Raw genomic sequence first — 72,089 nt, forward strand, 5'->3', positions numbered from 1 at the left:
ACCATTGCTTATGTTCCCGAGCATGGCAATATTATGGCTGTTAAAATGTGTCCATTCATTTAATAAAACACAATCATCAATCATCCTTTTACGTACAGCAAAACGTTCGATCAATACCTGCACATCTTGATCTTGAAAGTGACAAAAGTTCATAACCTACATTGATTTTGTAACCCCCATAAGAAAATGTATGCAATTTGTGACGTTGGATAAAAGTGTCTGCTAAATACATTATAATATTCTAAAAGACAAACGATACAAACACTACATGGTCTTTCACATATTGTATCTGGGAGCCAAGGATTGTGTTCTCTCTTGGTTCCCCTTTATGTAGGTCTCCACTGCCTCAATCACAGACGACCACAACGGGGGCCTCAAATACAGTCCACATTTACCTCCGTTTGTCCCTGAGGAGTTGTACAGGAGCATTACGCCTCGGTAACACCTGTCCTGGATCTGGCTAGCTAAACTCACGAAAAAAAGAAAACGGTCCTTTTTCAGGACCCTGTCTTTCAAAGATAATTCGGAAAAAATCCAAATAACTTCAGAGATCTTCACTGTAAAGGGTTTAAACGCTGTTTCCCATGCTTGTTCAATGAACCATAAACAATTAATGAACATGCACCTGTGGAACGGTCGTTAAGACACTAACAGCTTACAGACGGTAGGCAATTAAGGTCAGAGTTATGAAAACTTAGGACACTAAAGAGGCCTTTCTACTGACTCTGAAACACACCAAAAGAAAGATGCCCATAGTCCCTGCTCATCTGCGTGAACATGCCTTAGTCATGCTGCAAGGAGGCATGAGGACTCCCTGCTCATCTGCGTGAACATGCCTTAGTCATGCTGCAAGGAGGCATGAGGACTCCCCCCCCCCCCCCCCCCCCCCCCGATCTCATGCCATATCAGGATTAAGGAGACACATTCCAAACGATCTGGCGAGACGTAAAGGAAGCAAGCACTTTTGTGGTTACCGAAGCTCTTGCATCAGGATGGGCCTTCAGGTCCTGAAATTATGAAATCCTACCTGCAGTAACATTGCCATCTGTTGGTAGAAGATGGTAAATACAGAAACGCAATTTGAATGTATTCTAATTGAACAAGATTGAACAATCTTTTAAAAAGGTGAAAGGGAATAAAATTACACACTGCAGACAAATGCAACCAGAACTTATTTTGGAAAAACTTTTAATTGAACAAAAGTATTTCATTCCTCAGTCACCACACCGTCTTGGAGTACAGTACCTTTTAGCTGTATCTAAATTCATATAATATTCACCTTATTCTTCTTTTTAAATATGCATAAACAGCTGAAAACAAGATTTAAATAACAGTGCTCAGTAACATTAAGACAGTTTTTCTTTTTTTTAAAGCAGGAAACAAAATGTTGAACATACTTTCACTGGCAAACAGACAACCCACAAAACGTTTTCCTATCGCTCTTGAATCTCCGTCCTCGGTCAGCGACGTTTTCACCGGGACGCTGAGGAAAGCGGTGGATTCAAAGAGAACGTTCGGGGGAACATTTGAGCAGTATGAGGGTGTGGCTGGTACACATCCACGGACATTCAACACAGCTTACTGACAGTGTCCATTCCACAATACACCTACAGAGGGCGTCCTTTCCTTATCTGGTAAATGCAGTGCCAGTTGTGGTGCCTTTCTTTCTGGTACAACAGTCTTTATGGAAACGTAATACTACTTTCTGCAAACGACCAGTGGCTCGATAACGACAGACAAAGCAACAACACCCACTGGAGACAAGCAAAAAGAGAAGAGCTGTTTCTCTCCTCCCATTTGTCCCCCCCCCCCCCAAACATCAAAAGGTCTCCAGTGATAACGTGATGTCAATGTCAACACATTAAATATTCACGTTCATGGTGTATGTAGCTGTTATGACGGAACCATTGACTGTAAATCCCCATCCGTGCTCACTCCTAAAACCTAGAGGCACCGGCAGGGCTTTACTAGGAGGTGGAGTTGTCAGCCAAGGCCAAGAGCAGATGCTTACAGACGATCCCTTAGTGAAGGCGTTCCTGGACACTTCTGAACAGGACTCGATGCCACTATTCTGAGAGGAATCTGAGCTACGGCGGCCAACATGTACCATTTTAGTCTCTCTATGTGCTAACTGTTGTATTGAAGGGGCATGGTGGATATTGCTGTGCTCAAATCAGTCAGTGGCAAGTCCAGTAATAAGGCTTGTTGTTAGGTCAGGCCGAGCACCGGGGTCCGGATTGTGTATGTGTGTGAGTGTGCGTGTATGCAAATGTTTGCGAGCATGTGTGTGTGTGTGTGTGTGGTCACAGCAGCGGTTTGACCAGGTAGAGTTTGTCTCCATGTTCGCTGGTGAAGATCGGGGCTTTTTTGTAATGCTCCACCAGTTCGTCCATGCTGCTAAAGCGTCTCTGGCCGATACAGTAGACCCCGTCCGCCAGCGCTACCTTGAAGTGCTTGTTCTTTCCCATCGCCTTGAGGGACACGGAGAAATCACTGGGCTGGGAGAGAGAGAGATAGAGCGAGAGATAAGAAATGGATGATTATTGCCATGTAGTTTCATTCTTAAGCCACTAGAGGGGGATATAAATCTACTGTAAAGTCCACCCCATCCCACTGAATTAATGCAGTTTCCCTCAAGAAAGCTTTCCCAATGAAAACAGCTCAAAACCCAGTATGATAAGGCTATTGTAAACCATAGAGTACATCATTATATACATAATCAGGAACACAAATCAACTGTTCTTCCCCCATTTCCACCAATCACAATTCTCTCTCGACCACTCACCGATGATTCGCTGTCTCTGACCAGGAAGTCTCCCTGACCTCCTCTCTCGTTGAGCGCACACTCTGCCTGATGCCTGGTCACTCCCCCATAGTACCAGTCCTTCCCGGCAAACTTTCCCACGCGGGCCGGCCCTGTGTAGTTGATCTGGGGCGAGTGGGGGCCCGAGCCCATGCCACCCCCGGGGGCCGGATCGTCGCTAAGTATAACCACATAGTTCTTTGGCACCAGGCCCACCTGTCCACGGGCGTTCCGACACCGCCACCACTCAGGGTCGTTCTCCGGTTTCTCCAGCACCTCCATCACTTCGCCCTTTTCAAAGTTTAGCTCCTCGTCTGTCACAGAGCTGAAAGGGTACAGCGTCTGGACAGTGTGGAGCGCCCTGGTGGTCCCGTTGATCACCCCTGCCGACCCTGCCCCCTGCCCTGGGTAACCTCCGCTTAGGTCCCCCGAGACGGCCTCCTCCTCTCCCTCCTCCAGGACATAGTTAGAGGGGAACCAACCTACCCGACCTTCAGAACTCCCTCGCCACCAGCCGTCGCTACACTTCTCCATGACAATGACCCTTGACCCCTTCACCAGTGTCAGCTCGTCTTCCCGTTCCGCCGCGTAGGCGAACTTGACCAGGGCTGAGATGCTGAGGTCGTAGATACGCTCGGCGCTGCTACCTCCGCCACCATTGGACGGGTACTCTGCGTCCGTGCTGGGCGTTGGCGAGGCATCGCGGGCACTCGTCTTCCTCTTCGTCTTCCCCAGGCCTTAGAGAGGGAGAGAGAGAAATAACTATTTATACCACAAATTGAAGATCTCAGCAGTAGTTCCACAACAGAGCAGAGGTTTAGGTTAAAAGTCCTGAGGCTAGAGTGTAGTACATCTAGAGAAAATAGCTCCAAACAGAAAGCTCAACGTGGTCATTGAGATTGAGCAGGCAGCTACGCTACTCAAAAAACAGCCTGCAACTGAAGTGCAGCAGCAAGCTGAGTTAATTATCTCCTAGTACTGCTGGTAGAGGACGGTCCGGGGCTAGGAGGTCACCACCTCTCTCTGAGGCTACAGCCAAGGAGGCAAACACTTCAGAGTTAAGGGGGAGAGAGGGGTTCTGGGTAATTAGTGCTGGAAGGAAACTGGAGGTAAGGCCAGAGGAGAGACAAGGGGAGGTTCTGGCTATTGACAGGCGATGTTAATTCCTCTCAGGCAGCTACTGACCAGACCACTGTGCAGGAAGGTTGTTTAGGAGACAGGAAACGCAGATCGGATGACACTGAGGTGGTCGGAAGTGTGGACATTGATTGCATCCAAAATGGCATCCTATTCCCTAAATAGTGCACTACTTCTGACCAGAGCCCTATGGGCCTCGGTCAAAACACAGGGCTCTGGTCAAAGGTATTGCAATATGTAGGGAATAGGGTACCATTTGGAATAGGGTGCCATTTGTTCGTTTGGCTCTCTTGCTGGAAAATATTAACCTTTAACCTCTTTTAATAACAACCCCCCAAACCGGTCCCCCACTGTAAACTACTCCCGGAAAATTAGACTACTCCTTTCACTTTAGACTCTTAATCCCTCTAACTGGCTCTCTGAACATTTACACATTTATTTAAGACAATATAGAGAATAACTAATGCAACCAGAAGGAAGAGGATCATTGCCATTTAAAGCCTAGTGTCGAAGAGAATTAACCTCAACCCTCTCAGCCAGGTAGGGGAGCACTCCGAAAGGTCACAAACAACCCCTTTCCTCCATCTCCCCCATCTCTTCCTCCACTCCCCATCTCATGCATGAAACAACGAGGCTTTCTGACCTTCTGTGTTCTTGACGCTTAACTGGCCTTCTGCTCTGACGGAGCACGCAGCCAACCAAGGAGGGTCCTTGTTGTGAGTGAACAGCAACACTCCGTTCTTAGCAGACATACAAGAGCACGCAAACCTGGAGATGAGATGGGCTGCACACGGGTTTGTAATAAGCAGGCACGCACACAGAGACATACACTTGTATTCAAATGTGGAACTCATCTCACAATTACAAACACACCTGCTCACGGGAAGCATCACATAGCTTACACATGACCAGTTACACGCAACACAGATAACATGATGACGCACAGCCGGTGGGACCAGAAAAAAAACATGATTAAATCATAGACCTCCTCCCGGGTCTCCTGTAATAGTACTACCCTCGTGAAAAAGAGGAGTCGATCTATATGACGAGATCTCCTCTCTGCCCAGAAAGTTACCATTCACACGGTCTGCAAGCGCTAGAATGTTAAAATACATGTCACTCACTAAATACGGTTTGCCTGCAACTATCGTCATTTACTGCCGTTACGCCTGGTATGTACTTCCAAATAAACAACTAAATAAACATTTCAATGTATTGTTTTGGTCCGGAAGAGGATCCTTTGCCCAGATACTGGTTCAATCACAGACTAGCCTAGATCCTCATACTGAGAAACACACACGCGCGCACACACACACACACACACACACACAGCATGGAGACGAACAGCATGACGGACCAACTGAGTCAAATAAGACCCACAACAAACAGAATAATACACCCTCAGAGTTAAAATGACGAGAAGACAGCCCTCGTCTCCATGAATCAGCCTTCATCATGACACAGCAAGGCCAGTGGCAGAGTCACAGGGAAAACTGGGGTAAGAAGCTGCTTCCGTTTCAGTGACCTTGAGAGGAGCGGGGGACGGGGACGGGGGGGGAAGAGGGTGAAATACCATCACTTAGCCCCTGTCACAACTATCCCCCATCAACAGGCCATTCCACCCCTCACACAACAAACTGTGAGGAGGAGGCACAGTCACTATTTATAGCTTTCACAGAAATAAAGGAAAAAGCTAACATTCGCTTTACATACTGGAGCGTACTGGGCTGTTTTACATGGTAGGGCCGATGGCATTTCAAGGGTTGTAGATCAAGTGGCAGGCAGGGAGATTGGCATTTACACACACACGCTTGTCTATGAACACACACACAACTTTTCTAAGCGATGACACACACATATACCTTCCTTCCTTAGCAAACTGACATCTGATCCATGACTTTCATGCTCATTCCTCTGCAGCATGCAACAACAAACAAGGTACTCTGTGTTGCGCTCACACACCACAACAGTAACGACACACTAACTCACAGTCGCCCCCACTAAGCAACACAGTGACAGTGACAATACTAATTAGACAACAACAAGCGCTAATTGGAACCTGAAAGATATTTTTTTAAATTAAGTAGGCATAAATCGTGAGGAAGTGCCTTGAGAGCCTAAAGCACAATTGTAAAGCACAATTGGCCCAGCGTCGTCCGGGTTAGGGGAGGGTTTGGCCGGGGTGGGCTTTACTATGCTCATCGTGCTCTAGCGACTCCTTGTGGCGGGCTGGGCGCCTGCACGCTGACCTCGGTCGTCAGGTGATCGATGTTTCCTCCGATACATTGGTGCGGCTGGCTTCTGGGTTAAGCGGGCGGGTTAACTTCTTGGATATAGGGGGCGCTCTTTTAATTTATGGATAAAAAAACGTTCCCGTTTTAAACAAGATATTTTGTCACGAAACGATGCTCGACTATGCATATCATTGACAGCTTTGGAAAGAAAACACTCTGACGTTTCCAAAACTGCAAAGATATTGTCTGTGAGTGCCACAGAACTAATGCTACAGGCGAAACCAAGATGAAATTTTATACAGGAAGTCCCCCAGATTTTGAATGCGCTGTGTTCCAATGTCTCCTTATATAGCTGTGTATGGGTCACGAATGAGCTTAGACTTTCTGTCGTTTCCCCAAGGTGTCGACAGCATTGTGACGTATTTGTAGGCAAATCATTGGAAGATTGACCTTAAGAGACTACATCTACCAGGTGGCCGCTTGGTGTCCTCCGTTGCAATTATTGCGTAATCTCCAGCTGCGTGTATTTTTTGTTTGCGTCGAAGAGAAACACAGCTGCCACGAATCATTTATCATTGAATAGATATGTGAAAAACACCTTGAGGATTGATTCTAAACAACGATTGCCATGTTTCTGTCGATATTATGGAGTTAATTTGGTAAAAGGTTTGGCGTTGTAGAGAACAAAACGGAGCGATTTCTCCTACACAAATAATCTTTTTGGAAAAAATGAACATTTGCTATCTAACTGAGAGTCTCCTCATTGAAAACATCCGAAGTTCTTCAAAGGTAAATGATTTTATTTAAATGCTTTTCTTGTTTTTGTGAAAATGTTGCCTGCTGAATGCTAGGCTTAATGCTATGCTAGCTATCAATACTCTTACACAAATGCTTGTGTAGCTATGGTTGAAAAGCATATTTTGAAAATCTGAGATGACAGTGTTGTTAACAAAAGGCTAAGCTTGTGAGTGAATATATTTCTTTCATTTCATTTGCGATTTTCATGAATAGTTAACGTTGCGTTATGGTAATGAGATTGAGGCTATAATTACGCTCCCGGATACGGGATTGCTCGACGCTAGAGGTTAAGAAACGCGGTTTGGTGGGTCTTGTTTCGGAGGACGCATGACTCGACCTTCGCCTCCCGAGCCAGTTGGAGTTGCAGCGATGAGAAAAGATTGAAATTGGGGGTAAAATACAAAAAAATTAAGAGTGGGCCCATACCAAGTCATCCATTCAACTGGGCCCACACCAAGTCATCCATTCAACTGGGCCCACACCAAGTCATCCGTTCAACTGGGCCCATACCAAGTCATCCATTCAACTGGGCCCAATCCAAGTCATCCATTCAACTGGGCCCATACCAAGTCATCCATTCAACTGGGCCCAATCCAAGTCATCCATTCAACTGGGCCCAATCCAAGTCATCCATTCAACTGGGCCCAATCCAAGTCATCCATTCAACTGGGCCCATACCAAGTCATCCATTCAACTGGGCACATACCAAGTCATCCATTCAACTGGGCCCAATCCAAGTCATCCATTCAACTGGGCCCATACCAAGTCATCCATTCAACTGGGCCCAATCCAAGTCATCCATTCAACTGGGCCCAATCCAAGTCATCCATTCAACTGGGCCCAATCCAAGTCATCCATTCAACTGGGCCCATACCAAGTCATCCATTCAACTGGGCACATACCAAGTCATCCATTCAACTGGGCCCAATCCAAGTCATCCATTCAACTGGGCCCAATCCAAGTCATCCATTCAACTGGGCCCATACCAAGTCATCCATTCAACTGGGCCCAATCCAAGTCATCCATTCAATTGAGCCCATACCAAGTCATCCATTCAACTGGGCCCACACCAAGTCATCCATTCAACTGGGCCCATACCAAGTCATCCATTCAACTGGGCCCAATCCAAGTCATCCATTCAATTGAGCCCATACCAAGTCATCCATTCAACTGGGCCCATACCAAGTCATCCATTCAACTGGGCCCATACCAAGTCATCCATTCAACTGGGCCCAATCCAAGTCATCCATTCAACTGGGCCCAATCCAAGTCACCCATTCAACTGGGCCCAATCCAAGTCATCCATTCAACTGGGCCCAATCCAAGTCATCCATTCAACTGGGCCCATACCAAGTCATCCATTCAACTGGGCCCACACCAAGTCATCCATTCAATTGAGCCCATACCAAGTCATCCATTCAATTGAGCCCATACCAAGTCATCCATTCAATTGAGCCCATACCAAGTCATCCATTCAACTGGGCCCACACCAAGTCATCCATTCAATTGAGCCTTCCCCAAGCCATCAATTCCACCAGGCCCAAGGCGAGTCACAGTGTGGACCCATACAGCTGACTCATGGATGCTTAACCATACGCTCTTAACTTACGCTGATTAAGGAGAACAGGCGAGGGACAACCCCATCCAGCTCGCTGCAGGGAAGCAATGTGGAGGACTTGGGGACAACTGTTCAATGTAGCACAATGGTGATTGCAGAGTAACACTAATCATGTATGGCTACTGCAGTGGTACTGGGGGAGTGAGAAAAGAAAGTCATTTGATGAGAAGTGAATGCCAAGCTATTCATTATCAATCCCAGATATAGGCCCATTTCATGGGCTGATGAATGGAACAGGCCGTGCTTAGTCAGAATGTTCTCTTTGGAATATAAAGCTGATGGTCTCCAATAATAGATAATAGCATGGTGGGCGGTGGACCAATTAAGTAGCAGTGTGATCCACAAGAAGAATGTGAGCCCAGGTGGCACTTGGTGTCCATGAAAGCAGCGATGCTCTCTTCCGCTCTCTCCCAGTCTGTCTCGCTCTTTTCACTCGCTCCCTCTTCTCTCTCCTACCTCCTCTCTCTCCTCCAACGATGTCTCTCTCTCCCTCCCTCTTCCTACTCTGTCTCACTCTCCCCCTCCTTCCTCTCTCTCATGATGAGACACTTCACTTAAGGTGTGGTATGAGACCAATGAATCACTCGCCAACAACTTTCGCTTTATTCAATTTTCATAAAGCTGATTTTCTTCTCCGTGCCTCGGTCTGAAATTGAATTCCAGCACAAGGAGGATATACTGTAAACGAATACCTAGGCTATTTCTACCTATATCTACCCCACAATCACTGATGAATAACAGAGTAAGATGATTATCTGAGGTTTGACGGGAACTCATTTTCTGTAAATGGCGGGGGGGGGGGGGGGGTTCTGGAAGATAGCTGGGAAAGCTGTGTGGGTGTACTTAGAGGAAGAGAGGGATGGAGGAAGATGGAGAGGAAGATAGTTTGATAGGATGGAGGGAGTAGAGGAGGCAAGAGTGCTCGCTCGACAATACTCTAGTCGTTTAACTCTACACCCCTCTACGGCTCCCCGTCGCTCTCTGTCACTTGTCAAATCAAGCCTTAGTCATTCTTGTCTGAGCAGCCATTTCTCCGTCTGTTCTACTGTCCTCAGATCGCCCATCACAGACAATTCCCTTGACAACTCTCTTCAATCAGATAGGAAGAAACTTCAGCAGTAGCTGCATCTGGCTGGGAGTAAGCCGAGCACCACTTTTTGTCAAACGCATTTCACAAGTTCCCGACAAAACACAACGTAGTTTGATCTTTATATCAGGCCAGCAATGCGACTAGCTTGAAAAGACACATTTTCAAAACGCTAACATTTACCACTGACCAGCAACCCTCTGGTTAGCTAGCAGTCACGTCGTCTCCCCTACCTGAGCAGCATACTACATCGGGCCCCTGAAGTTGTAAGCAAAGACAACGTGACCATATACATCGCATGGCAACAAATCAATCCGTAACAACAAATGTCCAACTACCAGCCCTGAATGGTCGAACAGCGTATTGACCTATAGCTTTTACAGTGGCCTGAACACGACCCGCAATACGATGACATTATGAGAGAGAAAACATCAAATCAAATGGAAGTAGCCCACCAGAATGAGGTCTGCAGAGTGTCAAGACTCATAAAGAATGTAGTTAATCAAGAGGAAAGGCTGTTAACCACCTTGTTCACAGAATCACAGATAAGCGTCATTTCAAGAGTCATTTCTTAAAAATATCATCAGACAACTGTACTTGAAGGGTTAGTTTAAACACAATTAAATCTACTTGACTGCCTTATGTCAACCAATTTTAATTAGCCTCATCTTCGACAAACATGATTTATTTGTCATTATGAACTGGGTGGTTCAAGCCCTGGATGCTGATTGGCTGACAGCCGTCGTATATCGGACTCACACCACGGGTATGACGAGAAAGACATTTATTTTTTACTGATCTAATTACGTTGGTAACCAGTTTATAAAAGCAATAAGGCACCTCTGCGGGTTGTGGTATATGACCAATATACCACGGCTAAGGGCTACATCCAGGCATTCTGCATCATGCTTAAGAACAGCCCTTAGCTGTGGTATATTGGCCATAAACCAGACCCCCTCGGGCCTTATTGGTTCATTACCCAACTCATGTTTGTTTAATGTCATGATTATTCAATAGCCCATAAAGAAACATTAAGATAGATTATAGTTTTAGATGTTTTGAAAGGTTCCTGTTGGCAAGACCGACTGTGTCCCAAATGGCACCCTATTCCCTACATAGTGCACTACTTTTGACCTGAGCTCTGGTATATAAAAAAAAAGTTGTGCACTATGTAGGGAACAGGGTGCCTATTTCCGAGGCAGCCAATGTGAACTGTTCCATTGAGATGAACTGAGGACATGGAGTTGAGTTCCATCCTAGCTGGGTTGGTTGGCACCAGGCCATTCTCTGTGGGAAGGTGACCGGGGCCAACGTTTCCACAGGCAGAGCACTATACTGACGGGCACCCAATGGGGAGCAAAGAACACACTGGATGCCTATCAGTAGACCCAGCTCCAACACAGAAACAGAGCTCATTTCAATCACTACAAAGGGCTGCAGTTGTGTTGGTAATTATAACACCTCGGTGGTTAGAGATGATTATGTACTGCACAAACCTGATTACTTAGGATGGAACGAACGAACACACACACACACACCGCTTTATGAATGACTAAATAAACATAGAAAATAAGTAAGCTTACACTAGGTAGGATTCAAATCAACTGGTGACTAAAGCTAATATTGTCTCTCAGGTGATTCCAGTGAAAACAAGGCACACCACCTGCCTTGGAGAAGGCATACGTGTCACTGGTTGAAGTAACCCTGGTAATAACCAATCAGAAAACAGATGGAGGTCCAGCCACACGCATACAGGGGTTGCCCTTGGAGGAAGCCAAGGTTGTAGCAGGTGGCTGGAGATGATTGGTTTATGTTCTGACATTTCTACTCATCCCCATTGGGGATGCAACCAATTCTATACAACAGGAACACAGCAGTCGGCAAGTTCACGTGTGTGTGGGTGCGTTCAAGGCGTGTGTGCGTTTAAGCGTATGTTTAAGAGTGTGTCCGCATTAGAAATCCTGATGGTATTTGAGTGTGAGGAATGCACAAAGCAGTAACACTCACCTCCCACCTCACAGCAGTTCATCTGCCTCGATCTCAAAGAGAGATAACCCTCAATAACTATTCCAGCTATGCTCCTGTGATCTGGCTTTGTGTGTGTGTGGCGTGCGTGCGTGTGTGCAAAGCCAAAAAGCTCTTTGTCTCACTACAGGCCTGACAACATTATTTCAGTGCTCTCAGTGCTCTGGGCCCAGAGAACAAAGAGAGCTGTAGTGGATTTAGAGTTCCCCCTTTAAACAGTGTCTCCGGGGTTATATTAATTGATCAATAGTTGGATTGATAGGGAAGAGTATGTGTCACTGTTAGCAGCAGAAGTCACCCTCAGGCTGCTCACTATTTATACAACGGGAGGCTCTAATCTTGCACGCTGATTGGTTAAAACCGCATTCCATCCGGTGTAAATTCCACAAGTTGCCACCGGCTAAAGCTATAACGTGGAAATGCCTATCAATCTCACTGTCTCGTCAGCCCAGCCAGACAATTTATAAACTTGATCTCCACTGTAAAAAGCATCTAGACATGATCTCCCATTTCTTTCAGAATAGCAATAGGTTTTCAATAGCGGAGATCCGTATTGAACTAGCTGTCTGTCTCTCTGACATTTGCAACATTGTTTCAATTATGACATTTGATCTCCAGCTGTCCCATAGTAATGAACATGTCGGGGCTGGGAGTCAGGACAAGACAGACAGGCAGCTTCTCTCAGCCAGTCAAAATCATGAATCAGCATCATTTTTATAGACAAATACAAAGAAATGTCAACAGAGAACAGGTCAAACGAAATGTAGTGTTGGCTGTGTTGTTGGCGAGCTCCTCTGAACAAGTGTCCTGATCAGCTACTACGCTGTATTTCTCGATGCACTGTTTGACGTGACTGTAGGTTAACCGTAGTTGGCTAGCTAGCAAGGAAGGGATAATGCCAGCCAGTATGGCAATGGAACATTTACAACAAACAACTAGGTCTCTGTGTGTGTGTGTGTGTGTGTGTGTGTGTGTGTGTGTGTGTGTGTGTGTGTGTGTGTGTGTGTGTGCGCGCGCGCACTGGGAACAGGCAAACTGCAGGTTTTTTAAATTGCATTGTCTGTCAAGCCCTCTGACAACTAGGCAAGGCAGTGGGAGAAATCCTCTTGGCTAGTTATCCTAATCTTTCAGTGCGACGTCTCATATATCTTGTGCATTTCTGATGCAAGCGTCTATTCTTCACTGATAACATTGGATGGCAAGGTTCCGTCTCATCACAACGTCAGTTCCCATTGCCTAGTATCACTCTTGAGTGTCGGCCATTATCTTGCCCTTTCGCACCATTGGAAATTATCTCCAATTCTCTGCGAGTATGAACATCTTAGTTTCTACCAACGGAGATTAATTCATTAGCCTAATAAGGGTGAGAGTTCTACCCTATTATTCCACAGTGAGAATTACCAGAGATCAGCTAATCCTAGCTGTTGTCCATCCAAGAAAACCCCTGCACTTCATATTTAATTAGTCCTTACCTCCTCTGACCTTGGAAAAAGACGCTTCAATGCTTGAACAAAAGCTGCTTCAATACCAGGAATTTCTCCTGATCGATCACACCAGCTTTTCCTTGCCTGATAATGAATAGCCTAAGGGATGCCTTACAAAACAAACGTCTCCTGTATTAAACATACTGTTTACAAATCACCATCCTTGAGAAATCATTGCTAACTGGAGAGTGTGTGTGAGGTAGTCAAGCATTTAACAGTGTTTCTTCCGCATTAATCACATGAGGTGAGACGCCTCTGTGGAGGCACCCCTAGAAAACAGCAGAGAAGAAAACACACGCACACACACAAACTACTTAGCCCAATGTCGAGATTGTGTGTGCCGCGCCGCCTCTGTGCACCCCTAGGAAGCAGCAGAGAGATGCCCTGTCTTACACACACGCATACACACACACGCGCACACACGCGCACACACACCCACCCACCCTCGTCCACCCACCCTCGTCCACCCACCTACACACTTAACCCAACTCACCCAGTGTGTCTTTGATGTTTTTCACCAGCGAGGCCTTCTTTAAGCTGTTTTTCCTCTCCACATAGTTTGAGGGGACGTAGCCGGTCCGGTTGGAGGTGTTCCTCACCTTCCACCACGTCTTGCTGTCATCCAGGAGCCACAGCCGCTCGTTTTTCCGGATGTCAAGTTCCTGTTCCTGCTGAGCCGAGTAGTCCCACTTGGCTATAACTATCACCTCCTCCGTCATTTTTCATGGAGTCCTTCTGGAACAGAGAGAGACACAGAGAGACATACTGTTAGGGCAGGGTGGGGTTAACAGCAGGGCTGTGACGATGCCCTTATCGCAATATTCTTTACATGGCAAAAATGAAAAACACAAAAACTCTTTGGCCCTTTAAAAACGATGTATGTAAAATATTGTGTGCTATAGCTAGGAAAACATGATGTTTGTTTACAATATTAGCTCTGTTTTCCTAAAGAAGTCAAATCCACTTTGTGTTTTGTTTCCTTGCCACGATACTAAGGAATTGTCCCTGCCCTAGTTAACAAGGCACTTAACACGCAAAAATTGCACACACAGACGAACCCCAGCAATACACACACATGAATAAAATTATGAGGTGAGCCGTTTCCGTGCAACCCTAGAAAAACACGAGAGAGAGAGAGAACGTTTCTCACACACACGCACATTCACTCTGAAGCCATTCTCAGAGGGATGGTGCCATCCACCACTATGGTCTGTGTGTGTCTCAGACGGACTGTGTACAGGCCTCGTCTTGGCACTCGCGTCTGTCACACAGCTGTTGTTGTAAGACATCTGGCAGAGCGGAGCCTCTCTGCCCTGTAATCCAGGTTGGCTGAGACCTACCGTGTGTGTGTGTGTGTGTGTGTGTGTGTGTGTGTGTGTGTGTGTGTGTGTGTGTGTGTGTGTGTGTGTAAATGAGCATGTGTGACACTCAGGACTCGAGGTAAGTAATCAAAGGAACCACTAAGCTGGGAGTTCACGCTTTACTTCCAAACCACACGAGCCTCCTCTCCTTTTTACCAGCTTCTCTTATTCATCTTAAATGTACTGAATTATTCAGTGACACACTGAGCAGAGCACTGTTCTATGTTAAATGTGTCTATAAAACATGGCTTATGGAAAGAGGGAGGGAGGAAGGGAGAGAGAAAGAGAGAGAGAGAGAGAGAGAGAGAAAGAGAGAGAGAGGGAGGTAAGGCAGCCAGCACCTGCAGGCCTAATAAGGAATAAATCCAACAAATCCAGGAGATATCTAGTGCTGCTGCACACTGAGGGTAAACAACACAAGGACTGGTGTCTATTCATAGAGAGGGAGATGGAGGGAGGGAGGGAGGGAGGGAGGGAGGGAGGGAGGGAGGGAGGGAGGGAGGGAGGGAGGGAGGGAGGGAGGGAGGGAGGGAGGGAGGGAGGGAGGGAGGGAGGGAGGGAGAAAAACAGAGTGAGATACCAAGATAGAGACATTAGGGACATGGGGGGGAAGTAAAAGAGATAAGAGGGGGAGTAGAAAAGGAGACAGTGAGAGAAAGAGAGAGAGAGAAAGCCAGAGAGAGAGAGAGACAATATGGAGTGCTCTTTTACTGGATGGTGTCTCCAGCAAGACTGTGTGGTGTCCGAGAGATATTGCAGTGACAGGCCGTTTTTCCTTCCAGGGCCAGTCAGAGGTGCGCTCCCACATCGTCCTGACACCCTCCACGGGGATGAGGCTGTAAGCCAGCCGGCACCGGAGTCCCCAGCCCTCTCACCCATCACCCTTCCGCGGGACGGCCTCTTGACAAGTCAGGGAGGGGGGGCTGGGGGTTCCAAGAGCCAAGCAAAAATAATAATGCACACACCTCAGAGCTGTCACACTAACCACTGGCCACTTCTCCACCTGACTGAGACCGCCTTATTCACCGTTCATACGTTTTTTCTTTTCAACGCGGAAGGACAGTTTCGCAGACCCAGATCAAACTCTTTGAATAAAAAGCATGCGCGCCTCGATTGAAAGTGCTCTTTAGACTAAGAATAGGTTTAACCAGAAACAAGTATGTGGGGCTGCAAGGGCTGTGTCGTCAGCTGTCGCTTTACTGATTCGCTGGTATTTCTACAGCCCATTGAGATTGATATGACTCAGTAAGGCTACAAGTAAAGAACCTTAGTGACCCAGCAAGAGAAAGCCACTATTGTCTGAGAGTGATGATGTCACACGACTGGAATTCTTTCCTCTCTCATCCATGAGCGTAGGGCAGGAAGAGCCTGATAAAGGCTGTCAGTCTACCCTCATCAACTGGCAGGGTTAAAGACACAAACAAGTACACTATTTTCAAGCAGAAGTTGCTTTTGGGCCTAATGCTGAAAACAGATATGCATATTGCAAAGCCATAAAACATATTAACCTCAATGCATATTAAACCATCTTGATTGATCATACAGTTTTAGTTCGTCAACTTGACTTCCGTCTGATTGTACCCTAAGCTCCTTTTCTTTACAAAATAACCTTGTAGGTTTTATCCCAAGCATTGGATGATTCCATAGGAAAGTCAACCTAAGCATATACAATAAAGTTAGGCATTTCCAAACTAAACTACATTCACAATTATGCTTATGTCTATACGTTGCAGTTCAGCATTTTTTTAAATAGCAGTTTAAAGAGGAAATTGCATGAATTTTGACCATTACAGTGTAGGAGGCCAAGTCTCAAAAAATGTTTTTTACACTTTCGTATTTCATGGCTTTAATAAAGGGCTCACAGAGCTTGTTTTTCCACTCACAGCTGTCAGCCAGTGTTAGTTATGAGGTGTTCATGAAGCAATACAGAACAAATGTAAGTGTCTTGAGTTGTGTTCGCGTGTTCTACTGTCTTGTAAATATATGACATTATCGCGATACTTAGGTGCCTATATGATATGTATTGCAAATCTCACAATTCTATATGTATTGCGAGTCAATACTGTGATTTTATTGCAATTCCACAGTCCAAACATATTGTTCACCATATGTCTGTAACGGAGAGCGTAACATCCATAACGGAGAGCGTAACATCCCTAACAGAGGGCGTAACATCCCTAACGGAGGGCGTAACATCCATAACGGAGGGCGTAACATCCATAACGGTGGGCGTAACATCCATAACGGAGGGCGTAACATCCCTAACGGCGGGCGTAACACCCCTAATGGAGGGGGTAACATCCATAACGGAGGGCGTAACATCCCTAACGGAGGGGGTAACACCCATAACGGAGAGCGTAACATCCCCGACGGAGAGCGTAACATCCCTAACGGCGGGCGTAACATCCCTAACGGCGGGCGTAACATCCCTAACGGCGGGCGTAACATCCATAACGGAGGGGGTAACATCCATAACGGGGGGGGTAACATCCATAACGGAGGGGGTAACATCCATAACGGAGGGGGTAACATCCATAACGGAGGGCGTAACATCCATAACGGAGGGCGTAACATCCATAACGGAGGGCGTAACATCCATAACGGAGGGCGTAACATCCATAACGGAGGGCGTAACAACCATAACGGAGGGCGTAACATCCATAACGGAGGGCGTAACATCCATAACGGAGGGCGTAACATCCATAACGGAGGGCGTAACAACCATAACGGAGGGCGTAACATCCATAACGGAGGGCGTAACATCCATAACGGAGGGCGTAACATCCATAACGGAGGGCGTAACATCCCTAACGGAGGGCGTAACATCCATAACGGAGGGGGTAACATCCATAACGGCGGGCGTAACATCCATAACGGAGGGCGTAACATCCCTAACGGAGAGCGTAACATCCATAACGGAGGGCGTAACATCCATAACGGAGGGGGTAACATCCCTGACGGAGAGCGTAACATCCCTAACGGAGGGCGTAACATCCATAACGGAGGGGGTAACATCCCTAACGGAGAGCGTAACATCCCTAACGGAGGGCGTAACATCCATAATGGCGGGCGTAACATCCCTAACGGAGAACGTAACATCCATAACGGCGGGCGTAACATCCATAACGGCGGGCGTAACATCCATAACGGAGGGGGTAACATCCCTAACGGAGAGCGTAACATCCATAACGGAGGGCGTAACATCCATAACGGCGGGCGTAACATCCATAACGGAGGGCGTAACATCCATAACGGCGGGCGTAACATCCCTAACGGAGGGGGTAACATCCTTAACGGAGGGTGTAACATCCCTAACGGAGGGTGTGACATCCCTAACGGAGAACGTAACATCCATAGCGGCGGGCGTAACATCCCTAAGGGAGAGCGTAACATCCACAACGGAGGGCGTAACATCCATAACGGAGGGCGTAACATCCATTGCGGTCGTTTTTCCTCTCTAAAGTAATCATGTAAATGACAATCTTTTCAAAATGATCGTTATGGATAGCAATGGCTATCCATGTTTTGACCTGAGACGTACAAACTCCGCTAGGTTGTCGTCTTGTTCCATCACCACTCTGCTCTGTCTGCTCACACCCTGTTCAGCTCGGTGTGCAGTGGAAACGCCAGCATGGTGCCGTGGTAAGTTCTTCAAGAGATGTAATATTTCATAAAAGGGAAATAGAACATTGCTCACACCTTAAATCAGTCAAAACAGTTATGGTAGAGTATAGGAATCTGACAACATGGAGAAATAACTAGAATGAATTTTCTTCTCAGAAGATGGAGACAAGCTGTCCGAGGCTTATTCAGGAGGGTTTGGAAGATCACGACCTGCTCTGGCATCTCAGGAGAGAACTGAGACAGAAGGTCAAGATCTCAGCCTCATCTAAACACACACACACAAACACAAAATCACTTTCTTATTGTGCATCTTGTGTATATTGTGCATTTCCACAAATATAATACTGAACTGAGAGGAAGGATAAGAAGGTATTATTTAAAGTTATTATTAAAGTCTTTAATAGATCATTAGGGCACAAAGCATGTATTAACCAATAACAGAGAGTGATTATGGAGGTCAGGAGAGCAGGGATTACCCTAGAGGGGATAGGATCAGGAGGCTGGGGGGGACGTGGACCAGTTTTCAGTGTAATTGCATAAATGTGCAGCAGGGACGGAGCGGCCTGAAGAGAGAGATTCCTAACGAGTTTAACCAGGCCCAATTTAGCCAATTCCTTCATCTCCATCTCACCTAGCTCTGTAATCCAATTTGAGGATCCTTTTCATTCGTCTGAGAACCAGGAGAGAAGGGGAGGAGAGGGGAGTCTAAGAGAAAGATGGGGGGGTGAGAGAGAGGGTTGGGGTGAGTAATACAAAGGGAGCGAAAAAGAGAGGGGGCAGAAAGACAGAGAGGGAGAAAGAAAGAGTGATGTATTTCATTAGAGAAAGGAGGACAGGACCAGGAGAGCGACTGGAAGAGAGACTCGTCACCATGCCACTGTATGACTCAGTGTGAGAGCAGCAGAGTGCTATAAAGACAATCACCTCAAACAGGAAACCTGTAGACCCAGACGGGGATGCAGTGCAGAGCTTTCAGTCCCGACTGGATTAGAGGCTATAGGAGCAGGGAGCGCAGAGCTTCCAGTCCCGACTGGATTAGAGGCTATAGGAGCAGGCAGTGCAGAGCTTCCAGTCCCGACTGGATTAGAGGCTATAGGAGCAGGCAGTGCAGAGCTTCCAGTCCCGACTGGATTAGAGTTTATACAAGCAGGCAGAGCACACAGACGCCCAGTAAGGCACAGAGGCTCAGCACAGTTCCCAGTGCCAGCTGTGCTCTCTGCTCCCCCTTCAACCACCCCTGCTGGCTGGGTGGCATGTCTCAGCTCACCTAGGCCTAACCAGCCCTGACAGCAGGGACCACTGCCAGGGTACCATGTCATGCCATGCCAAGGGGAGGGCATGTGAGAAGTGTGGAACTAATAGACTCATTTTGTGTGTGTGTGTGTGTGTGTGTGTGTGTGTGTGTGTGTGTGTGTGTGTGTGTGTGTGTGTGTGTGTGTGTGTGTGCGTGCGTGCGTGCGCGCGCGTGTGTGTGTGTGTGTGTGTGTATGTGTGTGTCAGGGTTTCTGTAAACCTGTAATTGCAAAAAAATACAAAAGCTGATTTTTGGCACAAGCCAATTGTCCAGGAGAAGAAGAAAAAATCCCATTGTGAAAGAATGTTTTTTATCCTATTGATTGATGGAAATAGCAGTCGATGTAAATACATTTGACTGGTCATGCTTATTGGTCTATAGGTTCATTAGCATAATTTAGTGGTATTAAATTGGTGCGCTTGTACAGTATATTCGTTACGTATCTCATTTATTTAATGCGTACAGATACAGAGTCTTTGAGCGGAAAATCTGTCAGACAGTGCGAGGCATCGGAGGGCAGGCTTCTTCAGCACGTCACACACCACTTTGCAATGAACTGGAGGGAGTATGCATTTTGAAAACATATACTTCATTGTTTGAAACCTGAACTTTTTCCAACATATTATGAGGCATGCCTTACCTTGCTTTAAAGTAGCCTAGCCAAAAATCTGACCATATCCGTGGAGGCAATTATTTTATTTAAACTTTATTCCATTATCCAGTAGGCAAAGGCACAATCCTAGTTATATTAGCAACCCATGCTAGTTGTTGCACACTAGATCTCCCCTCTTTCGAACGGATATTTTCATCTCGGTCACTTGACACTGCTTGCACGTGCGGTGCGCTTTTGACAATGGTGTTTTCCAGCTAAGTATTATGCTTTGTGCGCATTGCTGCGCGTATAATGTATAGAAATAATAGTTTATCGCCATTTTAAGCTAAACGTTCTGATCTGTTGCATTTATGTCGCCTGGTTGTATGACTTTGGAATCTATCATCCCACAACTGTCCCAGAGTCTGTTTGGAATAGGCCATTTCTCTCTCAACAAACTGACCAATAGAATACGTCAATTTTTCTACTACGGGATAGTAGATTAAAATAGGCTTGTGATTTTGCAGTTTGTTACTCATCTCGTTGGCTGAGGAAAAGTAAATGTGGACAATTATTCTAAAATCTTCCTGCCTCCGGTAATTCGGTCACATTTTCCTAACTGAAAACCCTGTTGTGTGTGACAGGAGACAGGTAGTCCCTAGGGTCCACTCTTCCTCAACCACTACATGAACTACTCTCATCCTCTGATCTCTAATAGGTGTCCTACAGCAACCATGTCTGATGGGACACCAGAGTTGAAGTAGAGACTTCAAGCACACCACTACCCACCATACAGTTATACAGACATGTTTAACTTATTTGAAACATCTGCTATTGAGCCACCCATCAACCCCTGCAGACAGCCTAGAAGTCAGCTAAGCTTCTCTGGGCCTCTCTCAGCACAAGGATGAATAACTCATGTCCTTGAGGGCCAGAGTCTGCTACCTTTCCTTATTGCCTTTGAACGAGTGCTACATTTACACTTTGCCTGGGAGCAACAACAAAAAAACAGGATTGTGGTCCTGGAGGACCGGAGTCTGTTGCTGTGCCTCTGTCTGAACAAACACGGGGCCTACAGCTAGTCTACACAGACCAGCAGAACAGAAGGATGAGACATGCAGAGCCAGAGCTGAACACAGCAGTAGCCCGAAAGGCGGCTTCCATTTTTATTACAGCAACATAATACTCAAAGAGCATGGTGTTCAGCAGCCAAAAAACACTGCACTGCACAAAGAGAGGGATCATTCTACATCTGGAAAATTGAGGGGGGGATGATAGAAAGAGGAAGAGAAAAATTGAGAAAAATATCCTCCATCCATAAATGTCCATTGAGCATGAGGGAAATGACATTTAGACAGGCTGAGTGTGCTGATGCCCAGACAGACAGAGTAATCCCCATCGTCATCATCGTAATAATAAATGCCCTTGGATATGTCAGCCTGGGATGTGATGAATTCATTTCTGCTCTGCTGTCCAGACCAGTCCACAATCCCGTTGAGGGGCTGATGTGTAGTTGTGTATCTCTAATATAAAGACGCAGATGGTTAATCTAGCAGAATGTGTGTAGATTACAAAATCAAAAGTCAAAAGATTACACACACCTTAGCCAAATACATTTAAACTCAGATTTTCACAATTCCTGACATTTAATCGTAGGAAAAAATCCCAGTTAGGATCACCACTTTATTTTGAGAAGGTGAAATGTCAGAATAATAGTAGAGAATGATTTATTTTAGATTTTATTTATTTCATCACATTCCCAGTGGGTCAGAAGTTTACATACACTCAATTAGTATTTGGTAGCATTGCCTTTAAAATTGTCTAACTTGGGTCAAACGTTTTAGGAAGCCTTCCACAAGCTTAAATTGGGTGAATTTTGGCCCTTCCTCCTGACAGAGCTGGTGTAACTGAGTCAGGTTTGTAGGACTCCTTGCTCGCACACGCCTTTTCAGTTCTGCCCACACATTTTCTATAGGATTAAGGTCAGGGCTTTGTGATGGCCACTCCAATACCTTGATTTTGTTGTCCTTGAGCTATTTTGCCACAACTTTGGAAGTATGCTTGGGGGTCATTGTCCATTTGGAAGATCCATTTGCGATTAAGCTTTAACTTCCTGACTGATGTGTTCATCTCCCTCGTGATTCCATCTATTTTGTGAAGTGCACCAGTCCCTCCTGCAGCAAAGCACCCCCACAACATGATTCGGCCACCCCCGTGCTTCACCGTTGGGATGGTGTTCTTCAGCTTGCAAGCCTCCCCCTTTTTCCTCCAAACCTAATGATGGTCATTATGGCAAAACAGTTCTATTTTTGTTTCATCAGACCATCATCAGACCAAAAAGTACGATTTTTGTCCCCATGTGCAGTTGCAAACCGTAGTCTGGCTTTTTTATGCCGGTTTTGGAGCAGTGGCTTCTTCCTTGCTGAGCGACCTTTCAGGTTACATCAATATAGGACTCGTTTTACTCTGGATATAGATACTTTTGTACCGGTTTCCTCCATCATCTTCACAAGGTCCTTTGCTGTTGTTCTGGGATTGATTTGCACTTTTCGCACCAAAGTACGTTCATCTCGAAGGGGCAGAACGCGTCTCCTTCCTGAGCGGTATGACGGCTGCGTGGTCCCATGGTGTTTATACTTGGGTACTATTGTTTGTACAGATGAAGGTGGTACCTTCAGGCGTTTGGAAATTGCTCCCAAGAATGAACCAGACTTGTGGAGGTCTACAATTTTTTTCTGAGGTCTTGGCTGATGTCTTTTGATTTTCCCATGATGTCAAAGCAAAGAGGCACTGAGTTTGAAGGTAGGCCTTGAAATACATCCACAGGTACACCTCCAATTGACTCAAATTATGTCAATTAGCCTATCAGAATCTTCTAAAGCCATGACATCAATTTCTGGAATTTTCCAAGCTGTTTAAAGGCACAGTCAACTTAATGTATGTAAACATATGACCCACTGGAATTGTGATACAATTATTTGTGTCATGCACAAAGTAGATGTCCTAACCGACTTGCCCAAACTATAGTTTGTTAACAAGAAATTTGTGGAGTGGTTGAAAAATGAGTTTTACATAAACTTCAGACTTCAACAGTACATCCCTCCAATTTGAAAAATAAAGATGAAGGGGGGACGACAACCCTACGTGAGTGGAATCCGCTGCTAGCCTACAAGTAAACTGTACCATTTACACAAACAGAACTTGGACCTTACCCAAAACTGTCTCGATAAAAGGTTTGCTGATTTGGCTTTAAGTCTGCGTATTCTTGCTGTGCAGGCCACAGTAGTAGAATGGTGTGCACTAGCTTGTGGCTCCCCAGTCTAGGAGAGATACAGAGAGCCGGGTTTAGCCATGCTCTGGTTCACAGAGGAGCAGAGAGACTGGTCCACTCTGGTGTGATGCTGCTGTAGGCTTAAGTGTAGGTATGAGGTTTAAGTGTAGGTATGAGGTTTAAGTGTAGGTATGAGGGGTAAGTGTAGGTATGAGGGGTAAGTGTAGGTATGAGGGGTAAGTGTAGATATGAGGTTTAAGTGTAGGTATGAGGGGTAAGTGTAGGTATGAGGGGTAAGTGTAGGTATGAGGTTTAAGTGTAGGTATGAGGTTTAAGTGTAGGTATGAGGGGTAAGTGTAGATATGAGGTTTAAGTGTAGGTATGAGGGGTAAGTGTGTGCAGACTGTGATGTTCAGCACATTAATACGGTTGTTGGCATGAGTGTCAACAGACGAAATAAGTACTCTGGGAAGGGCCCCGAGTCAGACCTACATCAGCACTCATGTAGGCAAGTCCACTAAAAACTTTCCCTCATGTCCCGAAGTACCGTACTCTAGGGACATACCTGCTAACGTAGGGGAGGCTAGTCTTGGACACGCACATGGACACACACATGGACACACACACACACACATACATAGATCCAGGCACTGGTGGAGGTGTTGAGTGGTTCATTACTTTGTGCAGATGGGTCTGCTGCTCTCTGAGCCAGAGACTACTCCACCACTGAGACTCAGTGAAGCATTAGACCGGGTCTTATTGGACAGGGAAACGCATTCTCCATTGTTCTCACATGGTTGAGGTTGAAACTCTATAGGCTCTTCTGAATTGATGTCATACTACAGATTTAAAAATGGTTGTTTTATATTCGACATTCATGTGAACACAAATTTAAGTGCAGGCTATTTCTGTGCTGGCTTACAGTGACTGAACTGGGAACCGTCCCTATACTCACTGCTGCACCATGTGCTCTGCTCCCAAACTGCAGTTCTCTAAGAGAGGCAGATGAGCGGTTGTGTTCAGACTCAGAACAGTTTTGACCTGCTAAAATCACTACATTTCCCCATGCAGTTGAGACCCGGAGACCAGCCAGTTTTAAAGAATGAGGAATAAGTAATGTGATGATACAACAGTATTCAGTTCCACTCAGCCCACAGTACCATGCTGAATGGCTTTTTTTTAAAGGTCAACGTTTTTAATACAGCTCCTCTCTTGCTCTCTCCCTCCCTCTCCTCACCGCGCAGCAATTTCTTAATTGAAGCGAGGTTCGGTTTGGCTTTTATAACCCATAAATGTCTCTGAGCGCTCCCATTTGCCTTACTCAGTTGTAGCCTATTAAAGATATGGATCTCACTACCAGCTGTAATGGGAAGGTATTATCTGTTCTCGGTTCACGACGATTCTCTTTGAATTTCTAAAGCCTGTCCTTGAATAAGAGGAAGGCCAAAGACTGCAAATTAACAAATGATGTATGGTTTGATTCTAATGGTTATTTTTGTATTAATCATTTTCCTTTAGGGGCTACATTGTGGTGTTTTGTAATATTAGTTTGTCGAGGCTGTTTGATCAGACAGCCAACATATCTCAACACTAGGCTGGTTCAAGAGGATTTAAAAAAAAAAAAATTTACTCGGCAATCGAACCAGGGTCTGTAGTGACACCTTTAGCACTGAGTTGCAGTGCCTTAGATCACTGCGCCCTTCGCAGACTGACAACTGTTTTTGTTGCTGTTTAGTAACCCTGTCTATCTGTTGGTGCCTGCCTGGTTAGCACTGGTCTGTAGAGGCTGTTTGTGTTATGACAGCTCCCATGGTGCTCTCTGGACCGGAGGTCACCGAGGTCATGTTTCTGACTTCCTGTGTGCAGAGGTCCGCTTGTATTGCTGCCACGGTCACTTCCTGTCTCCCCAGGGTCGTCTTCTCCCCTCCTCCAATGAATCCCTACTTCCCTCCAGGGTCAAGTCTTTCCCAGCAGCTGGGTCATGGCAGTCAGGTGTCACATGGTTGACCCTGGGCCAAGAGAGCACAGTGCAAACTGACACCACGGCACTGTTTACACAGGCAGCCCAACTTGGATTTTTTATTTTTTTGGTCTTTTGACCAATCACATCATATCGGATATTTTAAGAGCTCATCTGATTGGTGAAATGACCAAATCAGTAAAAAATAATTATAAAAAAGAAAAAAGGATCAGAATTGGGCTGCCTGTCTAAACTCAGACCACTAGTATCAGAAGACAGACCAGAAGAGGCTGGCTGACACACATTGGCTGCTATAGGGCCAGGCCTATCTCATGTAGGCACAGCTGTGGTTTAAAACACAAGCATACACACTTTCATTAGACCTCTATCGTAATATTGAAGAGGCAAAGAAATGAAAAGAGCCGAGATTACACATATTTCTACATCTAGTCTCTCAACAGAAACAGAAGTATACTAAAGGGATTTATAAATGACTTTGCTTTGCTTGACACATAAACACACATCTTGATCTCAGTGTAAGTGTTGAGGAATGTTCTCGGCTTCGCTGCCTCACTTGCCTGCTTCCTTAATGACAAAGATCCTTAAGTGAAAGCTTTGCTGCCAAGAGGCAAATCAATTCTAAAGCTGGGGACATTTGTTTGCCTGCCAGCCAGCCGCCAGCTCCTCTGTGATCAATCTCACTGTGCCTTGTGTTGATTTTACAACCCAGCCGATGCCATTCCCCTCAACCTCAATAGAACGGACAGAGTTCCAGCTCGTTTGAGGAACAGAATGTCTGCATCATTGTACAGTGGTTACAACCGCTGCCAAACCCAAATAAGTTGACCTTGGACTCTGTCTTATATCGTGCTCTAGGGTAGTGGAGGGGAAGCATTCCCATGATTTCTTTACACCGGGGACCAAAAACCAAGACCAATAGTTTTTCATGACCGTGTGGCCTGACCAGTTATAGCCGCTAAAAGATGGCTATTCCGGCTATACTTTGAGGGTGAAAGCAGCAGTATCCCCTTAAAAGGAGGTAATCCAGTGACATCAAGGGAGTTTACTGTTATTGCACTGTGAGGCTGAACAAGTATAAGCCATTCAAATTGCCACTGTGACTGTGGAGAAATGATTATACACAGAACAGAAAATATAAACAACGTGTCAAGTGTTGTGTCCCATGTTTCATAAGCTGAAATAAAAGATGCCAGAAATGTTCCATGCACACAAAAATCTCATTTCTCATCCCTGTTTGTCAGCATTTCTCAATTTTCAAGATAATCCATCCACCTGACAGGTGTGGCATATCAAGAAGCTGATTAAACTGATTAAACAGCATTATGATCACTTTAAAAGGCCACTAAAATGTTCAGATTTGTCACACAACATAACGCCACAGATGGCTCAAGTTGAGAGATGTAATCGGCATGCTGACTGTAGGAATGTCCACCAGAGCTGTTACCAGAGAATTGAATGTTAATTTCTCTACCATAAGCCGCCTACAACTTTGTTTTAGAGAATTTGGCAGTGCGTCAAACTGGCCTCACATGTAGCCACACCCTCCACATCAGACTTCTTCACCTGCCGGAGCGTCTGAGACCAGCCACATGGATAGCTGATTAAACTGTGGGGTTGTACAGCCAAAGAATTTCTGCACAAACTGTCAGAAACCACCTCAGGAAAGCTCATCCGCGTGCTCGTTGTCCCCACCAGCGACTTGACCTGACTGCAGTTTGGCGTCGTAACTTGGCGTCGTAACCGACTTCAGTGGGCAAATACTCACCGTCAGTAGCCACTGGCACGCTGGAGAAGTGTGCTCTTCACGGAATAATCCTGATTTCAACTGTACCGGGCAGATGGCAGACAGTGTGTATGGCGTGTGGACGAACAGTTTGCTGATGTTAACGTTGTGAACAGAGTGCCCCATGGTGGGGTTATGGTATGGGCAAGAATAAGCTATGGACAACGAACACAATTGCATTTTATCTATGGCAATTTGAATGCACAGAGATACAGTGACGAGATTCTGAGGCCCATTGTCGTGCCCTTCATCCGCCGCCATCACCTCATGTTTCAGCATGATAATGCACTGCCTCATGTCGCAAGGATCTGTACACGACTCCTGGAAGCTGAAAATGTCCCAGTTACTCCATGACCTGCATACTCACCTGACATGTTACCCATTGAGCACGTTTGGGATGCTCTGGATCGACGTGTGCGACAGTGTGTTCCAGTTCTCGCCAATATCCAGCATCTTCGCACACCCATTGAAGAGGAGTGGGACAACATTCTACAGGCCACAATAAACAGCTTGATCAACTCTATGTGAAGAAGATGTGTCACGCTGCATGAGGCAAATGGTGGTCCACACCCCTACCTTTTTTTAAGGTACCTGTGAATAACAGATGCATATCTGTTTTCCCAGTCATGTGACATCCATAGATTAGGGCCTAAATAATTTATTTCAATTGAAGGATTTCCTTATATGAACTGTAACTCTGTTAAATCTTTGAAATTGTTGCATGTGCATATATATATATATATTTTTGTTCATGCCTGCAGATAGGAATGGATTATTGCAGGTATGTGCGTGTGTGTGTGTCTGCGTACGTGCCATGTGTGTCCCCGTGTGTGACAGGATTGAGCCGGGCTTGCATCATCCCTCCACACAGAGAGAGAGAATGTTTATGGGAGCGAGGAGCTACGGGAGAAACATCCTGTGTAGACTGGGATGATGATGCGTTGACAGTACGGCAGCACAGTGGAGATCAAGGTAGTTTGGAATCACCGTCTGTCCTCTTCCACACAGCCAGGCATCCATCCAGCTAACAAGGCTTCCAGCAAACAGGGACAAGGCTATCCTATCTCCCGACACTTGGGGAGGTAGAATCATTTTTTCTTCAAGCTCGACTAGGGTTGCACATCTTGGGGAATATTCAGGAGGTGGAAACTTTGTGGGAATTAATGGGAACATATGCAAATGAATGTAGATGTTTTTCTGCATTGGATATATTTACCATTTCATATGGAGACAGAAACATAAACCTTTTACCTTGTCATAAGTAGACATAATTGCAAATGATTAAATTCTTCAAATATAAATAAAAAACACAATTTAGTTACGAATTGAACTTTAATTAAATTAGTTGACTCTTCACATGGGATGATTTCACTGAACAACAAAAGAAAGGGAATATTGAAATATCCCAATGATCCATCGCATCTCCCAAAAACATTTTCAACAAACATCTGTAAAATGATAGTCTCGAAACAAAAGCGTTGGTTGTCTTCCTCTCAGGCTTCCATGTCTTCTCCCTGGACCTCCTCTTGAACATCAGACTCTGAGGCCTCATCTTCACTTTCACTTTCCAACCTCGTCAGGCTCAAAAAGCTTCAAATTTGCCCGGATGGCTACCCATTTCCAACCCTTGTATTGGTCAGCCTGTTGCGTGCTTTGGTGTGTGTTCCCAAACAAGGACCAGTTGCATTCTGAGGTGGCTGATGTTGGTGGGATTTGGAGGATGATGGAGGCAACAGGGGAAAGAGCCTCAGATCCACAAAGACCCTTCCACCAGGTGGCTGATGAGATATGTTGGCACGACTGCCATATTGCTCTCCATCCCAAAGCCCTTGCTTGGAAGTGTACTTCCCCAGGCTTCAGGCAGAAGTCTTCACACTTTTTGATGTATTTCAGAACTGCATTCCTCTGCTTGGAGCAACAGTGAAGTGGGCAGGGCAGTACGGATTTATTTTCTTACATCTGCAAGCAAAGTCTGAACATGACATTGTCTCCCTCAATCCGTGCAATGGCTACTGCTATTGGTTTCAGGTATCTTACCACTCTCTCCCAAAATACATCATCCAGGAGGATCCTCTTGATGGGGCTGTCTATATCAGCAGACTGTGATATGGCCATTTCTTGGAGAGACACCCTCCCCCAGGAGACTGTCAAACATGATGACAACATCACCCCAACGGGTGTTGCTGGGCAGCTTCAATGTGGTGCTCTTATTCTTCTCACTTTGCTTGGTGAGGTAGATTGCTACTATAACTTGATGCCCCTTCACATACCTAACCATTTCCTTGGCTCTCTTGTAGAGTGTATCCATTGTTTTCAGTGACATGATGTCTTTGGGGAGCAGAATCAATGTAGCATAGCTAATGTGTGTGATGTGAGGGTAGGACTCCTCCACTTCAGACCAAGCAGCCTTCATGTTTGCAGCATTGTCTGTCACCAGTGCAAATACCTTCTGTGGTCCTAGGTCATTGATGACTGCCTTCAGCTCATCTGCAATGTAGAGACCGGTGTGTCTGTTGTCCCTTGTGTCTGTGCTCTTGTAGATTACTGGTTGAGGGGTGGAGATGATGTAGTTAATTATTCCTTGCCCACGAACATTCGACTACCCATCAGAGATTATTGCAATACAGTCTGCTTTCTCTATGATTTGCTTGACCTTCCCTTGAACTCTGTTGAACTCTGCATCCAGCAAATTAGTAGATAAAGCATGTCTGGTTGGAGGAGTGTATGCTGGGCGAAGAACATTCAGAAATGTCTTCCAATACACATTGCTTATGAGCATCAGAGGTGAACCAGTTGCATACACAGCTCGAGCAAGACATTCATCAGCATTTCTATGACTACGTTCCTCCATTGAGTCAAAAAACTTCTGATTCCAGGAGGACTATGAGCTGTTGCTATCGTTAAGGTGTCTGATTCATCATTTTCACCTCGAATAGAAGTAGAGGGACTTTTGTCAGAGGTTGCTTGTTGTGATCACTGAGGGAACTTTACGCACTTGACATATGATTTGGCACAATATTTGCAAATGTACACAGCTTTTCCTTCTACATTAGCTGCAGTGAAATGTCTCCACACATCAGATAGTGCCCGTGGCATTTTCCTGTAAAGATAAGAAACAAATAAGTTTAAAAAAATAAAAAATACAATTCCATGAATTAACTCTCCTCACTTAGCAGGCTCAAGGAAACTAAAACCTACATGGTAGCAAAATAACTCATTAGAAATAAATGGTTAACAAGTTAGAAATGATTTAAACACACTTTGCTGTAGGCTACTATTTACTAGTTAACAAAAAAATATGTCATATGAAATATATTCACCCCACCCAGTATTGTAATCAAAACTTACCAGAAAGTATAGTCCTTGGCTCAGACAGTGTAATAGTGTGGTCTCAATAGCATCTCGTTAGTGTGCAAGATCTTGAGAATCAGCTGTTCATGTGATAGAAGAGTTCACTGCACATGTGATGTAAGAATGCACTGTGCCTGCAGAGGGTTGCAATTCCATTGAATTGGGGAACGTTTAACCAAAATATGCCACAAGACCTAGAACTGTCTTACGTGTATCCCACAAAAAAAAGGTCCACTGTTATAAGCTAAGTTTTTTGATGAATTTAAGCCAAATTCCCCAAATTCCAGGGCTTATCTTCGCATGAAACATTTCCAGAAGAATTCCGGGAAATTTACCGGAAAGTTTCCGACCCTTTGCAACCCTAAACTTGACCCACTTAACTATAGCCTGGTTCCAAATCTGTTGTGCGTTTGGCTTTACAATGACCATACGTGAGTTGGCAAGACAACAAACAGATCTGGGACATTCAGGCTACCATTAAACATGGTAAGTAGCGCTGCACTACAATTGTTTTTAAACATATATTGTGATTTTACCAGCAATTTATATTAAAACACTTGGATGAATCATATCCATAAAATGTGTATTCTGATTATATGGTTGGTGTTGTTTGGCATGATAACTAATGACAGCCAGGTACAGTAGAAGTTGTTGAGACGGGGTAGGAACCAAAGTGTCCCAGGGGACCCTTACTACAGCTGAATGTTGCATTCATGGCATTTAAAAAAATTGCAGCCCCGTGCGATATAGATATGGCACATGTCTATATTGCAATTTAAATTAATTGTGCCGCCCTAATGGTAAGCATCATTTAATTTCACTATTAGCCTACAAATCATTCATTTATGTAAGAGATCGAGTACATAGGAGCCTATCAGACCCCAATGATGTTGACGAGTCCCACATTTCAGATTTCACCCAAGCCATTTGAGGACATGTGGAAACCTCGGTGTCTCTGAGAAAACAGTAATTTAATCCCAAACAGATCTCTGAGGCAGCTGTGGGAAGATTAGCATTGACAAACCACAGTGTGTGTAGCCTGTTGGCATGAGAGCAACAGTTAGGAGGATTATTGGGTAAAAATAGAATGGGAGTGAAGGGGCCTAGGGGTTAGAGGTCATAGTATTGAGGAGAGACAGGAGAGTCCCAGTGGCTGTCAGAACTAGGGCTGGGTGATATTGGGATAAGAGATTTTTGGCCATGTAGGTCATTTCATATCCCGATAACAATACATATCACAATATAGCACATTTCCTGTAAATTCAATGAATAAATAGGCCTTTACATGTGGTAATTTTATATAAACTATTTCTTATTACACGTTGAATTATACTCAACAAATAAAAGGTACTTACTCAAGTTAGATTATTTCTCCTTTTATTTAGAACCTTTGTGCAAATGTTCAATTAAGCATTTAACAAAATATAAAATATGAATGTATAAAATCTAAAAAAGTTAAATAGAAAACAATTTAACTATAGTTGCAAACAAAATAAATATAGGCCTAAAAAGTAAATATATTTTTGGAGGCTTGCCTGTTTTGCATGTTATTTTGTCATTAATACGGGTCACATGTCAATTTGTATTTGGCACCTTGGGTCGAGTGTTAGCACCAACTCATGAAACCCCTGTTTCTCGACCGTGGAAATTGGGGCCATGTCTTTGCAGATATAAGTTATCTCCTATCTTTGTGATTCTTTGCCATATGGTGTGCACTACTTTTTTAGGTCTCATCCGTAGACTTTCTCCATACTGTTTCACATGACTCTTGCGTAGGTGGTAAAAGGTTAGTGGTGTTTGGGCCTGTCGTCGGGACCGGCCTGCGGCATATTTTGCAGAGGACGGTTTTCTAGTCCGTGTCAGACTTTTCATGTCCATGCGACCGAAGTAGCCCCTCTTTTAGCTACGATCTCCGTGTCTCCGTGCTCCATGTTTGTTTGTGATGCAAATCTACACAAAGTGTCGTCCAATTGACGAAAACTTTGCTGTAAAGTGTGATTTGCGACACAACGAAATAAACAATAGAGCATAATATGAAACGATAGACGTTTTGTTCTATAGTCACACGATATATATCGTCATATCACCCAGCTCTAGACAGAACCATGTAGGCTAGGAAACAAAAAACACCCGAGTAAACCTTTTGGATGCTTAAAAAATAATAATTCAAGCCAAAATAAACTAAACGGAGAACAAAGATGTCCACGCTGACCCTGTTTGAAAAGAGAAATCATCCAAGTTTTACTGCCAGGGCTCCAAGTACAAAGAAGGATGTAAAAACAGCTAGTCAGTGGGTGCTTGGCCAAACCCCCCCCACCCCATCTCTTTCCTCTCCATCCTCCCCTCCTCCCCATCCTCCCCTTCTCGCTTTCCCTGAATGCCCCTAAGTGTTAGTCTTTGATCTGGAGGAGCTGCCCACAACTTGTGACGCACAGAGCGTTATTGGCTCTGTAGTACCTCATGCTCCCTGTAACGGTCCTTCCTCAGTCTAACTCTCCCCTCCGACACGGACGCAGGCAGAACTCATAAACACAGTACTCATAAACACACACAGTACTCATAAACACAGTGTCCGGAGGTTGAGGATGTTGGAAAACCGAAAGCAAGATGGCACAGCAGAGGTGTGGGGTGATGAGGATCGTAGGGAGAACTAACGCTACTCTTGTGGTGTGCTTTCTGGCGCCAGGTGACTGCCCGTAGCTTCACCCAAGCGGGTGCTTCATGTTGGTAATAGTGAAGGAGCAGCTAGCCTAGACCTACTCCAGAGTCCATGAACTGAAACGGCTGAGCTCAAACTTCATCCGAGTCACACAGAGGGGAGGGGCAGCGAGACACCTTGATGACACAGACGTGCTTTGCTCGCTCCTCCCCCTAATGACCACTTCCCTCCGATGACCGCTCAAGCCATGAGCTTTCCTGACCCTCTCATGACCTTCCACCTCATGAATGATGTTGTTTTCCTAAACGGATTGTCTTTTGTTGTTGCTTTAAAGTGCTGTGAGATTATTTTAATGAATAGCACTTTAAAAAGTTGAATAAATAATGTATTATTATTATAATAAACAGAGCCTTGCACAGTCAATGATATTCACCCTCAGTGGCAGAGCTCTCTCTCTCCCTCCACACTGTGTGAATCTGACCCCAGTACCACCAGAATGTCATTAAAATAACTCTGTCAAAGCTGCTGCTGCAGATGCATTTTTATGACTAAAACAGGCCTGTTTTGGAAGCGTTTTTGGGGGGGAGGGGTACATAAATGATTGATCACATAATATTGATGTGGTTCTTGAGACGTTCCATCTTTTCTCCAGGCATTGTAAATATTCTATGCAGATTGCAGAACTATGTTTCTGGAACACTCCGGACTTCACCTGGCCCGTGGTCTGAGTTGCCTGGTCTAAGGACGGCATTGGTACTAGAAGCAGGTAGAAGATCCTATACAAGGTATAAATATATGTTGGCCCATGAAAAGTGAACTAGCCAGTTAGAATTATTAATGCATCGTACTTGAGACAAACAAATTCATTCAAACAAAATCCTTCAAACCTTTTCTTGAAAGTCGACATTTTACCTCCGTGCTTATCGACTTGGTCCAAAGCGCCTTAAGTCGTCTTCTGCTCAGTTTAACAGGGACAGTACTACCGCTACCCTTCATGATGATAAAGTCCCACCATTACTACTCTCGGTTATGCAGATGACTGCAGTAGTCCACCACATTAAAACCAGGCTCCTGCAAGATAGGGGAGAGCAATAGGTGTGCTCCTTCCACACAAAATAGGAAAGCACACATATCATGAACATGTGCACACGTTGATTAAAAAGTGTCTCCTTAACTCGTCAACACTGAACACAAAGTGTGTGCTCTCTCTCTCTCTCTCTCTCTCTCAGCAGCATGTGCTTCCAGTGCTCCCTCTCTTCCCCTAAACCTCTAGGCCGACGTCTGGTTGCAGTTAGCGCTCACAAAAATGACCCGCTACAGTAGCAGCTAGCTGAGCACCTGTCAAAACAACTGGGCCTCCTCCTGATGGCTTTGACTACAGGCTCTCATTCATTCCTTCTCTACTGTACAGTCGAGCAATTCACTCACCTGGGACACGGACCTAGTTCCAATTCTAAGCCACAGACCTTGAATGGCCCACTCCTCGGGAAAAAGGAGAACTCGTACGCACCCGTTGGCCCCTGCTTTAAAGGGGATATGTATTCTGTCCTTGCATGTACACCGAAAAGCTAGTGGTCGGTACTCCTTTTAATGTCAGCGTATTTCCCTACGACTCTATGCATCTGCATGTTTAATCCACACTGACACCATTAAAAGTAGATCAGACCCCGGCCAGATCATTAATGTACCTACAGACAGTTGAGATTGCAGATCGTGACTATCAGGGAGACGCATGGCCGCGGACAGCCAGGGACACAATGAAACACTCCAGAGCGTTCACTTGTTGTGAACATACATCCGTTTACAAGCAAGGACCGGGGGAGCCGGGGCCCGTCGGCAGGCAATCATTAGCCTGAGAGAGACTGGCACGGATACAGCAGTATTCTTCTCAGGCCCATCACAATAAATCCCTAGCCTAGCCCTGAGCGAAAAGAGAAGAGACGGGCTGTTGTGCAAGAAAACAAGCATCTCCCGTGAGATTATACAGCAGGCATGTGTGTGCGCTGTCAGCAGATCCAGAGCTTTACACAACATCTTTTAAAATGCAGCTGTTCTCCCAAAACATGACAGAACACCCAAGTGGCAGAAGCTGGGCCAATTCTAACTGTTCCCAGAAGCTGGGCCAATTCTAACTGTTCCCAGAAGCAAGGCCAATTCTAAATGTTCCCAGAAGCTGGGCCAATTCTAACTGTTCTCTCCTTATCTTGTGTTTCTGCAACAGATCTGAATCTCATTAGAATGCTATTATGCTATTAGCTCCATTTGAGCAATTGCTGATTGTTAATTGGTATTCATTGGTTTAATCTTGCAATCCAACTACTATGCAGAAACAGACAGACAGAAGACACATACAGTCTTTCTACACCCATAGAATGGGGCTCCCGAGAGGCGCAGCGGTCTAAGGCACTGCATTCTCAGTGCAAGAGGCGTCACTACAAGTTCGAACCCAGGCTGAATCACATCCAGTCGTGATTGGGAGTCCCAAAAGGCGGCGCACAATTGGCCCAGCGTCGTCCGGTTTTGGTCGGGGTAGGCCGTCATTGTAAATAAGAATTTGCTCTTAACTGACCTACCTAGTTAAATAAGGTTTCTATTTAAAAAATGTAAGAGAACATTCCAGCATTACTTTTCTCATTACTTAATATAGGAGAAAGAGAGAGGTTTTTCTGAACTACCAGGTTCATTCCCCAATCTCATTAAAGGATAGAGCTCAAAATGTAGGCCTCTGCTCTGCCCCCTCTCAGATTCAGCATTACCTCCTCCTTCCTTTTCAATTACTGTAGATTCTGCCCCAGAGAGTGAGCCATGTTTATCCTGGCCAAGGATGTCATTTTGGATTTCTTTTAAAATGACAAGTTTTTGGTCATTTTTCCCTCTCTGTCTTTTTCTCTCTGCCTCTTTCTAACACTCTCCCACACACAATGTCTGTTCTGGAAGAGGTTGTGTCGTCCAAGTGAATAAGAGCCCATTTGTTGCCTGCAACTTGGAAAAGCCATATTCTTGACAAAAAAAGTAGCCTGTGTGAGATATCACTTTTAATCCAAGAAAATAGGCTAAAAAAAAGGCTAAAAAGGCTAAACACTACAAACTTGTGACTCGGTTTCTGTCTGTCCAGTGTTCCTAATATGACTCGTGTCACACTGTCGCCCAAGAGCCACATAGGGAGGTTATGGGGAGATGAAGAGGTAGTCCTACTCTGTGCCGTTAGCAAGACAAGTCACAGCTGTAACCTTCTGTTCTGCAATAATTTACAATGATGTTTGTCCCCTCAAGCTAACAACTCACTGCTCAATATCACACAACACTACATCACACAACCCCGCACAATATAAACGTATTTCCCAATGTTTCTCCTCACTAGTCGAACAATAGGTCCAGGCTGATGTGGAATGTTCCAAAAACAGAGAGAGAGAATAGAGAGAGAGAGAGAGTACAGATAATTGGAGGCAGAAGAGGCAGCCTGACAAAGGGAGCAGAATTAAGTGATATACAAGCCGGAGGACACACAACTAACACACGTTAGCTACTTATTACAGAGAGGAACGTAAACAGTGATAATTAAATTAGCCCATCGGCTGACAGGGCCAGGGGAATTCTCAACAGTTAAACAGTTGCTCTCAGCTTATAAAAGTAAATTAAACTCAAGATAATCCATGCCAATTACTCAGATTTTTTTTTTATCTTTCTATTTTCATTTATGATATTTTAAGCATAGCCTAATACATTCAGGAGTTTTGTAGTAGCCAATCTTCAGCGAAATCAGGAGTTTTCATCAAAGAGATCACACGGTCATTGATTGTTAGTCAAAGAGGACAATATTTGCATTAGCATAGTGCTAGTGGTTTAGACACCTTCGGTAGTCCGTATGGACCAGGGAGCTGCTGCTACTGCTGCTGAGTGGGAGGCAGTGGGAGGAGTATACACATCGCGGCCCTCACGGTACCCACACAGTGACGGCCCGGTTTGTACATCTGCATCAGAGGGTAAGAGTGCAGGAAGAGTCACGGCACAGAGAGAGTGAGAGAGAGGGGGGGGAGCTGGTCCAGCTACATCTGTTGATCTGGCCTTGGCCCACAGTGGGTGAGGGACGAGTGTGTGTGTCTGTGTGGCTGCCAACTTACCATCTAGGTTCTAATCATCCGACTAGGCTCTCTGACAACACAGCACGGTCACAGGCGGAGAGAAGGACTACTCTCCTGAATTCTGAAATAGACGACGGAGCTCAACGCCCCACCAACGGTGGACTGACTGGCACGCGCACCCTCCTACGCTCACACTGTGTGAGCAAGGAACGGTGTCATCTTCAGCCATCCTTTTGCCTGCCCGCTTGGATATTTTGGAGCAGCCAAATATCCCTGCTATGCACAACTTGCTCCAGACATATGCTTTATCTGATCTAGGGCCTATCGTGATTTAACTGCTGACTGATCGTCAAGCCCCGTTAGAGCGATAAGACAACCACAACCACAGGCATCCACTGGGCCTTTCAGTGTTGTCAGTTACACAGTCAAGGGTGACAGGTTCCCGAACTAAAAGACATGAAACAATGAATCCTTGGTAATTCTGTTGGACGTGCAACAGCATGGATGAATGATGGATGGGTGAGAGAGAGAGAGAGAGATGGAAGGAGAGAGAAAGGAGAGCGCAAGAGAAAAAAGATGAGAGCGAGGGAAAGAGAGAAAGCTTTTAAAAAGCCTTATCAGAGCGAGGATGCACACGGTAATTGCGTTCCACTTGATTTGCTCAGAGGGGCCTGGTGACACCCACACCTCAGAGTGAACCCATCCCATGGACTAGCTAGCTGCCTGCTGCGTTAAAGAGAGAATAAAACCTGTCTTTATGCTAATCTCCGCTATCGGTCTCTGCCAAGCAGACTGGAGAGCTGAGGGTTTCAAATGAGACCACATTCAATCAACACATAGTCCATATTTAGACTGGGCCTTTCGCTCTCGTGTGATCTCCAGCTTCCTCAACAGGTCTAGCAGAAAGCGATGATGAGATAGCGAAGCCACCAGAAATGGAAAGTTGTGGGATCCATCATGTTCACAGAACGGCTCTTTCCAACAGACAAGAACTGATGACATCGGCTACCGCTCAGACATGGAGATGAAATATGCATGATAGCATGACTGAACAGGCCTATCACATCAGATCAGCAGTCTGGAGAGAATGGGAAGGAAGAGGGACGAGATCCATGACCTAAACAGGAAGGAGGAGGGGTCAAAGGTTACCACAACAGCTGGAGACTGTGCCTTAGGGAGCCTCAGGGGCCAAGAAATGTCCCTCGCTCTCCCATAGTATAGTCACGATACAGAAAGTACAGGCTCCCTAGGCCTCTCTGGAGACTATCACTGGCTATTGGAGCAGCAACGACACCTGGACATGCATATTAATATCATATTACCATAGGCCTACATGCTAACTAAACCATACGGTTCACGGAAGAGGCCTGGGAACCTGTACTTCCTGTTTCGTGACTGGGTCCATACATATTAAAAAGAAGAGATAGAACGAGGATCGGAACCGGAAGGAAGTCTCCACTTTCAGAATTCACCTTTGAAATCGTGATTTGTCCAAAGCACCGGAAGTAATACTGCTCGTTACCTCACACATCCGGTTGTATCATGACAGATCTACGGTACCATTTATGTTTACGTAGTCTGTCCACAAGATATTATGAGAGCAATTAAGGCAGGTGTATGTCAAAATGTCTGACTACCCCCTCTGTCTCAGCAAGGGTTACAATGGGGTCGGAAACTTTCCGGTAAATTTCCTGAATTTTTAAGCCAGTGAATTTTGGGATTTTCATCAAAAAAAGTTGCTAATAATAGTGAACCTTATTTGTTTGATACACATAAGACAATTCTAGGTCTTGTGGCATATTTTGGTTATACTATCCCCAAGTCAATGAAAATGCAACCCTCTGCATGCACAGTGCAGTCTTCCATCACATGTGCAGCTGATTCTCAAGATCTTGCACACTAACGAGATGCTATTGAGACCACACTATTACACTGTCTGAGCCAAGGACTATGCTTTCTGGTAAGTTTTGATTACAATACTGGGTGGGGTGAATATATTTTATACGACATATTAGATTTTTTATTAACTAGTAAATAGTAACCTTTGGCAAAGTGTGTTTAAATCATTTCTAACTTGTTAACCATTTCTGCTAGTTAGTTTTTTCTACCATGTGGGTTTTAGCTTCCTTGAGCCTGCTAATTGAGGATCGTTAAGTTACCTGTTCCCATACAGGTTTCATTTAAAAACATTTATCTTACAATTTAGTTGTTTAATCTAACTGCTTAACTATTTATCAGTACATGGAATTGTATTTGTATTTTATTTTTTTCTAATCTTCACAGGAAAATGCCACAGGCACTATCTGATGTGTGGAGACATTTCACTGCAGCTAATGTAGAAGGAAAAGCTGTGTACATTTGCAAATACTGCGCCAAATCATATGTGAAGAATGCAACAAAGATGCAGAATCATCTGGCCAAGTGCATAAAGTTCCCTCAGCGCTCACAACAAGCAACCTTTGACAAAAGTCCCTTTACTTCTATTCGAGGTGAAAATGATGAATCAGACACCTTATCGATAGCAACAGCTCATGGTCCTCCTGGAATCAGAAGTTTTTTTGACTCAATGGAGGAACGTAGTCAGAGAAATGCTGATGAATGTCTTGCTCGAGCACTGTATGCAACTGGTTCACCTCTGATGCTCACAGGCAAAGTGTATCGGAAGACATTTCTGAATGTTCTTCGCCCAGCAAACACTCTTCCAACCAGACATGCTTTATCTACTCATTTGCTGGATGCAGAGTTCAACAGAGTTCAAGTGAAGGTCAAGCAAATCATAGAGAAAGCAGACTGTATTGCAATCATCTCTGATGGGTGGTCGAATGTTCGTGGGCAAGGAATAATTAACTACATCATCTCCGCCCCTCAACCAGTAATCTACAAGAGCACAGACACAAGGGACAACAGAAACACCAGGCTCTACATTGCAGATGAGCTGAAGGCAGTCATCAATGACCTAGGATCACAGAAGGTATTTGCACTGGTGACAGACAATGCTGCAAACATGAAGGCTGCTTGGTCTAAAGTGGAGGAGTCCTACCCTCACATCACACACATTAGCTATGCTACATTGATTCTGCTCCCCAAAGACATCATGTCACTGAAAACAATGGATACACTCTACAAGAGAGCCAAGGAAATGGTTAGGTATATAACGGGGCATCAAGTTATAGCAGCAATCTACCTCACCAAGCAAAGTGAGAAGAATAAGAGCCCAGCAACACCTGTTGGGGTGGTGTTGTCATCATGTTTGACAGTCTCTCCAAGATATGGCAATATCACAGTCTGCTGATATGGACAGCCCCATCAAGAGGATCCTCCTGCATGATGTATTTTGGGAGAGAGTGGTAAGCAGCCTGAAACCTATAGCAGTAGCCATTGCACGGATTGAGGGAGACAATGCCATCCTGTCTGATGTTCAGACTCTGCTTGCAGATGTAAGAAAATAAATCCGTACTGCCCTGCCCACTTCACTGTTGCTCCAAGCAGAGGAAACTGCAGTTCTGAAATACATCAAAAAGCATGACGACTCCTGCCTGAAGCCTGGGGAAGTACACTTCCAAGCAAGGGCTTTGGGATGGAGAGCAATATAGCAGTCGTGCCAACATATCTCATCAGCCACCTGGTGGAAGGGTCTTTGTGGATCTGAGGCTCTTTCCCCTGTTGCCTCCATCATCCTCCAAATCCCACCAACATCAGCCACCTCAGAATGCAACTGGCCTTGTTTAGGAACACACACACCAAAGCACGCAACAGGCTGACCAATACAAGGGTTGAAGAATTGGTGGCCATCCAGGCAAATGTGAGGATTTTTGAGCCTGACAACGAACCATCCTCTACAAGGTTGGAAAATGACAGTGAAGATGAGTCCTCAGAGTCTGATGTTCAAGAGGAGGTCCAGAGAGAAGACATGGAAGCCTGAGAGGAAGACAACCAAAGCTTTAGTTTCTAGACTATCATTTCACAGATGTTTCTTGAAAACGTTTTTGGGAGATGTGATGGATCATTGGGGATCATTCAATATTCCCTTTATTTTGTTGTTCAGTGAAATCATCCCATGTGAAGAGTCAACTCATTTATTTAAAGTTCAATTCGTAACTAAATACTTTTTAAAATTTAAATTGGAAGGATTTAATCATTTGCAATTATGTCTACTTATGATAAGGTATAAGGTTTATGTTTCTGTCTCCATATGATATGGTGACTATATCCAATGCAAAAAAAACATCTACATTTAAATGGTATTAATATTAATTTGCATATATTTCAGTTAATTCCCATATATTCCCATTAATTCCCACGGGAAGTTCCCACCTTTGAATATTCCCCAAAATGTGCAACCCTAGTCTCAGCTACACCCTCCACTTCACCTCGTCATCCTAAATGTCCTAAACTGCCCCTTCAGTCTCCACTTTCCTCAAATTGGATTTCCAGTGTAGTCTCTGGCTCCAGATCATGGTCTGCATACTGAGAGCTTTAGAAGGACCTTTAGGCAGTGTGACAATGTTCACGTCTACTGTTGGAGCACATACTTTTAGTCTTATTGGATCTATAACACGTCTTATTTCCCCAGTGAGGAGAGAGCAAGACAGAACACTGCAACAGTCTGGTTCACCCCAAGGCTCTCATTCAGTAGCGAGGAGAGAGTCTAGGCCTGATATTCAGAAACAATGTTTCTTTGCACTCACTGTCTGGTGGGGGAAAGGGTTTGCAGGAAGCAGATACAAAGAGCAGAGAAAGTAGCCTCATTCAAAGAAAACCCATCTTTATTCTATGAAAAGAAGAACATGGAGACTGAACGGCAAAGCGGACAAAACAACTCAGGGCCTGCCCAGAATGTGCAAGGGAGCAAGATCCTGCCCTTCTGAATTGAAGAGCCTGCCCTTCTTAGAAACCAGTGGGAAAAGACATATTGACCCGTCAACAACAGCAAGCTCTCTTACATAAACCAATCCTTTCCAATTTTTTTATTTTTTTTTACATAACCAACCTTTCGGAACCACTTCTCAGTTCAAATGTGGTCCCGACTCCTGTTCAGCCTGTCCACGGCTTGTGCCGTATCCCTCCCCGCTAGCTGGTAAAAATAGCACTGTAACATGCTCCTGTTGGGAAAGAGCTGCTCGGAATGGAGGTTTGAGTGGATAGATAGTGGAGAGAGTGAGAGAGAGATAGGGAAGAGGAGAGAGAGGGAAAGGGAGAGAGAGAGACAGCTCGAACATTCTAGAGAGAATAATCACTCCACAGTTAGACTCAGAGGCAGGCTCTGCCTCACCCTACCCTGCTGCCTCTGTTGACAGTGAGGCATGGTGGCACACAAACAGAAACATAACTAAGTATTTAGTTATAGCCTCCAACAGTAGACCAAAATGTAATCTTGATGTTTGTCCGATTTAGCTTCTGGCCAAAATAACACAGTTGTATTATTGTATTATTGTTCTATCACACTGTTTACAGTTTACAATAACACAGTTGTATTATTGTTCTATCACACTGTTTACACGGAACCCAAAACATCTGTGTGCGTGCGCATACATTTATTTTGTCCCCCTACACCAAACGCGATCATGACACGCAGGTTAAAATATCAAAACAAACTCAAAACCAATTACATTAATTTGGGGACAGGTTGAAAAGCATGAAACATGTAGCTTGCACTTGCTAGATAATTTTGTCCTATTTAGCTAGCTTGCTGTTGCTAGCTAATTTGTCCTGGGATATAAACATTGAGTTGTTATTTTACCTGAAATGCACAAGGTCCTCTACTCTGACAGTTAATCCACACATAAAAAGGTCAACTGAATCGTTTCTAGTCATCTCTCCTCCTTCCAGGCTTTTTCATCTTTGAACTTATATGGTGATTGGCATCTACACTTTCATAGTGTTACCACGACAACCGGCAAAACATTTAATCTTTCAATTACCCACGTGGGTAAAACCAATGAGGAGATGGCACGTGGGTACCTGCTTCTATAAACCAATGAGGAGATGGAAGAGGCAGGACTTGCAGGGCGATCTGCGTCAGAAATAGGAATAACTTCTATTTTAGCCCTTGGCATCGCAGACGCTCGTTGGCGCGAGCGAGTGTGGGTGCAATAATTGAACAACATAGATTCCTAAATGTATTTTGCAATGCTCGCGTACGCGACGCGAGCGGTGTAGTCAGGGTATTAGTGTCATGAGCACAGTAGGCTATTAGAGCCATCAGGTAACATACCTACAGAACAATGTCCCCAGTTTAATTTTCACAGCAAGCATCCCATCTGGTCAACACTGGATGACCAGTTCCATGAGGCATTCTGACATTCCGGTAAAGGTCACATACTCATGACTCATCATGATTGAATGGATAGTTTATGAGGTCAGACCCAGGTCACGACGTAGGCCTATTCTAATCGATGACAGGCCTTTTTCTCAGTCCATAATCACAAAACAACCATCTAAAAGTAGTGTGTGCTGTCAGGTGCTGTATCTGAAAAGTGAATTTGCCATCCCCGTGGTTCAAACTTCGGACGAGCATTGAGATAGTAATCGAAAGTTTGCTGGTTTGAATCCCAGAGCCGACTAGGTAAAACAAAACAAAGATTCAATGTGCCCTTGAGCAAGGCACTTAACCAGAGCGACTTACAGAAGCAATTAGGGTTAAGATTGTCTGCTAGATAATTAAAATGTCAAATGTAAGGGTAGTCCTATTCTACTTGTTGGGGCCGCGGTCAATGACTGCAAAATCTCTGAATAACTTTGAGCAAAAGGGCTTTTAAGTGGCGATAAAAGTAATTACGATGCATGATATTAGTGTATTAGCCTAAACCTGAGTTGGCGGCTGCTATGAAGGGTAGCTAGCAAGATTATGCTTTCCAGATCCTTTAAACTCATAAAAAATGGCACAGCAGTGGAATCTAACATCCCATCTCCACAACAGTTAGCCTAAAACAAGCTCAGAAAGGGCTTGTTTTAAAAGACATTATGAAAGTCCACATGAATCTCAATTCGCCACCATAGCAGGAAGCTGTGGATGCCTCGGCTGGACGGAGGTTGTTTTGGTGATGACCAGGACCTGTCTGACGTTTCCTGGAAGAAGAGGAATCCCTCATTTGACAGTACACAGCGGTCAGTTTGTAGTTAAAGCCCCTGTACTCTCTAGCATTCATCAAATGAACCCGAACTGAAAGAACTGGAGCTCGAAGCATCTCTGTTGCCAACATACTGGGTTAGCAGAGACTGTGGCCGTCCAGGTCAGGGTGTTGAGTCTGACTCTGACAGGCATCTTCAGGTTCTCATTGATCTCTCCCGTGATTGAAATTTGCATGTTTCAAACCCTGATTTACTTGAGGTAACAAAATAGATGTTGGGGAATTCGTCTTGGCCCCAATTCCTGAAAAACTCTATAGTCATTCTTCCAGGTACGAACTAAGATGTTGAGATTTGAAGTGAAGTGATTGTTGTGGAAATCTGGCATCCACTGCACATCCTGAGACTGTTGTGATAGCAACCGCCTCCAAAATGGTGTTCAAATCTGTCATACTGAGCTGAGGTGCTGAGAAAACAGAGACAGTAAGAAACTGTGAAATCTATATTCCAGAGGAAAAGTGGGACAAAGCAGGTAAAAAGACATACTCATGAAATATTCAAATATCTCACATTGGTGGAGTCGGCGGAGCCGTTACTATTCGCCTAGAGACAGAAGCAGATGCCGCACATCTCAGAGAATCACAGATGGGAAAATCATCCATTTCACAAACATACCGGTGGAAGATAGAACAGAAGGAGAATTTTCAAATGACTTCTTATCCAAACACAACAACTGACATTTCCACCACCACATGAAAGGAGAGGAAACAGTGCAAGCTAGCAACAAGGTTCCCAGAGACACTGTAACCTACCCATGAGCCATCTTCTAGTGAAAATCTTTTATTAGCTCAGACCAATTAAGGAATAATGCTTCTGAGGTCAGCACATCTTAATGAGATCAACTGCCAAACGCGACAACTTTTGGGTAACTGTCAGATTTTGTTAGACATCTCTACAGGGGATGTTTCTCCTTCTCTCCCTTTGCCTTTCTCCCTCTCAATCTCTCTCCCTCCCTCCCTCCCGGTTTCACTTTGTCCCATTTAGCATCGACAGCCAGAGTCACAAGTGACAAAGGTGTTCTGTGACAATGATTATGATCTGGTGACACCAGGCTCTGCTTCACTGATAGAATTGCTCTTTGACCTCGGAAGTGTAAAATCCCTACTCTGACAGACCCTCTCTGACACGCACACTCAACACAACAGACAAATGTCTCGGCATTATACTGTGCTCCTGTTGCAGTTCACATTACCACGGTAGAGTAATCTCACTGTCATCCAGCCTGTTGTGAGGCCTGCTCTAGTCTAGGTCAACACAAAGAAGTGTACAAACTGGAAACTGCATGGGGTGTGTATATATTAGCTGCATACGGCTTACTTAGTCATACACACTAGTCTACGTTGTTAGGCTACATAACATCCTCTTTCACGTTGACTATGATTCACTGGAGAGTCAATGTTGTAGATTCCCCTTTTCTCTTGGAATCTGCTCCCCTTGAAAAAGGAACAACCATTTCTTGTATGTTGAAAGGTTCCCTCTCCTGTTCTGTTTTTCCCCTCTGGATGACTCTCTGTCTTGGCAAACCTGAACACGCAACGTTGTGGCCCTGTGGGACGCGGGAATGACATCATTATGTAGCCGGCGCCTGAAACAGAGGTACTATGATGTGTCAGAGTTCGGTAATGACTACCAATCTCAGAGCTCTGGGGTGGAGGAACACTGTCTGTCTTCAGGCTTAAACAGGGCAGACCAAAGATGCAGATGCAAACGCGTACACACACACGCTGCAATTAGGCTATCTTATTTAAGCTACAGACGCCTTCACAATCCAAAAAGTGGCCTCCCCTTGACAGCCCTTTGGTCTGCCTACGCACTACAGCCCATGGATTTCTTGACTGGCTTTGACCAGAAGCCAAGGTAATCAAACGTCTGCCTTTTTGACATCTGTCTACAAGCAGAAACTCCCCGATAGGACCCTTTCACACGATAAGAAACAGCAACAGTGGTGAAGATTTCTTCCCCAGCACAATGTTCTCTTCCGGCAAGCAGCCCTCGAGATCACAAGCATCCCAAGGCTTTAGGCCTATGTTTCAAACCCAGTTGTATTCACGTACACCAACACATGCACCGTCTAAGCTTGCCCGCTTCAACTCCAAAATGGAGAATGCTCAAATAGCACCTTCACTCGAGAGGCGAGACTCCAACTCTAGCCCTGATACTGGAAATATTCATGGCTACTGGAACTGTGTCAAAAACTCACTCTGTAAAGTATCCTCGTAACAAATTAGCAACACTGCTCCTCGCCAACTAGTGTCATGTTTTACAGCTACCCTAAAAGTTAGCGCACCACCAAGTTCCCACAGACAGAATCAAAGACTGGTTCAAATGGTGTTCTGAAAGATAGTAGAGAGATACAGGAAGTTAAACTCCTTCCTCTAGTAAGAAGTGCTAGAGAATATTGTTGTAGGGCAGCCCCCGCAGTGACTCTTCTGATTAACACTCTATGCAAAAGGCTATTATCATCTTCTCAGGAATTCAGCCTCCTCTGTGTTGATCTCACCAACTCCCATTGTCACACCTCTGAGAAGCTGAAGTTCTGTTGGTATTACATCGTGTAGGTCTGATATCTGATTGGAGGTTAACTTCACAGTATGTGAAGATGTTATAAAAGGTCTTAGATTCATTGTCTCATTCTCTTTTTTGTTCCTGACCTGCTGTGGCGAGATTCAGTGTCTTGTAATGCTTTGTAACTTAAGCTTTATGCCATGTATAATGTATTGTTCACTTTTACAACGTAATTAAATACACTTAGAAAAGCATAATACTTGCACATGGACTACATAGCACCTTGCATATTGCTAAATAATCTTTTTGGAGTCAGATATACTTTTTAATAGATTCATTGCATGTGAGGTATATACACAATATAGCATATGCACACACATATCAAATATCACCACACTACATTCTCCAAGGTGAAGGACAAGTGGAGAGGGAGGAACGAGATACAATATAAAGACCAGGCGAAGTGACATAAGGTCCGGTAACTAGTGTTATACTGCAAGCCACGTATATGAACCCCTTTGCAATGGAGAAAAGATAGAGCAAGTGGCACCACACAGAAGTATCCTACTGCTGCCAGGGGCACTAGCAGTTCCGCATCCAAATCGGCTAGACATATGCTCCCAACGTGAGGGTCCGGGAAGTGCGTCAGCCCTCACTACCAAACAGAGCGGATCATTGTGCCTCCCCTGCCCATGCCTCCTCATGTTCAGAGGTTACAGCATGCTACTGGGATAATCTTTCATGTGACGAAAGAAACCATGTTTGAGTGCACTAGGGTAATCAAATGCCCTGTGCATAATCTATACTACCATTGGGTTCGTTCTGGGTCATACTGACCAGGATGTGGCTCAGCCCGATTTTTTTCTTGGATTCACTGGTTCCATCCCAAATGGCACCCTATTCCCTATATAGTGCAGACGCTGAGCATTAAGGTTATGTTACAGCTCTGTCTCAGTAACCGTTGGCACAGGAGTTTGCTTTTATGTGCTGGATAACATTTACCTCGTGTAAAAGTCAAAGTTTCCTCCAATACTTTAAAGTACCATTACCCAAACTCATTCTTGTTCATGGCATCGATGATTCACTGTACAGCGATTAAATATTAAAAGGCTACTTTTTCCACGTCGACCTCTAATAATAAAAAAAGACTTATTCCAGACATCCATCAACATCACTCTCCTTCTCGTTCTGCTTCACCCAACTGTTGGGTGGGGAAATAAAGCAGAGTAGAGGGAGACCTTCTTATCGATAATGGCCTGCCTGATTGTGCTGTGAGCTGGCTTGGATTGGTCAAGGACTTTGCACTACACAAAATTTGCAAGCCAGTTGAGTGTAATTGCTTTGCTACAACTATGTAGCTAATGAAGTTCTAACAATATTTCTCTTGGGAGTTGGAACCAGTCCATTTTGTGAAACGTGCCGTCTGCTGTAGCCTGTTAAGTTGACACATTGTGAACTAGCTGAACACTTAACTAGACTGTGTGCTAATATCACAGTCAAGAGGCAGCTAACGTCATTCGAGAGGAGGCGTTTTACAGGCAATTACAACGCTCTGCAGAGAGACATTTCAAACCTGGAGCTTGGATATTATTTTTGGCCATGCAGGTTCACTTTGGGATACGGTAGAAACACATAACTCTGCAGTACTACAAAGGTTAAATTCATTCCCAGATTTCATTTTCACAGTTTAAAGCGATAATTCAGGATTTTGGCAATCTCCTTCCCCAGAGTCCGATGAACTAGTTGATATAATTTTTATGTCTCTGTGTCCAGTATGAAGGAAGTTAGACGTAGTGTCGCGAGCTATTGCTAACTAGCATTAGCACAATGACTAAGTGTATGGGTATTTTCCACTAGTTAGCAATTGTGCTAGCACTAGTTAGAAATTGTGCTAGCACTAGTTAGCAATTGTGCTAGCACTAGTTAGCAATTGTGCAAGCACTAGTTAGCAATTGTGCTAGCACTAGTTAGCAATTGTGCTAGCACTAGTTAGCAACTTCCTTCAAACCACATACAAAGACAAAAATGACTCTGGGGAAGTACATAAAGGGCCCCATTTCCAAAATCCCAAAGTATCCATCTAAGAGTCATATATTATTTATGTTTAAAAATACTATGATTGACCAAGATTAACCATAATAATTTCACGCTTCCTCTAGCCTACATTCATAGGTCTGGATGCCAATGCATGTCATTCAATAACTAGTCAGTCTACATCCAAAGACTCATTCTCTCTATTTATAGTTTAGACTGCTATTTTGATTAGCTTTTAATAGCAGTGTGAGAACTGAAGCAGAACCGTTGTAATGCATTTGAGAGTCAAATTATGTTACCAGTGACATTTTGCACCACCCTATGTGGTACATAACTAATTCATGACTTATTGGACTTCAATTATCCATTGTAGCAGACAGATGAAAATAGTATGTCTGTGAAGGATATTACTATTCTCTAAGTTAGTCCTGCGCAGGTAGAGGAAATAATGTGCAGTGAAAAAAACAGAGAGTGAATTTCTGGTTTCTCTAGCACAGGTGCAGAAGATTCCTTTTTTCACTTAGAAGATATTTTTTTCACTTAGCCTTTTGACCAATCAGATCAGATCTTGCCTGCATCTAGCTGATCTAGGGTGTAATCATTAGTCCAACAGTTGCAAACAAGAGTTTCTATTGGACAAATTCAGGTATGTTTATCCCCGTTTCATTCCATTTAAGAAATGTTTTTCAACAGAATCGTCAGAATGAATACACCCCTGATCACACGTAAACACAGTTCACTTTCATAGCAGCCACGTTGTATTCCTCTCACCTTTTCCCTTCCCTTGTGGACTTCAATGCAGAACACATCAGCTGTATGTGACCAGGCGAAAAAACCTTTACAAGCCAAACCATATCATAACCTCTACACACCTACTACAATCATGAAGTAACGTTACAGTGTACAGTCAGTAAGCAGTTCAGAAAAACAGTTTAGTAATAAATTAGTAAAACCAAAAGCTGTTGGATAGTCATAGCCAGCTAGCTAACATAGTATCCCTATGTTTGAGCCGGGTGTTTGAGTAGGCCAGGGGTGGGCAATTCTAATCCTTGAGGGCCTGATTGTTGTCCGTTTTGCCCCAGACCCAGCTAACACACCGTACTCCAATAATCACCTAATCATGATCTTCATTTTAGAACGCAATTTGATTAATCAGCTGTGTTTGCTAGGGATGGAGAAAAAGTTTGACACCAATCAGGCGCACAAGGACTGGAGTTGCCCAAACTAGCTAGCTAGTTGCATTTATTTAGCTAAGTAAGTGAAAGTGAGAAAAAAAATACAAAATATAGCTTTCCCTCATTTTTTTTTTACAAATTAATTTGTTCAAAACTGTTCACATTTTATGCACTGCAGTGCTAGATAGTTGTAGCTTATGATTTCATTCTCTGATCCTTTGATGGGTGATGATGGGTTGGAGGACATCCTCCGTAAGTTGTTATAATTACCGTGTAAGTCTATGGAAGCGGGTGAGAATGAGCTGCCTAGGTTTTGTATTGAAGTCAATGTACCCAGAGGAGGACAGAAGCTAGCTGTCCTCCAGCTACACCATGGTGCTATCCTACAGAGTTGTTTTAAAATATATATATATTTCACTAAGCAAGTCGGTTAAGAACCAATTCTTATTTTCATTGACGGCCTAGGAACAGTGGGTTAACCGCCTTGTTCAGGGGCAGAATGACAGATTTGTACCTTATCAGCACAGGGTTTCAATCTTGCAACCTTCCGGTTACTAGTCCACCACAAGGCCACCTGCCGCCCCAGAGTGCTGTTGAGGCTACTGTAGACATTAATTTCAAAACAGTGTGTTTAATAAATTATTTGGTGACGTGACTATATTTACAATTTTATCTAAAAATGATAACTTTTTATGTTTTACTATTTTAATGAAATTCACTGGAGGAGGATGGTCATTCCCTTCCTCCTCTGAGGAGCCTCCAGTGGTTTAGGTGTGGTCAAAGAAAATGTAGGCCTAAGATCTGAAGGTGTTCATGCACGAAAAGGTTTGAGTCCCATCTTGCGTACACCTCTTGGGCATGCAAGCCTACACCCTCTGACATAGAGAGAATAATGGTTGCATCTTCTTCATCGCCACAGTTTTTCAGGTTGTTACAGTTGAGCAAAAACAGGTACACCACACCTTATTATAGCCATCAAAAAACTATCACCTCACTATGAGAAAACAACAGAAACAGATAGGCAGAATGTATTATATTTTATATATTGGGTTTGTAAATCAACAACTACACAGGGCATGTATGAGCACGTTTTACAGAGAATAAAAAAATAACGCTTATTGCAAATAGGCCTACATGTTGCTCACCAAGACTGTCTAACTACAGTATGTAAACAAATGTACCACGAAGGAAAATCGAAGCGGAGTGATTATTCAAGAGATATAATGTTAAAGTTTGAAACATAACTAATACAATGTTTCAAAGAATATTAGGAAAAGCGCAAACACCCATCTCTGTCGTAGCCTACCAAGCGGCAATGGGCTATTGTATCGTACTGCCATTGACAAAGCCACGGAGGAGACAGAAAACCGCATGGACAAACACAACAATACTATTCTACTTTCTCGGCGCCGAATCCACGAGCATTATTCTGACTGCTGTATTTTAGCATCTAAAAAATAACAATCTGAATCCGCTCGTAACGGTGTCATTAACCAAAATCCACAAATGCCAGTTATTACCAACCGCACCTCCCGTCAAGCAAGCAACCATAACTTTGCGCTCAGTTCGTCAGCAGTGTTCTTACCTTGGTGGTTTCTCCAGTTGAATCTGATTATCAGCTCGGGAATTTGCAAAAATAGTCTTCGATATTCACTTTCGAGCTCTAAAAGTTGACGTTTAAAAACCAATACGATTGGTTATCTTTTTTTTCTTCTTTTTTTCAACTCGCTGGGTTGCTCGTCTCCTCCTCTACCTCCAGCTCAACCAACTGCCTTGAAATGTGACGTCACGCCTGCCAAAAGCAGTGGGTAGGGAGCACAGAGCACAACACAATTATTGTACATACATTACATCACATTTGCATTGTCTTGTATAATGTATATCCCTCTCAACAGAGCAATTCACGATTATCGTCACATGAATAATGACTATTTTCCTCCAGATGTGAGGGAGTAGTGGTACATAATGCCATCCACACACCACACAAACATCATGAATGCTACTGCTCAGTGCTCTAACTCTCTCTCTCCCTCAGCAGTGACCTGCTCTGTGAGGCTCCTCTGACTGAGTGCTGGCGTGTTTGTCAATGCCTGTCTGCCGTTGCTGTGGCCCCCCTGATGAGAGATGCAGTTAGACGTATTGACTCGTGCTCAGCTTACTCCCTCGCCACAGCATCAGCCACAGAGCTAACTGGATATTGGATAAATAGACAGGCAGGACCTTCAATATCATGTGAAGGACACCATCATGTTCTCTCCCTGGATTTCTCCCAAATGGCACTCTATTCCCTACACAGAGCACTACTTTGACTAGAGCCTATAGGGCTCTGGTCAAAGGTAGTGCACTATGTAGGGAATAGGGTGCCATTTGGAACACTCCTCTCCTCTCTCTGACAGGTCAGGCCCTGCTGTGAAGGAGCCAATAAGGAGAGCTGGTGGTGTGAAACAGTAGCTATGCTGACACAGTACCAGTCAATATTGTAATATATGGTTATGTGGGTGTTTGGAATGAGTCATTTTATTGTATTGGCTGAGGGACGATTCTGTACTCTTTCTGGATTTAAAGGAATGGACTGGTGTAAGAGAAGTATGGTGAGAACTTGCATGCTAGACCCAGCTTACACCAATCCAATGCTTTTTTTTATCCATGGGGGGGAGAGAAGGGTAAGTAAATAGGGAATTGTAATTCAGCAACTTGTCCATCCATAACATACACATCATAATGAACAGCCAATATGAATAATTCATGTCTCTCGTATGACTCATAGATTAAAAATGTAAGGGTCAAGAAGATCACTGGCTCGCACATAACCACTGAAACCAAATCCCTGTTTTAAAACATGGCATTACAAATGGCAGAGCACTACACTGTTGAAATATGTTCCAAGTAAAGGGTATGTAAGGCTTTGTAAGATTGGCCTAAGCATGGGCTAAAGAGTTTCCACCATATTTCTTACCCCAGCTCATTCCTTTTAAATTGAAACAATCTCAGGAATCCCAAGGATAGTATCTGTTAGAATAGAGAGAAGTCTATACACCCATTTTTCCCAACGGCACTCTATTTATTCCCTGTACAGGGGCGGCAGCGTAGCCTAGTGGTTAGAGCATTGGACTAGTAACCGGAAGGTTGCAAGTTCAAACCCCCGAGCTGACAAGGTACAAATCTGTCGTTCTGCCCCTGAACAGGCAGTTAACCCACTGTTCCCAGGCTGTCATTGAAAATAAGAATGTGTTCTTAACTGACTTGCCTGGTTAAATAAAGGTCAATTAAAAAATAAATAAAAGTACAGTGAGTAGGCCTGTATTTTTCCTTGAACATCTGCCTCCCCTGCTGTTCAAACCTGAAAACTACAAGCAGTTAACAAGAAAAAAAACAGTATTCACTTCATCCAGATTTAATCTTGAGGAATCAACAAAAATGCATAACATTGTCTTATATTTAAAAAAAGGATTGAAAGACTTAAAAGAATAAAGGATTTATTTAAATACGTTGTGCAAATGGTAGTAGTTTGGGTCATTTTATGTAACTCTGCAAAATCAATGCCAGGAACCTGTGAATGAATGCTGAGAATCCTCCATCCCAGACCTCACCAGTGAAGCATATCGTTCATAGTGTGCCTTTGTGTTGTGTGGGAGCACATACAAATGCAACAGGGTCCACTTTTACTGATGGGAGATGAGAAACTGAAGAGGTGTGTCATTGCTGTCAGGAGGACTGAGCCAGTTTCAATCTGCTCTCTGTAGCTGGTGCTTCGATTATCTCCCCAGACATAAATTCCTCCTGGTTAATAGAGAAATAGATTAGGCATCATGAACACAATAGTTACAATATCAGAGAAAGAGAAAAAATCTATTCAAGGACAAGGGTGGGGCCATCAACACACTAGTCTCGCGAGGCCTCCTAATTCTCGTTTAGTCGATCAGAACGTGTGACACCGAGGCTATCTAAACACGAACCTTGTCGTAGATTACTTTAACAATGAGCGAGCAGCTCGGACACGTCGCTACTTCTTCACCATTTTCCAAATCCTCCTGCAAGTAGAGATATTAAATACAACCATCACAGGCTAGTTGGCACAACGTGACTCGCAGGGGATCTCCTCACGCGGTACTTACTTTGGTTATGGCAAATCTGTCGCCACATGGGCAGGGAAAATAGTATGTCTCTTCATCCTCGTCATATTCAAAGTCCTCGATCTCAACTTCGTCGTGATAGACCGACATTATTAGAGTAAAATAATTTAATTCGTACCCAGCTAGCTAGCTAGTTGATTACATTACTCTGTTAAGCGAAAGTGTGACGTACCATCTCTGCGCAGTCGCACATCATGTCGTCATTAAAAGTAATGCCAAATATGACCATCAGGGGGTACCATAGAGTTCTGAATCCTCAACTGAGGACAGCCTTGTTGGCATGGTCATTTACACCTTCGCAATTGCAGATGGTTAGCTCTTACAGTGTATTCGGAAAGTATTCAGACCCCTTGACTTTTTCACATTTTGTTACGTTACAGCCTTATTCTAAAATGGATCAAATGAAATGTTTTCCTCATCAATCCACACAATACCCCATACTGACAGTGAAAACAGTTTTTAGAAATATTTGCAAATGTATTTGAAAATAAAAAACAGAAATGCCTTATTTACATTAGTATTCAGACTCTTTGCTTTGATACTTGAAATTGAGCTCGGGTGCATCCTGTTTCCATTGATCATCCTTGGATGTTTCTACAATTTGATTGGAGTCCACCTGTGGTAAATTCAATTGATTGGACATGATTTGGAAAAGCACACACCTGTTCTGCCTGCTGCTATGGAACCCTGACCTGTTCACCGGATGTGCTACCTTTCCCAGACCTGCTAGAGACAGCAGGAGCGGTAGAGATACTCTTAATGATCGGCTATGAAAAGCCAACTGACATTTACTCCTGAGGTGCTGACTTGCTGCACCCTTGACAACTACTGTGATTATTGTTATTTGACCATGCTGGTCATTTATGAACATTTGAACATCTTGGCCATGTTCAGTTATAATCTCCACCCGGCACAGCCAGAAGAGGACTGGCCACCCCTCATAGCCTGGTTCCTCTCTAGGTTTCTTCCTACGTTTTGTCCTTTCTAGGGAGTTTTTCATAGCCACCGTGCTTCTACACCTGCATTGCTTGCTGTTTGGTGTTTTAGGCTGAGTTTCTGTACAGCACTATGAGATATCAGCTGATGTAAGAAGGGCTATGTAAATACATTTGATTTAATTTGATTTTTTAAGGTCCCACAGTTGACAGTACATGTCAGAGCAAATAACTAGCCATGAGGTTAAAGGAATTGTCCGTAGAGCTCTGAGACATGATTGTGTCACGGCACAGATCTGGAGAAGGGAATCAAAACATTGCAGCATTGAAGTTCCTGAAGAACACAGTGGCCTCCATCATTCTTAAATGAAAGAAGTTGGGAACCACCAAGATTCTTCCAAGAGCTGGCCGCCCGGCCAAACTGAGTAATCGGGGGAGAAGGGCCTTGGTCAGGGAGGTGACCAAGAACCCGATGGTCATTCTGACAGGGCTCCAGAGTTCCTCTGTGGAGATGGGAGAAACTTCCAGAAGGGCAACCATCGCTGCAGTACTCCACCAGAACTTTATGATAGAGTGGCCAGACGGAAGCCAGTCCTAAGTAAAAGGCACATGACAGCTCACTTGTAGTTTGCCTAAAGGCACCTAAAGACTCTCAAACCATGAGAAACAAGATTCTCTGGTCTGATGAAACCAAGATTTAACTCTTTGGTCTGAATGCCAAGTGTCATGTCTGGAGGAAACCTGGCACCATCCCTACGGTGATCATGGTAGTGGCAGTATCATGCTGTGAGGATGTTTTTCAGCGGCAGGGACTGGGAGGCTAGTCATGATCGAGGGAAAGATGAACAGAGAAAAGTACAGAGCGATCCTTGATGAAAACCTGCTCCAGAGAGCTCAGGATCTCAGACTGGGGCGAAGGTTCACCTTCCAACAGGAAAACAACCCTAAGCACACAGCCAAGACAATGCAGGAGTGGCTTCGGGACAAGTCTCTGAATGTCCTCGAGTGGCCCAACCAGAGCCAGGAGAGACCTGAAAATAGCTGTGCAGTGACGCTCCCCATCCAACCTGACAGAGCTTGAAAGGTTCTTAACAAAGTACAGAGTAAAGGGTCTGAATACTTATGTAAATGTAATATTGTTTTTTTTATGAAAAAATGTGCTAACATTTAACACCTGTTTTTGCTATGTCATTATGGGGTATTGAGTGTTTTTTATTTTATTTTTATTTCACCTTTATTTAACTAGGTAGGCCAGTTGAGAACAAGTTCTCATTTGCAACTGCGACCTGGCCAAGATAAAGCAAAGCAGTGCGACACAAACAACAACACAGTTACACATGGAATTAACAAACGTACAGTCAATAACACAATAGAAAAATCTATATACAGAGTGTGCAAATGAGGTAAGATTAGGGAGGTAAGGCAAGAAATAGGCCGTAGTGGCTAATTTATTTAGCAATTAAACAATGGTGTGATAGATGTGCAGAAGATGAATGTGCAAATAGAGATACTGGGGTGCAAAGGAGCAACAACAACAAAAAATAACAATATGGGGATGAGGTAGTTGGATGGGCTATTTACAGATGGACTATGTACAGGTGCAATGTTCTGTGAGCTGCTCTGACAGCTGATGCTTAAAGTTAGTGGGAGAGATATGAGTTCAGCTTCAGTGATTTTTGCAATTCATTCCAGTCATTGGCAGCAGAGAACTTGTCAGGAAAGGCGGCCAAAGGAGGAATTGGCTTTGGGGGTGACCAGTGAAATATACCTGCTAGAGCGCGTGCTACGGGTGGGTGCTGCTATGGTGAGCAGTCAGCTGAGATAAGGTGGGGCTTTACATAGCAAAGACTTATAGATGACCTGGAGCCAGTGGGTTTGGCGACGAGTATGAAGCGAGGGCCAGCCAACGAGAGCATACAGGTCGCAGTGGTGGGTAGTATATGGGGCTTTGATGACAAAATGGAGGGCACTGTGATAGACTGCATCCGATTTTCTGAGTAGAGTGTTGGAGGCTATTTTGTAAATGACATCGCCGAAGTCAAGGACCGGTAGGATAGTCTGTTTTACGATGGTATGTTTGGCAGCATGAGTGAAGGATGCTTTGTTGCGAAATAGGAAGCCTATTCTAGATAAAAAATTAAGGATTGGAGAAAGGAGAGTTTACAGTTTAACCAGACACCTAGGTATTTGTAGTTTACGTATTTATTCTAAGTCAGAACCGTCCAGAGTAGTGATGCTGAACGGGCGTGCAGGTGCAGGCAGCAATCGGTTGAAGAGTATGCATTTAGTTTTACTTGCATTTAAGAGCAGTTGGAGGCCACGGAAGGAGAGTTGTATGGCATTGAAGCTCGTCTGGAGGTTAGTTAACACAGTGTCCAAAGAAGGGCCAGAAGTATACAGAATGGTGTCGTCTGCGCAGAGGTGGATCAGAGAATCACCAGCAGCAAGAGCGACATTATTGATGTATACAGAGAAAAGAGTCGACCCGTGATTGAACCCTGTGGCACCCCCATAGAGACTGCCAGAGGTCCGGACAACAGGCCCTCCGATTTGACACACTGAACTCTCTGAGAAGTAGTTGGTGAACCAGGCGAGGCAGTCATTTGAGAAACCAAGGCTGTTGAGTCTGCCGATAAGAATGTGGTGATTGACAGTCGAAAGCCTTGGCCAGGTCGATGAATACGGCTGCACAGTATTGTCTTTTATCGATGGCAGATATGATATCGTTTAGGACCTTGAGCTTTGCTGAGGTGCAACCATGACCAGCTCGGAAACCAGATTGCATAGCGGAGAAGGTACGGTGGGATTTGAAATGGTCAGTAATCTGTTTGTCAACTTGGCTTTCGAAGACCTTAGAAAAGCAGGGTAGGATAGATATAGGTCTGTAACAGTTTGGGTCTAGAGTGTCTCCCCCTTCGAAGAGGGGGATGACCGTGGCAGCTTTCCAATCTTTGGGGATCTCAGACGATACGAGAGGTTGAACAGGCTAGCAATAGGGGTTGCAACAATTGTGGCGGATAATTTTAGAAAAAGAGGGTCCAGATTGTCTAGCCCAGCTGATTTGTAGGGGTCCAGATTTTGCTACTCTGTCAGAACATCAGCTATCTGGATTTGGGTGAAGGAGAAATGGGGGAGGCTTGGACAAGTTGCTGAATCAACATTAGAATAATGCTGTAAAGTAACAAAATATTGGAAAAGTCAAAGGGTCTGAATACTTCCCGAATGCACTATATGCCAATGTTCCCAATTGGGACTTTGAATGAGAATAGAATGGTCTGCATCTGCCATTATTAAGTGAGTGTGACACACTAATCTACATCCTAATCAAATTCAGATGTCACACCTGACAAAATAAATTAATAGGAATTGATGAAGGGTATTGTCTCTGCAATACCTCCTGTGTGCAATAATTCAGTGGATAAACGCTTTAACTTATCAATGTGAACGTTGTTGACTAACAAAGCTTATGGATTACGTCATACCAGTTTAATAAGCACCCGCCTGCACAGGGAGAGAGAGAAAAAAATCACATTGTTGAAACGCTTATGAAGTTAAATGATTTCTGGTTTCAAATTCTAGTCATGTGGTTGAATACATGAATCCAAGAAGAAAATTAAAACAAATTCAAGGACCCAAAGTTTGGGCACCCCTCTGAGGCTGCATAATAATTTACTCTGTCGTCACAGAAAATGATCACAGTGGCATGCCTTTCATTTTCTAATAAAAGCTGAGTACTGGGGTATTGTCCAGACAAAGATTTTTAGTGAAGCAATATTAAGTTGTATGAAATTAAATCAGATGTGAAAAATAGGCTATGCAAAAATGTGGGCACACTTGTCATTCTGTTGATTTGAATACCTGTAACTACTTAGCACTGATTAATTGGAACACACAATTGGTTTGGTGAGCTCATTAAGCCTTGAACTTCATAGATAAGTGCATACAATCATGAGAAAAGGTATTTAAGGTGGCCAATTTCAAGTTGTTGTTCTCTTTGACTCTCCTCTGAAGAGTGGGAACATGGGGGCCTCAAAACAACTCTCAAATGACCTGAAAACAAAGATTGTTCAACATTATGGTTTAGAGGAAGGCTCCAAAAAGCTATCGCTGAGATTTAAGCTGTCAATGTCCACTGTGAGGAACATAGTGAGGAAATGGAAGACCACAGGCACAGTTCTTGTTTAGTCCAGAAGTGGCAGGCCAAGTAAAATATTGGAGAGGCGAAGGATGGTGAGAACGGTCAAAAACAGCCCACAGACCACCTCCGAAGACCTACAACATCATCTTGCTGCAGATGGTGTCACTGTGCATCGTTCAACAATTCAGCGCACTTTGCACAAGGAGAAGCTGTATGGGAGAGTGACACGGAAGAAGCCTTTTCTGCACACACGCCACAGAGTCGCTTGAGGTATGCAAACGCACATTTGGACAAGCCAGCTTCATTTGGGAATAAGTTGCTGTAGACTGATGAAACAAAGATAGAGTTATTTGGTCATAACAAGGGATGTTATGCATGGCGGCAAAAGAACATAGGGTTCCAAGAAAAACACCTGCTACCCAGAGTGAAATTTGGTGGGGGTTCCATCATGCTGTGGGGCTGTGTGGCCAGTGCCGGTACTGGGAATCTTGTTAAAGTTGAGGGTCACATGGATTCCACTCAATATCAGCAGATTCTTGGGAATAATGTTGAAGAATCAGTCACAAAGTTGAAGTTACGCCGGGGCTGGATATTTCAACAAGACAACGACCCAAAACACTGCTCAAAAATCTATCCGGGCATTTATGCAGAGGAACAAGTACAATGTTCTGGAATGGCCATCCCAGTCCCCAGACCTGAATATCATTGAGAATCTGTGGGATGATTTGAAGTGGGCTGTCCATGCTCAGCAACCATTAAACCTAACTGAACTGGAGATGTTTTGTAAGGAGGAATGGTCCAAAATACCTTCATCCAGAATCCAGACACTCATTAGAGGCTATGGGAAGCGTCTAGAGGCTGTTATTTTAGCAAAAGGAGGCTCTACTAAATATTGATATGATATTTCTATTGGGGTGTCCAAATTTATGCACCTGTCTAATTTAGTTTTGATGCGTATTGCACATTCTGTTAATCCAATCAATTTAATTTCACTACTGAAATATTACTGTGTCCATCAGTTATTTGATAGATCAAAATGAAATTGCTGATCCAAACACCCAATTATTTATAAATGGAAATTGTCAGTGGTGCCCAAACTTGTTCATACGACTGTAGGAGGTCAATTAGATTACAACAAACCCTCGGGTTTGGCTACATGGTTTCACCATTACTCCTACAACTTGTCTTTGCCCACCAGCTGGTCAAAGGGTTGTGTTTCAGTGACCTTTAATCCCCAAAAGAACATGTCCTCTAACACATTACCCACAATGAATTAAGTCAACCCAATTAGAATCTTAATGTCAGCCCTGTCATCCCACAAGCTTCCTCAGAATGTCTTCCAGTCAGAGAATGCCATGGAGACCTGTTGTCCTAGGAGTGAGGAGTGAGGAGTGAGGAGAGAGGAGTGAACTCACTCGGTAGAATGTACCATACGACCAGATGGATCAGGTGACGTTGGATGTCACGGCTGTCGAATGAACTGGACCAAGGTGCAGAGCGTACATATTCCTTTTATTATTATGACGCTGACAAAAACAATCCAAAAACCAACCGTGAAACTAAAGGCTATAGTGCCAACAAACAAAGACAACTACCCACAAAGACAGGAGGGAAAAAGGGCTGCCTAAGTATGGTTCTCAATCAGAGACAACGATAGACAGCTGTCCCTAATTGAGAACCCTACACGGCCAAAACATAGAAATACCAATAATAGAATATAGAATACCCACCCCAACTCACACCCTGACCAAATCAAAATAGAGACATAAACAGGATCTCTCAGGTCAGGGCGTGACAGTGTAAGATTTAAGGAATGACTGGATACATTTTTATTTGTGTCTCCCCATGTGTGTTTGTCCCATCACTTAGCTACAACATTATTTGATTATTGGGCCATTTCTAGGAAGCGAGACTTTGTGAGAGGGACAACAACAAAAAATAGCATGAGATAGCTTCTGTAGTACTAGCATGTGAGAGTGACACATTTTTGGGCCTTGCTGATTTGACCTGATCGTATCAGTATTGCTTTTCAGGGTTGTTTTGACTTGGGATTCTCCACCCTCCCCAGATCTGACATGGTCTTCCTTTTGTAATCACACGCACACACACACACACACACACACACACACACACACACACACACACACACACACACACACACACACACACACACACACACACACACACACACACACACACACACACACACACACACACACACACACACACACACACACACACACACACACACAGTGTTAATCAGCAGTGAGATTTGATTGGAGTGACTCAATTAGGCCATGAAAATGAGTTTAGGGCACAGATTCTAGGCGCTACAGGCTTTCCGTCACTTCTCTATACAGGTCAAGGTACCATAGACCTGGGGAACATAAACCATTCTTCCACTTCTTGGTTTTCTCACCTTATCAAAATGATGATTCTGTGAAATGCTCATTTTGGATCTGTAGGTCTAATTCTGAAATATCTTGAGAATTCCCTTACATGGAATTGGTTATAGGTAATGAATGTGATTTTAGGCTGTTGAGCATGCTTGTACATCACATTAAGGTGCTGAACTACTTATCCAACTGTGTGTGTGTGTGTGTGTGTGTGTGTGTGTGTGTGTGTGTGTGTGTGTGTGTGTGTGTGTGTGTGTGTGTGTGTGTGTGTGTGTGTGTGTGTGTGTGTGTGCATGCGTGCGTGCATGCGTGAATTAACCATACCTTTCTAGGGTATGTTACATCACATGATTAAAGACCCAGTTACTCATCTCCTGGAATCATCTGTGTCACATAGCGTCTTCCAAGTACAACCTATTATGCATTTTGATTCTGAGAACTTTTGATGGAAGATCAGTGCACAAAGCCCTAAGAGATTTGCTGGCGGAGTCGAACTATGAAATAAGACGATTCATGTTATGAGGCTGGATGGAACTCGTGAGGAAGGATGAACACATGAATAGGGGAAACAGCAAGAGAACCAGCCTCATGTGATCATCAGTCGTAAACAACAAACCCGGAGATGATAATTGCATAAGCAGAGTCAGCAAGGGTGAATTAAGTGGATCTGTCAATTAAAATAAGACCTCAGAAGGCTCGACTACGCTCAACGGAAAAACATCATCCCACATTCTAAAAGGGATGAGTGTACACATGATAGGCTGAGATTCAATTGGGACACTTTGAACTTGTTTTTCCAGCAAGTGAAAGTTGACTTAGTCTGTATCAGTATTGTGAACTTTGAATGTTCAAAGTTGGTTGCCATTCATCACCGTATCACTGGTTCCATCAGTTTCTAGTGGCCTAAGTGTTACGTAAACCCAACATGGGTTTCTTTAAGGAAATTCAATATACTGTGGTTTATCTATATGTTGTATCAAACTCTTTTTTTTTACCAGGAAAGTAGACTGAGAATGCATTCTCTTCTAGACATCGTTTGTTACATCAGCTCTACGGAGACACATAATGCTAATACAAAGGATTACTGCTGAAAAGGATAGTTCAGATGAGGGAACCAAGGAATCACACCAAATGGCACCCAATTCCTTAGACACTCCGTTACTTTTACCAGCATAACCTCGTCCCCAGGGTAATTGCTGTGGATCCGGCTGGTGGACAAGACTAGACACAGCCTCGCATAACCCCGTGGCCCTATAAAGGCATATCTAGTGCCATTTAGGATTCAGCCAAGATACACCGGCGGTCCCGGATCTACAGAATCACCAGCTGAACTGTATTTACATGGCTGCCTGTAGCACAAGACTGTAAATTAGGAGGCAATGTCTTACTCATGTTTACTATACATTTTGTGGTCCTCTTTAGCTCCGTTGGTAGAGCATGGCGTTTGCAAGGCCAGGGTAGTGGGTTTGATTCCGGGGACCACCCGTATATAAAATGAATTCACACATGACTGTAAGAAGCTTTGGATAAAACTGTTAAATTGCCAATATTGTTATTATATCATTATTATTATACTATAATATAATAGATAATAATATAATGCTTATATATGCCATTTCTATTATATATTATTATCATTAGCAAGACATAGCCATTCCGAGCGAAATACATGGGTTAACAGGTTTCACTGTACGGAGTCTACTCAGTCCACATGAACCCATATAACAGCAGTATTTTGAAGAATTCTAGAATGTTCTAGAATTTGCTCATGTGATTTTAGTTGATTTATTACTGTTGATGACTCCTGTCTGTCTCTTGTCTCTTTAGAGAGTGCTTATTGGGAGGGAAAAAAATTATAGCTCACCTGTACTACACACGCAGAGACGAGTACAAAGCTCTCCCTCGCCCTCCATTTGGTAAATCCAACCCCAAGTCTATACTCCTGATTCCTGCTTACAAGCAAAAATTAAAGCAGGAAGCACCAGTGACTCGGCCTATAAAAAAATGGTCAGATGAAGCAGATGCTAAACTACAGGACTGCTTTGCTATCACAGACTGGAACATGTTCCGGTATTCTTCCAATGACATTGAAGAATACACCATATCAGTCCCTGGCTTTATCAATAAGTGCATTGAGGAAGTCGTCCCCACAGTGACTGAACGTACATACCCCAACCAGAAGCCATGGATTACAGGCAACATTCGCACTGAGCTAAAGGGTAGAGCTGCCGCTTTCAAGGTGCGGGACTCTAACCCGGAAGCTTACCCTATGGACCCTATGCCCTGTGACGAACCATCAAACAGGCAAAGCATCAATACGGGGCTAAGATTTTTTTTATTTATTTTATTTTACCTTTATTTAACCAGGTAGGCAAGTTGAGAACAAGTTCTCATTTACAATTGCGACCTGGCCAAGATAAAGCAAAGCAGTTCGACAGATAAAACGACACAGAGTTACACATGGAGTAAAAACAAACATACAGTCAATAATGCAGTATAAACAAGTCTATATACAATGTGAGCAAATGAGGTGAGAAGGGAGGTAAAGGCAAAAAAAGGCCATGATGGCAAAGTAAATACAATATAGCAAGTAAAATACTGGAATGGTAGTTTTGCAATGGAAGAATGTGCAAAGTAGAAATAAAAAAATAATGGGGTGCAAAGGAGCAAAATAAATAAATAAATAAAAATTAAATACAGTTGGGAAAGAGGTAGTTGTTTGGGCTAAATTTTAGGTGGGCTATGTACAGGTGCAGTAATCTGTGAGCTGCTCTGACAGTTGGTGCTTAAAGCTAGTGAGGGAGATAAGTGTTTCCAGTTTCAGAGATTTTTGTAGTTCGTTCCAGTCATTGGCAGCAGAGAACTGGAAGGAGAGGCGGCCAAAGAAAGAATTGGTCTTGGGGGTGACTAGAGAGATATACCTGCTGGAGCGTGTGCTACAGGTGGGAGATGCTATGGTGACCAGCGAGCTGAGATAAGGGGGGACTTTACCTAGCAGGGTCTTGTAGATGACATGGAGCCAGTGGGTTTGGCGACGAGTATGAAGCGAGGGCCAGCCAACGAGAGCGTACAGGTCGCAATGGTGGGTAGTATATGGGGCTTTGGTGATAAAACGGATTGCACTGTGATAGACTGCATCCAATTTGTTGAGTAGGGTATTGGAGGCTATTTTGTAAATGACATCGCCAAAGTCGAGGATTGGTAGGATGGTCAGTTTTACAAGGGTATGTTTGGCAGCATGAGTGAAGGATGCTTTGTTGCGAAATAGGAAGCCAATTCTAGATTTAACTTTGGATTGGAGATGTTTGATATGGGTCTGGAAGGAGAGTTTACAGTCTAACCAGACACCTAAGTATTTGTAGTTGTCCACGTATTCTAAGTCAGAGCCGTCCAGAGTAGTGATGTTGGACAGGCGGGTAGGTGCAGGTAGCGATCGGTTGAAGAGCATGCATTTAGTTTTACTTGTATTTAAGAGCAATTGGAGGCCACGGAAGGAGAGTTGTATGGCATTGAAGCTTGCCTGGAGGGTTGTTAACACAGTGTCCAAAGAAGGGCCGGAAGTATACAGAATGGTGTCGTCTGCGTAGAGGTGGATCAGGGACTCACCAGCAGCAAGAGCGACCTCATTGATGTATACAGAGAAGAGAGTCGGTCCAAGAATTGAACCCTGTGGCACCCCCATAGAGACTGCCAGAGGTCCGGACAGCAGACCCTCCGACTTGACACACTGAACTCTATCAGAGAAGTAGTTGGTGAACCAGGCGAGGCAATCATTTGAGAAACCAAGGCTGTCGAGTCTGCCGATGAGGATATGGTGATTGACAGAGTCGAAAGCCTTGGCCAGATCAATGAATACGGCTGCACAGTAATGTTTCTTATCGATGGCGGTTAAGATATCGTTTAGGACCTTGAGCGTGGCTGAGGTGCACCCATGACCAGCTCTGAAACCAGATTGCATAGCAGAGAAGGTATGGTGAGATTCGAAATGGTCGGTAATCTGTTTGTTGACTTGGCTTTCGAAGACCTTAGAAAGGCACGGTAGGATAGATATAGGTCTGTAGCAGTTTGGGTCAAGAGTGTCCCCCCCTTTGAAGAGGGGGATGACCGCAGCTGCTTTCCAATCTTTGGGAATCTCAGACGACACGAAAGAGAGGTTGAACAGGCTAGTAATAGGGGTGGCAACAATTTCGGCAGATAATTTTAGAAAGAAAGGGTCCAGATTGTCTAGCCCGGCTGATTTGTAGGGGTCCAGATTTTGCAGCTCTTTCAGAACATCAGCTGAATGGATTTGGGAGAAGGAGAAATGGGGAAGGCTTGGGCGAGTTGCTGTTGGGGGTGCAGTGCTGTTGTCCGGGGTAGGAGTAGCCAGGTGGAAAGCATGGCCAGCCGTAGAAAAATGCTTATTGAAATTCTCAATTATGGTGGATTTATCAGTGGTGACAGTGTTTCCTATCTTCAGTGCAGTGGGCAGCTGGGAGGAGGTGTTCTTATTCTCCATGGACTTTACAGTGTCCCAGAACTTTTTTGAGTTAGTGTTGCAGGAAGCAAATTTCTGCTTGAAAAAGCTAGCCTTGGCTTTTCTAACTGCCTGTGTATAATGATTTCTAGCTTCCCTGAACAGCTGCATATCACGGGGGCTGTTCGATGCTAATGCAGAACGCCATAGGATGTTTTTGTGTTGGTTAAGGGCAGTCAGGTCTGGGGAGAACCAAGGGCTATATCTGTTCCTGGTTCTAAATTTCTTGAATGGGGCATGTTTATTTAAGATGGTTAGGAAGGCATTTTTAAAAAATATCCAGGCATCCTCTACTGACGGGATGAGATCAATATCCTTCCAGGATACCCCGGCCAGGTCGATTAGAAAGGCCTGCTCGCAGAAGTGTTTCAGGGAGCGTTTTACAGTGATGAGTGGAGGTCGTTTGACCGCTGACCCATTACGGATGCAGGCAATGAGGCAGTGATCGCTGAGATCTTGGTTGAAGACAGCAGAGGTGTATTTAGAGGGGAAGTTGGTTAGGATGATATCTATGAGGGTGCCCGTGTTTAAGGTTTTGGGGAGGTACCTGGTAGGTTCATTGATTATTTGTGTGAGATTGAGGGCATCAAGTTTAGATTGTAGGATGGCTGGGGTGTTAAGCATGTTCCAGTTTAGGTCGCCTAGCAGCACGAACTCTGAAGATAGATGGGGGGCAATCAGTTCACATATGGTGTCCAGAGCACAGCTGGGGGCAGAGGGTGGTCTATAGCAGGCGGCAACGGTGAGAGACTTGTTTTTAGAGAGGTGGATTTTTAAAAGTAGAAGTTCAAATTGTTTGGGTACAGACCTGGATAGTAGGACAGAACTCTGCAGGCTATCTTTGCAGTAGATTGCAACACCGCCCCCTTTGGCAGTTCTATCTTGTCTGAAAATGTTGTAGTTTGGAATTAAAACTTCAGAATTTTTGGTGGTCTTCCTAAGCCAGGATTCAGACACAGCTAGAACATCCGGGTTGGCAGAGTGTGCTAAAGCAGTGAATAGAACAAACTTAGGGAGGAGGCTTCTAATGTTAACATGCATGAAACCAAGGCTATTACGGTTACAGAAGTCGTCAAAAGAGAGCGCCTGGGGAATAGGAGTGGAGCTAGGCACTGCAGGGCCTGGATTCACCTCTACATCGCCAGAGGAACATAGGAGGAGTAGAATAAGGGTACGGCTAAAAGCTATGAGAATTGGTCGTCTAGAACGTCTGGAACATAGAGTAAAAGGAGGTTTCTGGGGGCGATAAAATAGCATCAAGGTATAATGTACAGACAAATGTATGGCAGGATGTGAATACAGTGGAGGTAAACCTAGGTATTGAGTGATGAAGAGAGAGATATTGTCTCTAGAAACATCGTTGAAACCAGGAGATGTCATTGCATGTGTGGGTGGTGGAACTAATAGGTTGGATAAGGTATAGTGAGCAGGACTAGAGGCTCTACAGTGAAATAAGCCAATAAACACTAACCAGAACAGAAATGGACAAGACATATTGACATTAAGGATAGGCATGCTTAGTCGAGTGATCAAAAGGGTCCGGTGAGTGGAGAGGTTGGTTGGTGATTTAGACAGCTAGCCAGGGCATCGGTAGCAAGCTAGCATAGGATGGAGGTCTGTTAGCCACCCCTTACGTTCCGTCAGTAGATTAGTGAGGTTCCGTGTGGTAGAGGGGATTAATCCAAATCACACAACAACAACAAAAATAAAAACAATAGATATAGTTATAGAGGCCCAAGAAGAAAATATAATAATAATAATTTAAAAAATAATTAAAAAATAATCATAATAAAAAAATTGTCCGATTGTCTATTCAGATAGCAGCCGGTAAAGACTGCTAACGGTTAGCAGGCCGCAGATGGGCGTTCAGGTAACGTCGCGACGGAGGAGCCGGCCGAATAACTCCTTCGGGTAGATAACGTCGGCAGTCCAGTTGTGAAGGCCCGGTGGGGCTCCGCGAAGGCAGTAAAACGGGTCCGGATAGGTGACTGCAGCCCAGGTGTGATTGATGGAACTCAGGAGTGATTGACGGAGCTTGCTAGCTCCGATGGTCACACGGATAGCAGCTAGCTAGCTGTGAGATCCGGGTATGAATGTCCAGGGACATGGAGAGAAAAATTGGTCCGGTATGTTCCGTTCCGAGCCGCGCTGCGCCGTACAGAACTGGCGATAGATTTTCGAGCTAAAGGATAGCTGATGACCACAAAACGATTTGCCAGTAAAGGAGCTAACTAGCTTCTGAACTAGCTTCTGGATTAGCTTCTGGCTAGTTTCAGGCTAGCTTCTTGGAGTTTCTGGCTAGCTTCTTGGAGGATTACAGATCTGAGGTAAATAATACTTTTTTATAAATATACATTAGTGAGGCGGGTTGCAGGAGAGTGTTTTGAAGATGAGTTGATGGAAAATAAAAATAAAATGTATGTGAAAAAGTTGTAAATATATATATATACAGGACACGACAAGACGAGGACAAAAGACGTCTGAACTGCTATGCCACTACACCGGCTCCGACGCTCGTCGGATGTGGCAGGGCTTGCAAACTATTACAGACTACAAAGGGAAGCACAGCCGCGAGCTGCCCAGTGACACGAGCCTACCAGACGAGCTAAATCACTTCTATGCTCGTTGCGAGGCAAGCAACACTGGGGCATGCATGAGAGCATCAGCTGTTCCGGACGACTTTGTGATCACGCTCTCTGTAACCAACGTGAGTAAGACCTTTAAACAGGTCAGCATACACAAGGCTACGGGGCCAGACGGATTACCAGGACGTGTGCTCCGGGCATGTGCTGACCAACTGGCAGGTGTCTTCACATTTTCAACATGTCACTGATTGAGTCTGTAATACCAACATGCTTCAAGCAGACCACCATAGTCCCTGTGCCCAAGAACACAAAGGCAACCTGCCTAAATGACTACAGACCCGTAGCACTGGTAATGGCTCACATCAACACCATTATCCCAGAAACCCTAGACCCACTCTAATTTGCATACCGCCCAAACAGATCCACAGATGATGCCATCTCTATTGCACTCCACACTGCCCTTTCCCCCCTGGACAAAAGGAATACTTATGTGAGAATGCTATTCATTGACTAGAGCTCAGCGTTCAACACCATAGTGCCCTCAAAGCTCATCACTAATCTAAGGACCCGGGGACTAAACACCTCCCTCTGCAACTGGATCCTGGACTTCCTGACAGGCCGCCCCCAGGTGGTGAGGGTAGGTAGCAACACATCTGCCACACTGATCCTCAACACTGGAGCTCCCCAGGGGTGCGTGCTCAGTCCCCTCCTGTACTCCCTGTTCACCCACGACTGCATGGCCAGGCACGACTCCAACAACATCATTAAGTTTGCTGACGACACAACAGTGGTAGGCCTGATCACCGACAACGACAAGACAGCCTATGGGGAGGAGGTCAGAGACCTGGCCAGGTGGTGCCAGAATAACAACCTATCCCTCAACGTAACCAAGACTAAGGAGATGATTGTGGACAACAGGAAAAGGAGCACAGAGCACATCCCCATTCTCATCGACGGGGCTGTAGTGGAGCAGGTTGAGAGCTTCAAATTCCTTGGTGTCCACATCAACAACAAACTAGATTGGTCCATACACACCAAGACAGTCGTGAAGAGGGCACGACAAAGCCTATTACCCCTCAGGAAACATCGGTTGCATCACTTGCTCACAATTGCTCGGCCTCCGACCGCAAGGCACTTCAGAGGGTAGTGTGTACGGCCCAGTACATCACTGGGGCAAAGCTGCCTGCCATCCAGGACCTCTACATTGGGCGGTGTCAGAGGAAGGCCCTAAAAAATTGTCAAAGACCACAGCCACCCCAGTCATAGACTGTTCTCTCTACTACCGCATTGCAAGCGGTACCGGAGTGCCAAGTCTAGGACAAAAAGGCTTCTCAACAGTTTTTACCCCGAAGCCATAAGACTCCTGAACAGGTAACCAAATGGTTACCCGGACTATTTGCATTGTGTTCCCCCCCCAACCCCTCTTTTACGCTGCTGCTACTCTCTGTTTATCTTATATGCATAGTCACTTTAACTATACATTCATGTACATACTACCTAAATTGGCCCGACCAACCAGTGCTCCCGCACATTGGCTAACCGGGCTATATGCATTGTGTCCCACCACCCGCCAACCCCTTTTTACACTTCTGCTACTCTCTGTTCATCATATATGTCACTTTAACGATGCCTACATGTACAGTACGTACTACCTCAATAAGCCTGACTAACAGGTGTCTGTATGTAGCCTTGCTACTCTTTTTTCAAATGTCTTTTTATTGTTGTTTTATTTCTTTACTTACCTACACACACACACACACACACACACACACCTTTTTTTCCCGCACCATTGGTTAGAGCCTGTAAGTAAGCATTTCACTGTAAGGTCTACCTACACCTGTTGTATTCGGCGCACGTGACAAATAAACGTTGATTTGATTATTGACGGCTCCTTGCATTCCTGGCCCCTGTCCCGGATCAGGAGACCATCCTCTGTCGTCCAGACAAAGACATGTCTTTATGGGGATGATAACTGTACAACATCTGCGCACAGTCCATATGTTGTACAGTCAAGATTTTTTTTAAACAACGCTGACCCTGCTTGGATGGCAGAGAATGTGTCTCACAACAAGTCAGGTTACTATGAGCCTTTGCACACCAAGTCCACATTTTTTATATAGAGAGTACTATTGGAAGAACGTAGTTAATGACAAGCACCAATTTGACCTTATTCTTCTATTTCTCTTTAATGAAAAGCCATTGGACAATGGGGTGACATTAATGGAATTTTATAACTCTTAACCACTACAAATTAGCCTCAGTTTACTTACCCTGTTGACAGATTTGTTTTTAATTGACTTAAGTCAATTATAAGTGACAATACTTTGCCTTATCTGAGTCTGGTTCTTCTGAGAGAAAGATATTCCTCACCATGACTGTAAAGAGGTGATTGTCAGACTAACTGATTTTACAAGACACCAAGGGCCGGATTCCTGGACACAGATAGATTAGGCCTAGTCCTTGACTAAGAAGCATGTTCAATGGAGATTCTCCATCGAAGGTGCTTTAGTCCAAGAATACACATTGAGGGTTCCCCAAGGGTTCTTTGGGAAAGGGGGTGGTTCTATGTGGAACCATAATGACTAAAATAACCCTTTGAGCCCTTCAATGGTTCTTTGCAGTTCAGAAAAGGGTTATTTCCTCTTTTAGTGATAATTCAAATGTAGGGGCTGTGGCTCATTAGAATATTTTTGGACATGGTTTGCTCACAGCTCTTTTTGTGCAACCGTGAGTAAGAGTGTCTTGCATTAATTGAGAACTGTTGTCTAAATCAATAGCGAAATCAATAGCTAAGTCTATCTTTTTCAAACAGAAATTTGCATCCTGTAGTACTAACTCAAAAGAGTTCGGGGACACTGTAAAGTCCATGTTGAATAAGAGCACCTCCTCCCAGATGCCCACTGCTCACTGCTCACTGCCCACTGCCCACTGCCCACTGCACACTGTCACCACCAATAAATCCACTATAATTGAGATTTCCAATAAGCATTTCTCTACGGCTGGCCATGCTTTCCACCTGGCTACCCCTACCCCGGTCAACTGCCCGGCACCCACAACAGCAACCTGCCAAAGCCCCCACCATTTCTCCTTCACCCAAATCCAGATAGCTGATGTTCTGAAAGAGCTGCAAAATCTGGATCCCTACAAATCAGCCGGTCTAGACAATCTGGACCCTCTCTTTCTAAAATTATCTGCTGAAATTGTTGCAACCCCTATTACTAGCCTGTTCAACCTCTCTTTCGTATCGTTTGAGATTCCCAAAGATTGGAAAGCTGCCGCGGTCATCCCCCTCTTCAAAGGGGGTGACACTCTAGACCTAAACTGCTACAGACCTATATCTATCCTACCCTGCTTTTCTAA

General features: G+C 44.3%; 2 protein-coding genes across 3 annotated transcripts; both read right to left on the reverse strand.

Annotated features, from left to right (window-relative positions):
* Positions 1–1,171: 1,171 nt before the first annotated feature.
* On the reverse strand, positions 1,172–52,526 carry LOC109890622 (cytoplasmic protein NCK2-like). Of its 2 annotated transcripts, none has more exons than XM_020482577.2 (4): positions 51,612–52,526; positions 13,680–13,918; positions 2,786–3,540; positions 1,172–2,498 (listed from the first exon to the last, which is right to left on the reverse strand). In XM_020482577.2, exons 2-4 carry the CDS (start codon positions 13,903–13,905, stop codon positions 2,304–2,306), a joined length of 1,176 nt encoding a protein of 391 aa, XP_020338166.1. In that variant the 5' UTR covers positions 13,906–13,918; positions 51,612–52,526; the 3' UTR covers positions 1,172–2,303. The 2 variants fall into 2 exon arrangements, with proteins under 2 accessions (XP_020338166.1, XP_031680223.1); XM_031824363.1 differs by having other exon boundaries at positions 13,680–13,921.
* Positions 52,527–53,404: 878 nt separating this feature from the next.
* Positions 53,405–54,352, reverse strand: LOC109890420 (DPH3 homolog). The gene is made up of 3 exons (XM_031824364.1): positions 54,142–54,352; positions 53,983–54,057; positions 53,405–53,806 (listed from the first exon to the last, which is right to left on the reverse strand). Exons 1-3 carry the CDS (start codon positions 54,247–54,249, stop codon positions 53,732–53,734), a joined length of 258 nt encoding a protein of 85 aa, XP_031680224.1. The 5' UTR covers positions 54,250–54,352; the 3' UTR covers positions 53,405–53,731.
* Positions 54,353–72,089: the final 17,737 nt, after the last annotated feature.

Source organism: Oncorhynchus kisutch, linkage group LG5 (genome assembly GCF_002021735.2).
Source record: "Oncorhynchus kisutch isolate 150728-3 linkage group LG5, Okis_V2, whole genome shotgun sequence".
Lineage (NCBI taxonomy): Eukaryota > Metazoa > Chordata > Actinopteri > Salmoniformes > Salmonidae > Oncorhynchus > Oncorhynchus kisutch.

Excerpts from the sequence above, each read along its gene's own strand:
- LOC109890622 (XM_020482577.2), bottom strand. The coding sequence starts at position 13,905 with ATGACGGAGGAGGTGATAGTTATAGCCAAGTGGGACTACTCGGCTCAG. Across the intron at positions 3,541-13,679 it reads AAACATCAAAGACACACTGG|GCCTGGGGAAGACGAAGAGG; the intron begins GTGAGTTGGGTT and ends TCCCTCTCTAAG. Across the intron at positions 2,499-2,785 it reads TCAGAGACAGCGAATCATCG|CCCAGTGATTTCTCCGTGTC; the intron begins GTGAGTGGTCGA and ends TCTCTCTCCCAG.
- LOC109890420 (XM_031824364.1), bottom strand. The coding sequence starts at position 54,249 with ATGTCGGTCTATCACGACGAAGTTGAGATCGAGGACTTTGAATATGAC. Across the intron at positions 54,058-54,141 it reads ACAGATTTGCCATAACCAAA|GAGGATTTGGAAAATGGTGA; the intron begins GTAAGTACCGCG and ends CTCTACTTGCAG. Across the intron at positions 53,807-53,982 it reads TTAAAGTAATCTACGACAAG|GAGGAATTTATGTCTGGGGA; the intron begins GTTCGTGTTTAG and ends TCTATTAACCAG.